The sequence below is a fragment of the Gymnoscopelus braueri genome (genome assembly GCF_963280865.1).
Source record: "Gymnoscopelus braueri genome assembly, chromosome: 14".
Lineage (NCBI taxonomy): Eukaryota > Metazoa > Chordata > Actinopteri > Myctophiformes > Myctophidae > Gymnoscopelus > Gymnoscopelus braueri.
The window spans coordinates 52,405,600-52,477,688 of NC_137619.1; the positions used below are offsets into that span (position 1 = coordinate 52,405,600).

Sequence of the window (72,089 nt, forward strand, 5' to 3'; positions counted from 1 at the left end):
TACTCACATTTCTTACTTAAGTAAAAGTATCAATACTGCAATGTAGAAATACTTTTCATAGAATAAGTCAAAAAGTATTGGTATCAAAATGTACCTATTCATTAAGTATTCATTATGCAGAATGTTTCACAAGTTCAAAATGTACAAAAATATTTCTACAAGCTCACAATGCGTGACACATTTGTGAGCTTGTAGATCTGCTATTTTCAAATGGCCGAAATATATAGGGCTGAAGTGGTATAAAGTTTTGTAATAATAATACAAATCTACAAAGTAACTAGTAACTATTGTTTTCAAATAATTGTAGTGGAGTAAAAGTACAATATTTGACTCTGAGATGTAGCGGAGAAGAAGCAAAAAGTACCAAGAAATTGAAATACTCCAGTAAAGTAAAAAATACCACCAAATTATACTTAAGGACTGTACTTGAGTAAATGTACTTAGTTGCTTTACACCACAGCAGCTGAAACCTCAGTTTGTTTGTTTTTTCATTTTACTCTCTGTTAATAAAGTTCAAAAGAAAAAAAAGAAAACTCATATCTAAGACCCGCCCTCTTTTGGGACCACAGAGAGCTCTCATTGGTGGAACCGCATGGTTACGTAATGGAGGGGCGGTGTCTGTACAGACCCGGTAGAGCAGTTGCGCTGCTGCGGAAAAATAGCAGATGTAAAAGCTCACAACGCGTCGCTCAGTGACGCGTTGCGAGCTTGTATATCTGCTATTTGTTTCGCAACCGACCAAGCACAGGTCAAAACACCCTTATCACACATTTAGAGCAACAGTAACGTGTTTTAAAGTAACGGATTGATCGATTATCTGGATGCATCTGGAATCTATTCAGTAGTGAGTTATTCTCTTATTGATTATTTGTCACATGTGTCATATAGGAGCTTGAATAGAATATTGATAAGAAATAGTTTCCAATATGTTATGATTTCGCACCTTTCAGCAGTAAGATACTGACATAAGATCAGCAGTTTACATAGCCCTGAAACTAGCCATGGTTCACATGACGCTTGTATACAAGCGTCATGTGAACCATGGCCCTGAAACATGACTGTCATACCATGACAGTCATGGAACCACTTGTTCCTGGTTTGAGAATGTTTTACATTTACAACCGCTACATCTACATAAACGTTCACATTTTAAATATTCAGTGCTGACCTTAAAGGCACGGATGTATCAAGTTAAAACGTACAGGGTCTAAGTATCCGTATCTTCCGCATTGTTCAATTAAAAGCATTTGAATCTGATCGGTGGCCATTTTCTTCGAATTGTCTCCATATGCTTTCAACTACTCGCCCCTATTGGTTGGGAGGTGTATTGCACTCTGATACATTATAAACAAAATAAAACAAAATTGAAAATGGCCGCCGATCGGATTAAAATGCTTTTTATTGAACAATAAGGAAAATACGGGTACTTAGACCCGGGAGTTTTAACTTGTTACATCAGTGTCTTTGAGGTCAGCACTTTAGATTTGAAATCTGAACGTTTTTGTAGATGTATAGGCTACTGGTTGTAAATGGAGAACATTCAAAAACCAGGAACAAGTGGTTCCATGACGCTTGTGACAGACGAGCGTCATGTGAACCAAGGCTACAGTTTATATTGACATTCTATGAATATAGTGACTATTATTTCATATATTTACATGTCTGTTGTTGACTTGTTTAGATTTCTCGTTTGTGTGTTCTGTTCAGTGGTGGAAAGTAACTGTAAGTAAATTTACTCATATTGTAACTGGAGTATTTCCAAATTTCTATTCTTTTATTTCTACTCCACTACATCTCAGAGTCAAATATTGTACTTTTTTACTCCACTACAACTATTAGAAAACTTCAGTTACTAGTTACTTTGTAGATTTTGATTATTATTACAAAACATACCATTTCAGCCCTATATAAACTTTGGATATTAAAAAAATTGCAGATCTACAAGCTCACAATGAGTGCATCCCGATGCATTGTGAGCTTGTAGATCTGCTACTTCCAAAATATTTCATACATTTGAAAACATGTGAAATGGGACATTCTTCTGCATAATGAGTACTTTCTACTTTTGGTACTTTAAGTATATTTTGATATTGATACTTTTGTACTTTTACTCAAGTACATTTTGAATTCTACACATTTACTTGGTAACAGAGTATTTCTACATTGCAGTGTTGATACCTTTACTCAAGTAAAACATTTGAGTACTTTTTCCACCACTGGTTCTGTTATACAATTTACAATGTAGACATTTATCAGACACGCTTATCCAGAGTGACAATAAACAAGGAAAACACATACTACAGAGAGACGGTGTAGTGTCTCAGTAAACTATAGGATCATAGAATACAGAGAGACGGTGTAGTGTCTCAGTAAACTATAGGATCATAGAATACAGAGAGACAGTGTAGTGTCTCAGTAAACTATAGGATCATAGAATACAGAGAGACGGTGTAGTGTCTCAGTAAAGTATAGGATCATAGAATACAGAGAGACGGTGTAGTGTCTCAGTAAACTATAGGATCATAGAATACAGAGAGACAGTGTAGTGTCTCAGTAAAGTATAGGATCATAGAATACAGAGAGACGGTGTAGTGTCTCAGTAAAGTATAGGATCATAGAATACAGAGAGACGGTGTAGTGTCTCAGTAAACTATAGGATCATAGAATACAGAGAGACAGTGTAGTGTCTCAGTAAACTATAGGATCATAGAATACAGAGAGACAGTGCAGTGTCTCAGTAAACTATAGGATCATAGAATACAGAGAGACAGTGCAGTGTCTCAGTAAACTATAGGATCATAGAATACAGAGAGACGGTGTAGTGTCTCAGTAAACTATAGGATCATAGAATACAGAGAGACGGTGTAGTGTCTCAGTAAACTATAGGATCATAGAATACAGAGAGACGGTGTAGTGTCTCAGTAAAGTATAGGATCATAGAATACAGAGAGACGGTGTAGTGTCTCAGTAAAGTATAGGATCATAGAATACAGAGAGACAGTGTAGTGTCTCAGTAAACTATAGGATCATAGAATACAGAGAGACAGTGCAGTGTCTCAGTAAACTATAGGATCATAGAATACAGAGAGACAGTGTAGTGTCTCAGTAAACTATAGGATCATAGAATACAGAGAGACAGTGCAGTGTCTCAGTAAACTATAGGATCATAGAATACAGAGAGACAGTGTAGTGTCTCAGTAAACTATAGGATCATAGAATACAGAGAGACAGTGTAGTGTCTCAGTAAACTATAGGATCATAGAATACAGAGAGACAGTGCAGTGTCTCAGTAAACTATAGGATCATAGAATACAGAGAGACAGTGTAGTGTCTCAGTAAACTATAGGATCATAGAATACAGAGAGACAGTGCAGTGTCTCAGTAAACTATAGGATCATAGAATACAGAGAGACAGTGTACTGTCTCAGTAAACTATAGGATCATAGAATACAGAGAGACAGTGTAGTGTCTCAGTAAACTATAGGATCATAGAATACAGAGAGACAGTGTAGTGTCTCAGTAAACTATAGGATCATAGAATACAGAGAGACAGTGTAGTGTCTCAGTAAACTATAGGATCATAGAATACAGAGAGACAGTGCAGTGTCTCAGTAAACTATAGGATCATAGAATACAGAGAGACAGTGTAGTGTCTCAGTAAACTATAGGATCATAGAATACAGAGAGACAGTGTAGTGTCTCAGTAAACTATAGGATCACAGGTAAACCAAGAACCTACCATCAGTCTAAACAATATATTATCAAAATAATAACCTGTAAGCTACATTGAAACTACAGGATACTGGGTAAACAATTAACTTAGCATCTGTGTAATTAACATTGTGGTTTAAATTAAGACCGGGAATGCAGCTGTGTCATTTTTAGATTTCTTTGGCTATTCAAAAATAGCAGATCTACAAGCTCATAGCGGGGCACAGAGTGCCGTGCTATGAGCTTGTAGATCTGCTATTTTTGACAAATCGTGAAATTTTGTGCAAATCTTTGAATAAATATATATATTTTAAAGCGAACAAATCTTTGCTTCTGGGGGGGGGGGTCCCTGGAACAACATATTTTGAGATGGGGGAATACAAATCATCCTTGACATGAGAAAGTTTGAGAACCATTGATTATAGCAACATAATTTGTTTTCAAAAGGATAGGATTAGGATTTAGAAGACATTTTGTAGAATCCCCAGAAGCAAAGATTTGGGTAAAAAAAAAGCTTGTAGCGCGGCACTCGGTGCCACGCTATGAGCTTGTAGATCTGCTATTCTTTTAATAGCCAAAGTATAAAATAATGTTTAAAGTGGTTAAAATCTAAAATGACAGTATGCTTTCCCGGTCTGGGTTAAAGGACAATGGATCAGAATCTATCAAATAAATCTATGACAGTATTGATTTCATTACATTACATTACAGTCATTTAGCAGACCCTTTTATCCAAAGCGACTTACAATAAGTGCATTCAACAACATATAGGTAGGGAACGAAACTACTAATCACCAGAAAGAAGTCTTAAGTGCATTCTCTTCTAAAACAAGCAACTAAGAGTATACCTAGCGCTAAGGTAAAAGTGCAATATATCAGCTACCTACTTTCTTAAACATTATTGATCCCAGGCTACTTCATAGGGCAGCTTGCAGTTATGATCTGATATGAAATGATCAGAGGTGGAAAAAGCACAAAATATTTTTCATAAAAGTATCAATTCTGCAATTAAATATAGAAATACAAGTAAAGTAAAGTTACAAGTAAAAGTCCGGAATTCAAAATGTACTTGAGTAAAAGTAAAAAAGTATTGGCATCAAAATGTACTTAAAGTACCAAAAGTAAAAGTACTAATATGTTTGAAAATGGCAGATCTTCAAGCTTACAACGCGTCGCAATATAAAATGGGGCAAGTCTTGTAACAGAGTACTTCTACATTGAAGTATTGATACTTTTACTTAAATAAAACATTTGAGTACTTTTTCCACCACTGGTGAGCATATATAAGTAACTCCCTTTTGTTGTTGTTGTTGGAGCAGGCATCTCTGGGACAGAGCTGTGTGAGGGAGACAGAGACAACAGAGAGACAGACAGGGATGGGTGCTCAGCAGGGCTCCGCGGCGGACAGGGGGACGGAGGGGGTCCATGTGGTGGTGGTGGGCGGGGGCTTTGGAGGAATCGCCGCCGCCCAGCAGCTCAAATCCCGCCGGGTCCCGTTCACCCTCGTGGACCAGCGGGACGCCTTCCACCACAACGTGGCGGCGCTGCGCGCCTCCGTACAGCCCGGTGCGTATTATACCGCCAACACACTGATGTGCAAATATTATGCTTTTACTCCACTACAATTATTTGAAAACTTTAGTTACTATACTTTTTAGATTTAGATTATTATTAGAAAAACATACATTACCCACTTCAGCCCTATATACATTTCAGCCATTTGAAAATACCAGATCTACAAGCTCACAAAGTGTCGCGAGTGTGAGCTTGTAGATCTGCTATAGGTCAGGTGTGAGACAGGTCAGGTGTGAGACAGGTCAAGTATATGCTCAATGAAACCATGTCCACATCTATCTATATATCTTTGATGATTTGTTTATTTTATCCACACCTTTTGGTATCAGTTGGTTGCTATATCAGCAGGGCGTACGATTCATGTTCTCCACACAGATAAAACAATACATTGATTGATTGATTGACATTTTCATTAGGCAAAAGAATGTAAAACAACACAGTTACATTTATAATGCTTTTGTCTAAAAGGTCACAGATAAAACAATACATCACCCGACAAATAGACACCGAAACGCACACACTGTTGAACACTGGGTGGCTTTCCCCTTTTGCACACCAATAGACCCCTTAACAGACGACGTCACACTGATAAAAACCAGCATGCGCTCGCAGGCCAGCACCAGATGAAACCCATTCTGTCAGGTCTTACTTAATCTCTCAAGAACAGATTCTGCTCTGCGTTGGAATCTGTCCTGAAGGTTTGTCATAACATGTACGCACTGGGCTACAAGTGGGCGTGCCTTCAGATCAGGAAGCAGGCCGCGCTTTACCCAATCAAATGTAGTGGGCGGGATTCACACGTCCGTCGATCTTTCCCCCTCGTGAGGGAGACAGAGACAACAGAGAGACAGACAGGGATGGGTGCTCAGCAGGGCTCCGCGGCGGACAGGGGGACGGAGGGGGTCCATCTGGTGGTGGTGGGCGGGGGCTTTGGAGGAATCGCCGCCGCCCAGCAGCTCAAATCCCGCCGGGTCCCGTTCACCCTCGTGGACCAGCGGGACGCCTTCCACCACAACCTGGCGGCTCTGCGCGCCTCCGTACAGCCCGGTGCGTATTATACCGCTAACACACTGATGTGTGTCCATTTTGATCCCTTACTACTAGATTGTAGGATATATGTCCTTCTTTAGTGCACATGTAATCCATCAAGACCGGGAACGCATATGTCGTTTTAAAGCTTGTAGATCTGCATTTTTTTTTAATCGTGAACATTTTTGCAAATCTTTGAATATATATATATTTTTAAACCGAACATTTGTAACTCAAATCTTTGCTTCTGGAGGTCCCAGGAACACAATATTTTACAATTGTTCGCTTCGAAAAATATATATATTCAAAGATTTGCACACATCTTTTTTTCAAAAAAATTGCAGATCTACAAGCTCGTAGGGCGGCAGTCAGTGCCGCACTATGAGCTTGAGTATCTGACATTTTTGAATAGGCAAATAAATCTCAAATTGCAGAGATGCGTTCCCGGATTGAATGGGCTAAATATATTTTTGGGTAAGATTAAGAGTTAAATATCTCTATTGTGATAGTAATCATAACTATAGAGTGTTTGTTCAGTAACAGTGTTAAATAGCTCTATATTGTGATAGTAATCATAACTATAGAGTGTTTGTTCAGTAACAGTGTTAAATAGCTCTATAGTGTGATAGTAATCATTGCTATAGAGTGTTTGTTCAGTAACAGTGTTAAATAGCTCTATAGTAATCATAACTATAGAGTGTTTGTTCAGTAACAGTGTTAAATATCTCTATATTGTGATAGTAATCATTGCTATAGAGTGTTTGTTCAGTAACAGTGTTAAATATCTCTATAGTAATCATAACTATAGAGTGTTTGTTCAGTAACAGTGTTAAATATCTCTATATTGTGATAGTAATCATTGCTATAGAGTGTTTGTTCAGTAACAGTGTTAAATAGCTCTATAGTAATCATAACTATAGAGTGTTTGTTCAGTAACAGTGTTAAATAGCTCTATAGTGTGATAGTAATCATTGCTATAGAGTGTTTGTTCAGTAACAGTGTTAAATAGCTCTATAGTAATCATAACTATAGAGTTTTTGTTCAGTAACAGTGTTAGATAGCTCTATATGATAGTAATCATAACTATAGTGTTTGTTCAGTAACAGTGTTAAATAGCTCTATAGTAATCATAACTATAGAGTGTTTGTTCAGTAACAGTGTTAAATAGCTCTATATTGTGATAGTAATCATAACTAGACACGTCGCAATTCAGGGCAATTGCAGAGTGTGGTTGCGCCGACGCGGGTCGCTGCCGCCGGGACTCGAGGAATACGCTGGGAAGAATACCGTCGGAGGCTGCGCCAATTACATTGTCACATAACTCCTGAGATCACTTGCGTTTCATTTTGAGAGGATTGATCCCCCCAACATAAGGTTTTTGCATCAAACGTTACATTTTCAGCATTTGTGGCGCCCCCTATGGATCAAAGTGGAAATGCTTTTGGGGATGTGTTGAGTAAACCACCCTTGACATGTGATTCAAATTTGGGATTGACTGGACGTTTCGATCGTGATTTGTGGCCTTTTTTGTAAAACGGGCCCCTTCCGCTAACTTTGGAAGCCATTTACGGACGAACGGTATGGACTATCAAAAATCTGTTTCGGTCCAGATTCTCGCATGGGTCCAGAGATCATGGTGTACCTATTTTTGTGAAATTTGGAGAAAATATGTGGGAGGAGGAGCTAAAAGTGTGTTTTGAAGAAAATTCACAAGAATGGTGTGATTATTTTTACTTGAATTTGAGTTTTTTCACTTTTCCATTAAAGTGGATGGGGACATTTAATGCACTAATAAATCAATATCAATAAAACTATGCAACCAATCTCTTAGCAAAATAGCGCACACGATTCCCGGTGAAGCCGGTCATTTTGACATATGGCACTAAATTGGTAAAAATAAACTGTGGGAGGAGATGCGGTTCAAAGTATTGTTTATCTAGAGAAGAAGAATAAAGTGTGAAGATTACTATAGTCTGGTTGCCCTGTTAGGGCAACCACACTAACTATAGAGTGTTTGTTCAGTAACAGTGTTAAATAGCTCTATATTGTGATAGTAATCATAACTATAGAGTGTTTGTTCAGTAACAGTGTTAAATAGCTCTATATTGTGAGTCATTGCTATAGAGTGTTTGTTCAGTGTCTCTCCAGCTCTTTAATGAACAGAAAATACATTGTCAAGTCAGGATACCAATTTCATCTAATCAGGAGGGAGAGCTCATACAGAATACAGCATAAACAACTAGGGAAACAAAAAAACTAGCAGACACAATATTGTTTGGAACATTTGAAGGTGATAAATGGGTTCTCTGGTAATGGTATGATTTCAAATCTCAGTGTTAATTTAAAGGGATAGTTCACCTTCAAAATGACTTTTTTTTCTCTATCGATTACGGTAGTCACCCCATGGAGACTTAAATTCATGGATATTTTCTAGTTTTTGTCTCATTCCTAAGCCAATAATTTGATGACCGGCAGCGGTTCCGGTAGGAGATACAAAGAGTCTCTCCTTTGTGTCTCCTACCGGAACCGCTGCCGACCGGTCTGCTGGTCATCGAATCATTGGCTTAGGAATGCAAAAAAAAAAAAAACTCTACAAGCCTCGTAATGACCTCTAACCTTTTAAAAGCAGTAGCTGCTACTGTTCGCCTTTGGATTGTATATGTTTGTCATGTTCTCATGGTGTCACGAGTTCACTGTCATCGTTGTAAAAATAACCATCGTAGTCCAACCTGTGACACATGCTTCCTCTCCACACACACACACACACACACACACACAGGGTTCGCCCAGAAGACCTTCATTCCGTACGCAGAGACGTTCGGGGACAGTTTCGTTCAGGGCAGAGTGGAGCGAGTGGACACCGAGAGACAGACCGTTGTACTGGGAGGAGGACAGGTAAAAACGGGGGACCAAGAAGATGGTCACACACATGATGTTTACAGCAGTGGTACTCAAAGTGGGGTCTGGGCACCCCCAGAGGCCCTGAAGAGGGTTCCAGGGGGTCCCCAGCTACAGTTAGGAACCAAATGGACCCTTACCGGGTCTGTAACTCTGAGAGTATACAAATATAACCAAAAGGACCCTTACCGGTTCCATGTGTACACTCTAAGAGTAAAATTTAGCACTGAGGATGGTACAGAGTAGATTGGGGTCTCAGAAATGAGAATGGTACCAAATGGGGGTCCGTTGCCTAATTTACAATTGCAAGGTAAACACATACATACATCACATCGTCACCTTGCTAAACTAATGGCTAAAGTTTTTTTTTGAGGAAAATGATATTTTTGCCTAAGTCAGCTCCTCATGACTGTAGCGACCTCTGGTAAAATCTCCTAATTGAAAAGGATCATGCTGTTCCCTCTCCTTTTAGTAAAATGGCCTATCTCCCTAGTGTGACTTAAGCCAAAATAGGCCAAAATTGCCAAAAAAATGTCTAAATAAGTAAATTATTTGGCCTAAATCAGATTTAATCCTATTTAAATCTCTTATGTTACATAACTGACAGACAGTGACCGTATTGTAATAGTCATAATTTGTTATAAACGTTGTGGGTGAAATGATTAAGAAATATCATATAGTTTTGTTTTGGATCAGTTTTTATTTTTTTCTTAAAAACTTTAAAAAAAAAATGACTTAGGCCATTAGTTTAGCATGGTGCAGAGAGACAGTGTAGTGCCTCAGTGAACTATAGGATCACAGGTAAACCATGAACCCATAGCATCAGTCTAAACAGTTTAACCCTTTAAGACCTGGAACTGTGTCATTTTTTTATTTGAGCTAAAAAGCATTATTTTATACTTTGGCTATTCAAAAATAGCAGATATACAAGCTATGAGCTATGAGCTTGTATATCTGCTATTTTTTTTAAATCGTGAAAATGTGTGTAAATCTTTGAATATATATATTTTTAAAGCGAACATTTTTAACTCAAATCTTTGCTTCTGGGGGTCCCTGGAACATAATATTTTGATGGGGGTCCGCGGCCAAATACATGTAATTTTGGGGGTCCTTGACATAAAAAAGTTTGAGCACCACTGATAAAGAAACATACGTTTTTCAGAAAACTGTTGAGATTTAGGAGACATGTAGAATCGGCTTCAGGTCTCAATGGGTTAATATCGAAACATTATAATCTGTACATTGAAGGCAGTATATCTGTCTAAATAACATCAGTGCTACGGGCTAAGGTGGAGTCTGAAGAGGTGAGTCTTCAGATTATGGCGGAAACTTGGGAGTGATGCATATCAAACTGGGTGGGGTCACTGAAATGAAAAAGGTTGGAGAACTACTTACAGTAAAGTGGAACAGATGCAACCTCTTCTCTCTGAAAGAGGAACGGACCACAGACAGTGATGTGTACATCATTTCCCTCATGATGACATGGAAACAGTACAAATCAGAGTTTCCTCTGGAGCTGTGAGGTAATTCTAGTTTTCATTCTACAAAAAACTAAAACAGCATAGACTGAAATCTCACTGAGGGATACGATTTGATTAATAAAGGTTTCATGTACAGTATCTATGTATAAAATACTGAGTTCAAAGCATTACAACCAAATATCATATGAATTCAGTGGTGTAAAGTAACTAAGTACATTTACTCAAGTACTGTACTTAAGTACAATTTGTAGGTACTTTTACTTTACTAAAGTATTTCACATTTTCAATGCGTTTACTTCTACTCCAATACATCTCAGGGGCAAATATTATGCTTTTACTCCACTACAATTATTTGAAAACTTTAGTTACTATACTTTGTAGATTTTGATTATTATTAGAGAAAACATACATTACCCACTTCAGCCCTATATACATGTACATTTCAGCCATTTGAAAATACCAGATCTACAAGCTCACAATGTGTCGTGAGTGTGAGCTTGTAGATCTGCTATAGGTCAGGTGTGAGACAGGTCAGGTGTGAGACAGGTCAAGTATATGCTCAATGAAACCATGTCCACATCTATCTATATATCTTTGGTGATTTGTTTATTTTATCTACACCTTTTGGTATCAGTTGGTTGCTATATCAGCAGGGCGTATGATTGATTGATTCAGGTCTTACTAGGACGCGCCTCACTAGCCAACACACAAGAGGAGGTTGAATGAACTGACAGGACCCAGGACCACACTTTGAGTCCCACTGGTGTAGCAGAGTGTTACCAGTGAGCCAACATGCACAATATCAGCACCCTGACCAGGCCCGGCGCCATGGGGGGGCCTGAGGGGGCATTGCCCCCTCAGTTTCAAATTGTGCCCCCTCAGTTTGGAAAAAAAAAATGAAAATTATTTTTTTTATAATTTTTTTGATAAAAAATCGGTAAAATCAGGCAGAAATAAGAATGAAATAACATAAGCCTAACCTAACCCTAACCCTAACCCTAAACCCGAAATAAAGTAACAAAAAACGGCCAAAAACGGCCACAATCCGCGCAATTAACCGCAAAATGTTGCGCGCGCGCTTTGGTGTGCCCCCCCACAATTTTCAACTGCTCCCTCAGTCATTTCATCCTGGCGCCTGGCCTGACCCTGACTCTGTTTGACCAGAATGGAACAGAGCCTTCATTAGTATCATTGGTAACACCTGTGATGGAAGTATGGAAGCGGCCCAATTTTCTTTCCACTATGGCTTGCAGTGCATAGAGCCTTTAGGGCATAGCAGTGGCAGCCATTTTCTGGTTCCACTTCAAAATACTCAATGCATTTTTCCCATTGACATTTCCAAAAATATTTATATCAATTCATTTAAGCCTAGAATCAAGCCATCCAGGGTCCTGGTGAATCATGACCATAAAACGTTTGATTCTGTGAAAACTTTTTTGAAAACGGCAAAACAAAGGGTATTTATTAAATATAGTATATCATATAATTAAATATAAAATAAAAAGAAATCACAGAAAAAAAAATGTTTGACCCTGGATGGCTTGATTCTAGGCTTAAATGAATTGATATAAATATTTCTGGAAATGTAAATGGGAAAAATGCATTGAGTATTTTGAAGTGGAACCAGAAAATGGCCGCCACTGCTATGCCCTAGCCTATTGGCCAGGTGTGCGCCCTCGTGGTCAATAACAGAATCACATGCAAACACACAGAAGTAACACAATAAACAGAAATCATATTTTTGGCTCCAACATAATTGTAATGGAAAAATCTCTCTGGGAGAGTCAGTTTAAAGCAACATATATAGTATATGGACCATTCTACCGAATTGGTTGAAATTGCAGTCCCACAATGAAAAAACTATTTTAAAAAACAATTAAGTAGTCAGACCTTACATGTGTACTAATATCATCTTATGATCTATTTAATCACAATACATTAATTGAGATAGAACAAAATGTAATATATAAAAATATATACTTTATATGTTACTTCATATTGGGAGGTGGCTGTCCCAACCCCTAACTCCTAAATTTCAATTAATGAAAAAAATATCTAAATGATTTTTGTCAATTTATTACATTTTGTTTTTAAATACATCCTTTATATTTATCTTAAAGGGAAGTTGAAATATTAAGATAGATTTTGTGGATTTTCTTTAAATTAAAAAACATTATATAAAAAAAGCTGTCCCATGTTTTCACGTCACTACCGAATCACAATGAGTTTTAGTCCATAGGTGGAGCCTGGTTTTAGCCACACTCCCACACTTTTCACCAAGACATGACATAGACTTCCTTTTCATCATGGCCACCTGGTGAGTAGCTAGTTTACTTCAGTCAGAAGTAAATGTCTTCCAAAGTCTGAAAATCTGTGTGTATCTTTAAGGATTGTCACTACCGAACACATAATTTCTGCAATTATAAACTCCTTTTGGGTTTTACTTCAAATGTGATGTTTTTTATCCATGTACAACTGCTCAAAGCTGTGTTTGAGTTAAGCTAAAAACTAGCTAAAATTGTCACTACCAAAACAGTCACTACCGAAACCTTATGCTCAAGTTTCGGTAGTGACATCATTGTTTCGGTAGTGACAAAATTGGATGTTCATGCTTTTGAGACATTTTTAAAGTACGTTTTTCAAACATGTACATAATTGTAACATGTACATTCTATTTCATGTGGCAGGGAGAGATAAAACACCTAAATGCCAAAACAAAATGTAAAAAGTGGGGCAGAGGGAGACAGGCAAAGGAGATGGAGAAGTTTTGTTGGGCTTCCACACGACCTAGCAACGAAGGTGATCAGACAGTAGTTATTAACTTGAAGAGCTTGAGCAAAGTTGCAGAAGACCTACGCTGTGACACACAGGCTAACGTCTCATGTATAGGAAGTCACTCCAACACACCACAAGTGCATCAGGGACTGGAGTCACATGGTGATACCTGTGGCTCATGAAGACAGAGGACTATGAAAAAGGAATGCATGAGCATTCGATCCTCTCTACTATGAGAAGTATAGGATAATTCCTTTTTAACAGGACGTTCATGAAAGTCCTTGCGGGCTTGTTTCCAATGAGGGCCTGTGAGCAATTAGGGGTTAAGAGTCTTGCTCAGGGACAAATTTCATTTCATCGACACATATGCTGGCGTGGCCTGGAATCGTACCTGGGGCAACCAGGGCCTCTGGCTCCCTAGGCGGGCTCACTAACCACTCAGCTATGGCCGCCCCTATGAGGTGGGATTTGAACCGGCGACCCTGTGGTTTCAAGGCAGATGATTAAGCCATTGGACCAACAGACCTGAACTAGACCTGAAGTAGAGGAGATCAGTGTCACAAAAGCTGTGATACAGAGATGTGGGCTAGAAGTGTTGTCTGTGTACACCACATGTGTGTGTCTGTGTACACGACATACGGTACACTCACAATGTCTTATCGCCTTCCATGAAACATGACCATCCTGCCATTTGTGTTCAACTTCAACCAATGATTTAGTTCCTGAAGGACAACAATCCAAACACCCAAAAACTTCTTCATCAGTGATCGTTCAATATCAAGGAAAGAACCTTCCAGATGGGATTCACTGCTGTAAATTGGAGTTAGGTACCTGGAAGCTGGTCACAGAAAAGGGCCTGCTTATGGAGTTGGAGCCACCATGAAGCTAACTGCAGAATCACAAGTAGCTAGGGGTACGAGTCCGACAAGCCCACAGCTAAAGCCCTTTATAACACACTCCTACCTCTTAAAGTCAAGCTCATCTACGTGGAACAGATATGCAGAATAAGCGCAATCCTTCCAAAAGAGCTGCCCACTAACAAAGGTACACTGAGCATTCATCAACTTATTTGTACTATCCACAATCCATCCACGTTTCTTTTACAGCTGCGAATGGAGGACAATGTATGGTACTGTGCACCATGGACACGGTCATCATCTTAATCCATCCACCTGAGAAAGTCACTCAGAGGCATGTCCAAAGAAGCCCAGCAGTGTCTAAAGCATTGTTCGAAAAGCCAAATCTGTGAAAATATTGATGCATGCTCAAGTGACTTGTAAATGATTTAGTCAAATGTTTCAGTTACAAAATACTTAATTTCAATATTAATTGCAAATATTGTTTGTCCTTCCAAATAAATGTATATGGAAGATGAGACCTATTGTTATTGCTTCAATAATGAATTACTATATTTTATTGATCATTTTTCATTATATTTCTAACATAAAGCAAACATATTCACTCATAACATTGTTATGAGTGAACAGTTATTCACTCATAACATTGTTATGAGTGAATATTTAGCTAAAAGAGTTAAGTGACTATGGCACCGCCTTGTAAACAAAATACTATGGTCACTACCGTAACAATACAGTCACTACCGAAACACCAGTTATGTTGTCAAAGATAGTGAGTTATCAACCAATATTTTATGATAATGATTGGTTAGGTGTATGTGTTATGTCAACAATGAATGTTTAGCAAAAAGAGTTAAGTGACTATGGCACAGCCTTGTAAACAAAATACTATGGTCACTACCGTAACAATACAGTCACTATCGAAATAGTGCAGTCACAACCGAAACACCAGTTATTTTGTCAAAAATCAAAGATAGTGAGTTATCAATCAATATTTTATGATAGTGATTGGTTAGGTGTATGTGTAATTTCAACTATCATTAATTCTGAAATCAATATAATCAATTTGATACATTTTACAAAGAAATATAGCATTTAATTTTGATAAATCTTAAGAATTCAATATAAAAAATCTGTTAAAATATTCATTTTAATGTATTTAATTGTAGAAACCACCTACATTAATTTTTAGAAATAGTCTGTACAGGGTAGGATGAAAAAATAAATTAATACATTCATATAAGTATATTTATTCTAAGGTAATTCTACATGTTTCGGTAGTGACACATTTTGGGAGAGGAAAGATATTCCAAAAGATTATGAAAATACAATATGATATGTATATGACTGTACTTTTACTAAATATGTATCCCTTAGATCTGGTGCAATGTGAATATGGTCAAAGTTTTTCCAAAATAGAATTAAAATTTCACACAATTTCCAACTCTGAATTTGGCTCATATATAGTGTTCCATTTCCAATTTGGTCTGCTCATTTCGTTGTGTCATCACTTCCAAATTCACTTGTTTAATCTGTATCCTGACTGAGTTCTCTATCCTGATTGGATAAAATTGGTATCCCGACCTGAAAATGAATTCTCTGTTTAATAAAGAGCTGAGAGACATGGAGACTCCTGTTACTGAACAAACACTCTATAGCAATGAGTACTAGCATATAGAGCTATTTAACACTTATTTTAACCAAAGAAAATCACTTACCCTACCTTTAATGGGAAACATTGTTTTCTCACTTAACAGTAAACAAACCAACATACAGTATAAGTGTATACAGATTATCTGCATTTATAAAGTTACATTTTAAGGACTTTTAACACCTCTGAAAATGAAAATTTCATTGTGTCAAAAGTATTCAACAAACTATACTATAAGAAATTGTCAAACATTGACCAAATTGTCAAATATTATCCCCAGCTAAATTAGTTAACATAGCGAATCATTTTAACTACTTAGCTTTGGCTATTAAAAAATATCTACAAGCTCATAGCGCGGCACCGAGTGCCACGCTATGAGCTTGTAGATCTGCTATTTTTGAAAAATCTTGAAAATGTGTGCATATCTTTGAATATATGTATTTTTTAAAGCGATTTTTTTTTACTCAAATCTTTGCTTTCGGGGGTCCCTGGCACAAAACATTTTCAGATGGGGGTCCGCGGCCAAATGTATATCAATGTAGGGGTCCTTGGCATGAAAAAGGTTGAAAACCACTGGCCTAGCGCATACTTCCTTTCCCCCCTCCTTCTGTGTTTGGGGTCGGTGACGCCACAGGGCTCCTCCATCGTTTCAAGAGTTATGTGTCCCATGCACAGTATACACTTTTTATTGTGGTTCAGAGATTATAGCATTTACCTGTCTCTGTCAGGAGAGGGAGACAACACACATACAGTGGTGGGAAAGTACTCAATTTTTAAAAGTAAAAGTATCAATACTGCAATGTAGAAGCACTCTGTTACAAGTAAAAGTCCGGTATAAATCAAAATTGACTTGAGTAAAAATACAAAAGTATTGGCAACAAAATATACTTAAAGTACCAAAATAGCAGATCTACAAGCTCACAACGCGTCGCGATAAGTTTAAATAGGGCTGAAGTGGTTACAGTATGTTTTGTAATAATAAAATCCACAAAGTAACTAAGTAATTGTAGTCGAGTAAAAGTGCAATATTTGCCTTTGAGATGTAGTGGAGTAGAAGTAAAAATATATACATTTTTTAATACTCCTAGTAAAGTAAAAGTACCGTAAAACTGTACTTAAGTGCAGTATACTTAGTTACTTTCCACCACATAAAACTTAGCCTATGGATTGCATTGAATGCTGTGTTATATGTTGTTTTGTGTGTTTTTTTTTCCACCAGGAGATCCAGTTCTCCCATCTGGTCCTGTGTACTGGGACTGACGGGCCGTTCCCTGGGAAATACAACACTCTGGCCTCCTACCAGACCGCCATCCACAAGTACCAGGAGTTTGTCAAGGAGGTGCGGACCAGCGTTGCCAGATTTTGGGAAAGAAATAAGCAACCAGGTCTAGGGAAAACAACCCCAAAATAATCTAAAAGAAAACTATTATAGGCCGCATGAGCACTTTAAACCTGTATACTGTGCATCGGCTATTTGATGGCTGCCGTTCGTGTTAGCTGCCGTTCGTGTTTTGTCGGCTGCATTCAGGCTGCACTCGGTGCCATTCGGGCTCACTCGAACTCACCACCTGATTGGCCAACTGTCGCTGTCAATCACAGAACGATGTGCGACGACGCTGATAGGCTCGTCCATTTGGTGTACACAGCCAATATTGCAGAATGGGCGATCAGGCCAGACTCACTCCTGAAATCAAATGGAAATGAGATTTCCGGAGGGAGGGTTTACCAGGCTAGGGGTTAGGCACAAAAGCCTAATATTAATGTGGGGGTCCATGGCATGAAAGTATGAGAACCTGATTTAAACAATAATAAAAAAAAGTTGGAAGCAAGCCCAAATAAGCAACTACACGTTAGAAACAAGCCCAAATAAGCAACTACACTTTAGAAACAAGCCCAAAAAGCAACTACACTTTAGAAACAAGCCCAAATAAGCAACTACACTTTTGAAACAAGCCCAAATAAGCAACTACACTTTAGAAAGAAGCCCAAATAAGCAACTACACTTTAGAAATAAGCCCAAATAAGCACACTTTAGAAACAAGCCCACATAAGCAACTACACTTTAGAAACAAGCCCAAAAAAGCACACTTTAGAAACAAGCCCACATAAGCAACTATACTTTAGAAAGAAGCCCAAATAAGCAACTACACTTTAGAAACAAGCCCACATAAGCACACTTTAGAAACAAGCCCAAATAAGCAACTACACTTTAGAAACAAGCCCAAATAAGCAACTACACTTTAGAAACAAGCCCAATTAAGCAACTACACGTTAGAAACAAGCCCAAATAAGCAACTACACTTTAGAAACAAGCCCAAATAAGCAACTACACTTTAGAAACAAGCCCAAATAAGCAACTACACGTTAGAAACAAGCCCAAATAAGCAACTACACTTTAGAAAGAAGCCCAAATAAGCAACTACACTTTAGAAACAAGCCCAAATAAGCAACTACACTTTAGAAACAAGCCCAAATAAGCAACTACACTTTAGAAACAAGCCCAAATAAGCAACTACACTTTCGAAACAAGCCCAAATAAGCAACTACACTTTAGAAACAAGCCCAAATAAGCACACTTTAGAAACAAGCCCACATAAGCAACTACACTTTCGAAACAAGCCCAAATAAGCAACTACACTTTAGAAACAAGCCCAAATAAGCACACTTTAGAAACAAGCCCAAATAAGCAACTACACTTTAGAAACAAGCCCCAAACTATACACAAGCCGCAAACTACCAATATTTACAAGCAACTTCACAGAAAAAGAAGCACAAACTCTCTTATTTATAAATATAAGCAGACATGGCAACACTGGTATGGATGCTAACAGAATAGTGTTGTGTTGTGAATGTGATTAGTCGTGTTGCGTTGTGTTCTGCTGTCGTGTGGTGTTGTGATGTGTCATGTTGTGTTGTCATGTGTCATGTTGTGTTGTGATGTTGTGTTGTCATGTGTCATGTTGTGTTGTGATGTGTTGTGTTGTGTTGTCATGTTGTGTTGTGTTGTGATGTGTTGTGTTGTCATGTGTCATGTTGTGTTGTCATGTGTTGTGATGTGTCATGTTGTGTTGTGATGTGTTGTGACGTGTCATGTTGTGTTGTATCGGTCCAGATCCAGGCAGCAGACACAGTGTTGGTGGTGGGAGGAGGGTCGACCGGTGTGGAGATGGCTGCTGAGATCAAGACAGAATACCCACACAAGAAGGTGAGACCAGAACAGAACAGGGAAAGAAAGAAGGAATCAACACGGTATCTACATAATTACACATAGCATATCCATCCAAACATTATGTTCATGAGGTTTAGAGATAAGGCGTGTGAGCATAGCAGCTGGTATATACTGTGATATAGATATTAGTGCAAGAAGAGTATCAGTGTGTTTTGTCAAGTTCAACCACATAGTCCACAAAAGGTCACTTTTGTGGACTGTGTATAATCCACCAAAGGCCACTGACCAACCAGGTGGTCTGGCCCTTGTTACTACGGAATATGTGAGATATACTGTACCAGTGCAGTATCAGTACACAGTGGTTCTGGCCCAGTTTAACCCATTAAGACCGGGAACGCATCTGTGTCATTTTAAGATTTCTATGGCTATTCAAAAAATAGCAGATCTACAAGCTCACAGCACGGCCGCACTGTGAGCTTGTAGATCTTCTTTTTTTTTTTTTTACTTGAAAATGTGTGCAAATCTTTGAATACCTTTTTAACTCAAATCTTTGCTTCTGGGGGGTCCCTGGAACAAAATATGTTCAGATGGGGGTCCGCGGCCAAATACATATCATTTTGGGAGGTCCTTGATATGAAAAGGTCCTATACCTCACAAAAACATGCTGTAATCCTGGTCTCAATACTAAAATAAAAAAATTAAGTAACCTTTGAAAAAATATATACAGTATATTGAAAGATTTTCACGATTTTTCCAAAATAGCAGATCTACAAGCTCATAGCGCGGCACTCGGTGCCGCGCTATGAGCTTGTAGATCTGCTATTTTGGAAAAGCCAAAGACATCTAAAATGACAGAGATGCGTTCCCGATTAAATGAATGTAAGTGATATATACCACTGCAGTACAGTACAGTGTGTGTGTGTCTGTGCTGTCAGGTGGTTCTGATCCATTCCCGTGTGGGACTGGCCGACCCGGGGCTGCTGCCCAGCGTCAGACGACAAGCCAAAGACGTTCTGCAGGAGAAAGGAGTAGAACTCATTCTGGGTAAATAAATACAATAACATGCGTAGCTGAACAGAACAGGGGTCTGCAACCTTTTTGACATGAAGTGCCATGTTTGTGTTCTCTTGATCGTCAGTGTGGCAAATCAACATTAAAGGGATATTTCACCCCAAAAAATGGGTAATTTTATCATCTACTCAGGCTTGTGTGAGCCCCCCAGACAGTTTTTAAGTTGCTTGATTCAGTATTTAGATATTTGATATTCACGCCCCCCTCCTATGCAAAACCCATTGTAACTTCAAACTCCATTTTTAACATGTTAGATTCGTCAAAAACACCCGTCCTTGGTTCTGGTGACTCATCCTGCCCTCCTAATACGTGAGGGGGCCGTGTTTTTTCAATTACTTTTTTCATTTATTTAATTTGATGTTTTTATAGTTTTTTCTTAATTCTTTTTATAAATGAAAAAGTAATTGAAAAAACATGGTCTCCTCACGTATTAGAAGGACAATATGAGTCACCAGAACCAAGGACGGGTGTTTCTGATGAATCTAACATGAAAATGTTAGTTTGAAGTTACAATGGGTTTGTATAGGAAGGGGGCGTGTCTGATAAAATGAATATCAAATATCTAAATACTGAATCAAGCAACTTAAAAACTGTCTGGGAACCTTCTTCACATTATTATTTATTACATGTTTTATATTTATACCACTTAAATATACTACTTTGCTTAGTTTGACCTGGGTTAGTAATGTTATTGTCTCGTGTCAGGTCAGAAGGTGTCTAACCTGGATGACCTGGAGCTAAACGTGACCCGGAAGGACACGGTGGTGACCACCGACACGGGGTCAAAGTTGACGGTTGACCTGGTGATCTGCTGCACGGGTCAGAGGATCAACTCGTCAGCCTACGCCTCCAGCCTGCGTAAGAAACACTCACACTATATATATATATATATGTCACAGGTAAATTGGCATTCCAGGTAAATTGGAAGTGGAGCGCTTGTTTTTAGGCGCGGGGCTGCGAGGCGGCAACAACAAGGAAATAGCAACCAGGGAAAGCAAGCACCGGCCCAGTGGCGCACTTCGATAATCATTGGACTCCCCATCCATTACCACTGGGAGTCTGGGTTTGACTCCCGCTTGGGATATTACTTTTTCAAACAACCGCGGACTACTTTGTTTCGGCGATAAAGTATAGTTTTGGACCATGACGGAGGCGCGGCGACTCAGCAGACCTTGAGGCCGAGGAGGCGCGCCCGAGCGCCTCCAGGCGCGAGTGCCCGCGACGACCGGCCGATGGTCTGCTAGTCGACTAAAGCGCCGTCCGAGTTATGTACCGATAGGCACAGAATCGTAAATGATGTTGTGGGGACTGCGTTTGCCCCAACTGCCACTCAGTGCACTAACACAGCCCGCCAGCACCGCCCCCTCGCTCCCTTGTGCGTCAACTGCATGGAATAAGGCTGTTCGCGGGTGTGTGTGTGTGTGTGTGTGTGTGTGTGTGTGTGTGTGTGTGTGTGTGTGTGTGTGTGTGTGTGTGTGTGTGTGTGTGTGTGTGTGTGTGTGTGTGTGTGTGTGTGTGTGTGTGTGTGTGTGTGTACGTGTGTACGTGTGTGTACGTGCGTGTGCGTATGCGTGCTCGTTTGTGTGCAATGGTGCGTGTGTGTGTGTGGGGCTCATGTCTGGCTTGCATTGCCCTCTAGCGTTGATTCTACAGAATTGCCTGGCGGCGAAAACAAGCGCACCTTTTCCAATTTACCTGGAATGCCAATTTACCTGTAACATATATACTACCTGTCGGTCAGAAAACAGCTAACTCCAAAATATAAATTTTTCAGGAAATGACAAAAACAAAACAAAGGGGAGTATACATTATACATTGTCAGATACTTGAATGTGTCCTTCTATTACCATCACTTTATCCAAATACAGCTCAAGATCATTGATGTGTGGAGATTTGTTTTTGTCTGACTTTGTCATTCTAATCAATGATGGACAAAACAACCAACTCCAAAAGTTGGAGTTAGGTGGTTTGAACGAGGATCCAATGGAGTTAGGAGGTTTAGTCAGAAGCGCTTTTTAAAATACTTTTCATTGGTTTAATATTTGTAAAACCCACACTCAGACATAAAGGGTGTTCAATAGCACTGATTTATAAAAGAAAAAGGTTGAAAAATGGAGATGGTTTCTGCCCGACAGCGACAAGACTCAAGACAAGTCATATTTCCAGTGGTGGAAGACGTGCTCAGATATTTTACTTAAAGGGCAAGACCACTTTGGTAGAGGTTTGGGTTGTGTAGTTACCTCGCCATGATGTAACTCCAAAGGTGGGCAAGAAATCAAAAATAATTGCTGCATTGATTAGAAATTGATAATTCAAAATATGCTCCCCATTGACTTACATTGTACCGTAAAACGGCTCTAAAAGTCGCTCTTTTAGCATGTAAACGAATGTAAACAAAGTCGATTCAGACAATATAGAACATCACCAAACCCAGTACTGTTTTTTTTTTTTTAATAAAAAAGTTACTTTTATAGATTTCGCTATTTTTATTGGAAAGAAAACCTGGACTGGATAAGCGGATCCGGATCCGGATCTTCAAATAGTAAAATCATCAGGAAGTTAACATTTGTATTTAAAAAATAAACAGTACTGGGTTTGGTGATGTTCTATATAATCTGAATTAGCTTAGTTTGTGTTCGTTTATGGGCTAAAAGAGTGACTTTGAGAGCTGTTTCAGTGTACAATGTAAGTCAATGGGGAGCATATTTTTAATTATCAATTTCTAATTAATGGAGCAATTCTTTTTCATTTCTTGTCCACCTTTGGAGTTACATCATGGCAAGGTAACTACACAAACCAAACCTCTACCAAAGTGGTCTTGCCCTTTAAGTAAAAGTAGCGATACCACAATATAAAAATACTCTGTTACAAGTAAAAGGCCTGTGTTCAAAATGTTAAAAAGTACAAAAGTATTGGCATCAAAATATACTTAAAGTACCAAAAGTAAAAGTACAAACATGTTTGAAAATAGCAGATCTACAAGCTCACAACGTGTCACGATGCGACACATTGTGAGCTTGTAGATCTGCTATTTTCAAATAGCCTAGGTATAAAATAGGGCTAAAGTGCTTAATGTATGTTTTATAATAGCATAATTTATATCGGAAAAGTAACTACACGTAGTAACTAAAGTTTTCAAATAATTGTAGTGGAGTAAAAGTAAAATATTTGCCTTTGAGATGTAGTGGAAGTAAAAGTATTGAAAATTGGAAATACTCAAATAAAGTAAAAGTACCTCAAAATTGTACTTAAAGGGGAAATCCACCCATTTTCAATATTTAACTATGTCATTAATATAGCATAAAGGAGTTGTGTGGAAATAAGAAAAAATTAAAAAAAAAATTAACATTGCAAAAAAATGTAACATTGCAAAAAAATTAACATTGCAAATTACACTGTGATGACTCATCATGGTGTAATTTGCAATGTTAATTTTTTTGCAATGTTACATTTTTTTGCAATGTTAAATTTTTTTTTAATTTTTTCTTATTTCCACACAACTCCTTTATGCTATATTAATGACATAGTTAAATATTGAAAATGGGTGGATTTCCCCTTTAAGTACAGTACTTGAGTAAATGTTACTTTACACCACTGAACAAGTCATATTTCTTAGGCTAAAACAAAGAAAACACAAATACGATGAAGTGTTTCTAAAAGGTGGTTGTTTTGACGGTGTTGTTGTTGTTGCAGCGCCCGCCTGCCTGGCCGAGGGTGGAGCGGTGAAGGTGAACGAGCACCTCCAGGTGGAGGGCTTCGCCAACGTGTACGCTGTGGGCGACTGCGCCCACCTCGACGAGCCCAAGATGGCGTACCACGCCGGGCTGCACGCCGCCGTGGCCGTCGCCAACATCGCCAACAGTCTGGCTGGCAAAGCCCTGACGTCATACCGTACAGGTATATACTTTGTAAGATCATACATGGGCAACTGGCGGCCCGGGGGCCACATGCGGCCTCCACCTTCACTTAATGCGGCCCGCAGGTTAATATCGGAATACTGATATATTATTGATTTCAGCTGTTACGATTCCAAACATGCAAACATGACCCGCTTTAATGACTTCAATTCAATTCAATTCAATTTTTATTAAAGTGTCAAATCACAACAAGTTGTCTCAAGACACTTTACATGTAGAGAAGAGACCCGACATCCCACCCTGAGCAAGCAATTTTGCGGCAGTGGCAACGAAAAACTCCCTCTTAACTGGAAGAAACGTCAGGCAGACCCTAGGCTCTAGGGTGGCGGCCTTCTGCCTCGACCGTGTCGGGGGAAAGAAGAGAGAGAGAGGGAGAGACAGACAGACAGAGGAGAGACAGAAAGAGATACAGTGCAAGTAGTAACAATAACAATAGTAGCAAATATAATAGTGTAAGATAGTATATGATAATATAATATAATATAGTACAGCAATAGTGTGTATGCAGTATATAATGGTATAATATAAGAATGTTAAGATAATATACAGTATAGTATAGTGTAGTAGAAATCCACGGTCGTGCTCCATGGAGAGCACGACTTCAGTCTGTATTAGTAGCTTAATGACTAGTATTACATTTCTTTTGTCTTTTTTATATCCAATGTATTTGTATTGAAGTTCATAACATTTACATAAGTATAACTAAATGCATTTGAAATTAAATAGCAAAAAGAAAAATAGCACAAAGAAATCTGGATTCCAATAAAATAAATAGCAAAAATAGCAGATCTACAAGCTCAAAACGCATCGCACTGCGACGCATTTTGAGCTTGTAGATGGGCTGTTTTTGCTGCATTTGTGTGACATAGAATGGCGAAAAAGTTACTATTCGGAGAGACAGTATATGCAATACGGCCCTCTGGAGTGAGTGTGGAAATATAGTGGCCCTCTCCATCATCAAAGTTGCCCACCCCTGCTGTAGACCCAGGCAGTGCTTCTCAAACCTTTTCATGCCAGGGACCCCCAAATTGGAATATGTTTGGCCGTGGACCCCCATTCTGAAAACGTGTTGTGCCAGGGACCCCCAGAAGCAAAGATTTGTGTTCAAATGTTATGTTAAAAAATATATATATTTATATATATAATTTTTCACTAATGTTCAAGATTAAAACAAAATAGTAGATCTACAAGCTCATAGCGCGGCACAAAGTGAGTTTGTATATCTGCTATTTTTTAATGGCCAAAGTATAAAAGGTTAAAGTAGTTCAAATGATTGTGATGCTGTATTGACACATTTTGCTGGGGACCCATTGGAACCTACCCAAGGACCCCTGGGGGTCCACGGACCCCACTTTGAGAACCAATGCCCTCTAGGGGGTCCTCTCCTCAAGGTTACAACAGGGGGGGGCCGCCAAATCTTTGTGATTTAACCACTTGAGCCCTTTTCTGAGGGGAACATTAGCTGAAAATCTACAAGCTCACGAGATCGGCTATTTTCGGCAAAGAAGGTTTGGTGTAGGGGGGAAAAAGAGCATTTTTTTTTAACTATTGAGGGTTTAAGTAGTTAACTGTCTGAAAACACACATTAACATGAATCCCAACACAACGCTACACAAGTCTATGAATCTATCTATGAAATCTATGAAAAAGTTACACAATGTAACACAATGTTATACAATATGTAGTGTGGGAGGGGGGGTCCCTGCTTCATCACTCTCTCAGCTAAGGGGTCCATGGCCTTGTAAAAACGTTGAAGGCCCCTGCTGTAGACTGTTCCGAGACCAGTATCGGAAAAGCTGCCGATTCTGCCTAAAATGCTGGTGTCTGTATCGGCGGGCATGCCAGTCTATGCCGATCTGATGCCATGTCATTTATCACATGATGAGATTTCATTTACTGTAATATTATTTGAATTGATGTTGCACTACGGTTTTACATTCTTACTGTACAATTTACAGTATTATTTTACTAACTTGGAGCTGCACTTTAACTATTATACAATTATTCCTAGATCAGTGGTTCTCAAGCTTTTTTTATTTCAAGGACCCCCATAACTCTGTGAGTGTACAAAATGGAACCAAATGGAACCGTAAGGGTCCATTTGGTTCCATTTGTACACTCTCAGAGTTACAGACTTGTAAGGGTCCATTTGAAACCCCCTCAAAGAACCCTGAGGGTCCCCGGACCCCACTTTGAGAACCCAAAACGGTATAATTGTGGCCTTCATTATAATTTTTGATAAACACAAATTCAATCATACATTACATACAGTATTGCATACATTGTAGTGGTTCTCAAAGTGAGGTCCATGGACCCTCTGGGTTACTGATGGACTAGCCTCGATCTCCAGGCTTTTATTTTTTAGTTTTGCTAAAAAAAATAAAAGCCTGGACCAGCGAGTCGGTGTTCCGGGCATAGGAAGTGTTTAATTTCCCCAACCAACCAGAGTGCAGTGGGCGTCGCTCCAAATGTTGTGTTGTGACGGGGCGGGGGGCTGACGGACAGATCGGTGAACCAATGGGATCACACTAGTGATGAGCGGGCCGACCCGTAACCCGCCGGTCAACCCGCGGCGCGGTGGGTGGTCGAGTCAGGATTTCAGAGGCAATTATGCGGGCTGCGGGTGAGCGGGTCAGCCGCTCTCACACGCAAAAAAAATAAATAATCACATGCTCTTGTTTTGTCTTTATTCCTAATAAGAATAAGAATAATAACAATAAAACAGTTTGTATACACTTGGGGTGTAATACTTGAAGATTATTTTCCTTCATGATTTCACAGAATTATAGGTACGACCCGCGGGGCGGGTTGAGCCATAGATTTATATATGGGTTCGCGGGGCGGGTAGAGGTGGGTTGGGTTCCGTGGCGGGGCGGGTCATGAAAAAACCCGACCCGCACATCACTAGATCACACGCATTCTCTCTCTGGAGATGTTAAATCAGCCTACTGATGGACCCTTACAGGTCTGTAACTATGAGAGTGTACAAATGGAACCAAATGGACCCTTACAGGTCTGTAACTATGAGAGTGTACACATGGAACATTCCATTTGTACATTATCAGAGTTATGGTAATCTCTCAAGAACAGCTTCTGCACTGCGTTGGAATCTGTTGGGGAGGTTCGTCATAACGAGTGCGCATTCAGATCAGGAAGTAGGCCGCGCTTTACCCAATCACATGTAGTGGGCGGGATTCACATGTCCGTCGATCTTTCCCCCTCGAAACAAACCGAAACTAATTTAACAATAGCGTCCGCGGAGCAGACAAAACCACGGAAATATATTCACATTTTAACTTACTCTTTCATCATAGAAACAAGTGGGCTTATAACCAAAACGATCCATGTTCTCTGGGAGAAGTGGTGTTAGTGTTCCGTGTAGAAATATTGTTAGTGGGAATGAAAACATAGTCGCACCAACCGGAAGTGATGCGCTGAAGGCGCATCACAAACACCGGTTTCCTTGTGCTCTGGTGTTACGTTTTCGTCCGCCCAGAGCCAACAGACATAGAACAAACAGCAGAGGGCGCTGTTTTTCATTTTCAGTTGGCGATGGGTTCCCAGATTGGAGTTATGGTGGTCCTTGAAATATATATATTTTTTAAACAAATGTAAGAAGTCCACATACCCTTCACACACCTACCTCAATAACAATGAAACGCATACCACACACACTGGCATGTGACACTTTACATGTCAAGGGGCCACAGAAAGTGTCACGTCTTTTTTATTTGGATATCACGTCCTCACATAGACTGTATAAAAAGAATGGACAGTGTCACGCCATTGGTTTCTACAGACCGTAAATGAAGCCGATTGTTCAGGAATGTGCAATCCGCCATCTTTAATATATACCAAAGTCAAAGGGCACGTCGGAAATCAAACGCTATTGCTTGAGACCAGACATGTGACCAAATTGGGGGCGGGTCAACCAGACATGTGACCAGGGAACCGGAAAACAATCCCCAAAGGTTGTGTAGCTTGTCAATCAAGAGCGGGGGCGGGGAATGAATGCTATTGGTTGTATAGGTTGTCAATCAAATCATCCCGCCCCTACTTTATCGTCAATTTTAAAATAAAGGGGACCATAATTTAGCAAAAAGCATATCATGATGATTGAAAGGAGACTTTAAACTAGCGACTGGAAGCATATAGTATTTATGACATAAATATTATTTAAGGTACGAATTTTTATTAAAGTTCGTCAAAAATAGCCTGGTAAACCCCCTCCCTCCGGAAATCTCATTTGCATTTGATTTCAGGGAGGTCTGGGATTGCGCAGGGAGTAGAGATGGCCGAACACTGCGTGTCCGAACCAATCAGCGGCTGCTAGGGGCGGGATCATCCAATCACCTGCCTAGTAGCTTGAAAAAAAGAAAAACTGTCTGTCATCGATTCTGCGACCGGAGTCTCAGATGGGAAGTAGGCTGTGAAACAAATGTGTGTCGCAAGCTTCTTCCATTTGACGGTGTCAGGTTACGTCAAAAACCCATCCGCTTGCAATGAGAGAATATTCTTTCTGACACCTGCAGGGGTAAAACAGCACCATACAGGCCATTCATATGAACTGTCTCTCTTCCGTATCGGCTTCAATGTAAATGTGTCAGGCTGGCCCCTTGCGTCCACAGAGCTACACATGCACTGAGCGACATGCCTCTGCTCAGTGGTTGTGTCTCCGAGACCCTCTGCTTAGGAAAGGACATTTCCCCCAAAAGTTGAACCATTTTCTGCCTGAGTTTTCCAAGAGTTCACCATATATTATTTATTAATTCAGATGGGGGGGGTCTGCGAAGAAATACAATAATTTGACATGCATATGTTTGAGGACTGTTTAAACAATAATAAAATCAAAAAAGTAACTACACTTTAAAAGCCCAAAAAGCAACACGCAACAACCAATATTTACAAGCAACTTTACAGGAAAAACAAGCCTTAAGTCGATTATAATAATCGGACATGGCAACCCACAGATCAGCTGCGCACACTACAGCGTTTTCTATCACTGGTGTGTCACCGTCTAAAGGCAAAATAAAATGTGAGAACGCAACGGCACTTTGACGTTTTGACTAGAGACCGTTGTCATCTAAACGTAGCCTAAAAGTCAATAATTTGATGACTGGCAGCGGTTCCGGTAGGAGACACGAAGAGTCCCCCATCTGAAAATGTTTTGTGCCAGGGACCCCTAGAAGTGTTAAAAGAAATTCAAAATGATAAAATCTGCTATTTTTCAAAAATAGCAGATGTACACGTGCGGCAGGAAATGAGCTTGTATATCTGCTATTTTTGAGAACCACTGTTCTAGACTCTAGACCACTGTTCTAAATCCTAAGAGTTCTCTGAAAAACGTATGTTGCTATTATATAGCTAAAATCTAAAATGACACAGATGCTTTCCCGGTTTTAATGGGTTACTGCATACCTACATACTGCAGTCCACATGGACATGACAGGAGGTACATAATGCCCGGTAGATGTTCATGTGAGGCATTGTCTGTCATACTAGTCCCTAGAAGTGATGTAAGGGGTGACAGTGTGTGTGTGTGTGTGTGTGTGCGTGCGTGCGTGCGTGTGCGTGCGTGCGTGTGCGTTCTCACATGTTGCACAGTTGCGACAGACAAAGAATCCAGTCATAAGGCTCCCTGCCATAACCCCTGTAGACATAAACTGGTTGGATCGAGGTGTGTGTCCCCTCCACAAGCACTAGAAAATAGTCAACATTCCGCACAATGCATCCGCACAAACCAAAAACTCTCAACGTTCACACGTACATGACATTCTTGAAGGTTTCTATAGCTCTACAATGGAAAAACACATTTTACACATATGTTACATACATATACATATATGATAGACACACACGCACACACATGCCGTGCAGTGTGCACATATACACATATGGATAGTATTTAACGCGTCCGCACGTACCAGAAACTCTCCACGTTCACATGAGTTTAACCACTTTATCCATTTACACGTTGGCTATTCAAAAAATAGCAGATCTACAAGCTCACAGCGTGTAACTTCGTGCAGCGCTGCAAGCTTGTACGTCTGCTATTTTTGAGAAAATCCTTGGAAGATTTTGAATAATTGTGACTTTTTTTCTTTTTTTTACATAAATATTCTCCTTCTGGGGGTCCCTAGCACAAAACCTTTTCAGATGGGGGGTCCGTGGCCAAATATATATATACGTATCCAGTGGTGTAAAGTAACTAAGTACATGTACTCAAGTACTGTACTTAAGTATAATTTTGAGGTATTTGTACTTTACTTGAGTATCTCCAATTTCCAATACTTTTACTTCTACTCCACTACTATCTCAGAGGCAAATATTGTACCTTTACTCCACTATTATTTGAAAACTTTAGTTACTAGTTACCTTGTAGATTTGGATTATTATTACAAAACAACATACATTACTCAAAATAGCCGATCTACAAGCTCACAACGCGTTGCATCACGACGCATTGTGAGCTTGTCGATCTGCTATTTTCAAACGATTTTTATACATTTAAAAACTTGAAACGTGAAACTTCTGCATAATGAGTACTTTTACTTTTGGTACTTTAAGGACATTTTGATGCCAATACTTTTACGAGTCCTTTCTGAATTCCGGACTTTTACTTGTAACAGAGTATTTCTACATTGCACTATTGACACTTTTACTTAAGTAAAAACATTTTTAAAACTTTTTCCACTACAACTGTGTATATCAGTTTGGGGGTCTCCTTGACATGGAACGGTCTGTGTGTCATCCTATCAGGTAACGTGACCATGCTGTTGGCCATGGGACATGACGACGGGGTAGGGCAGTACGCCGGCTTCAGGCTGCCCCGCTGTGTGGTCACTCTGGGGAAGAGCAAAGACCTGCTGCTGTGGAAGAGCTGGAGGGACATGGGACAGAAGTCACCCTGAATCAACCTGCAGGCCACCCAACCAGGACACCCTGAATGTGTAGACAGGGTTCATTTGCTTTACCCATGGCATCCTATAGTTTCAATGTATAGATTATAATTGTTTGTATATTATGTTGCTTAGCCCATTAAAGTCGTGAAAATGTGTGCAAATCTTTGAATATATATATATATTATTATATATTATAAATACACTTTTCTGGGGGTCCCTGGAACAATCTTTTTTTCTCCTAAGTTTGAGAACCACTTATATATATATAGCAACGTGCATTTTTTTTTTTTAACTGTTAGCATTTAGAAGACATTTGTAGAATCACCCTGAAGCAACGATTTGAGTTAAAAATGTTCCCTTAAAAAATATATATATATATTCAAAGATTTGCACAAATGTTCACGATTAAAAAAAAATAGCAGATCTACATAGGTGCCGCGCTATGAGCTTGTACATCTGCTATTTTTGAATAGCCAAATAAATCAAAAAATGACACAGACACGTTCCCGGCCTTAATGGATTAAAGGGACAGTTCACCCTTAATTATTAGGTTAGGAATGCGACAAAAACAAACAAAATCTAGTCTCCATGGGGTGACTAATCAATAGAAAACAAGTCATTTTTGGGGTGAACTATCCCTTTAAAACTGATGCTAGGTTCTTGGTTTACCTGTGATCCTATAGTTTACTGAGGCACTACACTGTCTCTCTGCATTCTATGTATGCGTTTACCTTGTTTTCTGTAAGTCGCTCTGGATAAAGAGCATCTGCTAAATGCCTAAATTGTAAATTGAGTGAACCCAGCTCTCTCTAGCCAGATCCAATTCTCACATTTCTGCCTCCAATGCTGTGTTACGATGAAATTGGTGACCTGCTGAAATACGTGACCATCTTGTGGACTTAACAAAAAAAGAATCAATGCTACCCATGGGTCACGGACATATCTTTTGGGGATATCTTAGATTGCGTCATTCAGTGTTCCAAAAATAAACAAATCAGCCCTGTGATTCTGTCTGAGGTATGCGACTCGTTTATGATATAGTTACATTTGATAATGTCTGGGGGGAAAAATCGTAAATCTTTGGATACATTTGTAGGCTACATTTTCACCGTCAGTTGATGCTTCACGAGACGCTTCTGAGATTTCCCTGTGGGATTTCCAACTGAACTGTGACCCAGGGGGATAGCGGCCTCTAGTGGCGGCAGTGATGTCACACTTCTGTGCTCTGGCAGTGGTTCTCAACCCCCACATGATTTTAGTAAAACATTACTTCATCAAAAGTAATCAACAAACTAAAAACTGGTCAAACATTGGCCAAATAGTAAATAGCAGATGTACATACATACTGTAGCTTGTAGATCTGCTATTTTTAACAGAGTCAAACTAAATGTACGCTAATGCCTCAATTCCTATACAATTCCAAGTGCTTGTCAGGGTGTCAGTCCCCAGTTCAAATATGATTATTTTGGGGGGTCGCGTCCTGAAAAGGTTGAGAACCACTGCTCTGTGGGTCTTGCTGTAATGACCTTGAGCAAGGCACTATCTTCTGTTCCTACCTCTGTCTAGAAGGATCTGTGGTAGTTTATCAGACAGTTTCTAGCAGTGTTGACCTAATATGGGAAAAACCCATTAGGTACAACACTCAACTTTTACATTGGTTTCATCAAAGTGCCTTATATTGGGCGGCTGTGGCTCAGGAGGTAGAGCAGGTCGTCCATTGATCCGTGGGTCGGCGGTTCGAATCCCAACTCCTCCTGTCCACATGTCGAAGTGTCCTTGGGCAAGACACTGAACCCTACATTGCCTCCAATGATTCGGTCGGCACTAGCTTGCCACCATTGGTGTGTGAATGTGGGAAAAGTGGGGACGCTGGCGTTGACTGTTTCCCCCCCCCCCTGTATGAATGAATGAACCATTGTAAAGCGCTTTGAGTAAGTTTGAGTACTTAGAAAAGCGCCATATAAATGCAATTCATTATTATTATTATTATATTTGAATGATGTTTTGTTATTATTTTTTGCTAGTAATGCTACAAACAGCTTACCATATTATTTTGTAATGATAAACTGATGTGTAAAAGATGACTTCACCATTTTTTTTTACCCGTCTTCATATAATTGGTCCTCACTAATAGTAGTCCATGAGCCAGAGCCCCAAAATTGAGCAATGATTATCGGAAGAGTGGGCAAAACCAAACCTATATTAAATTGTTCATAGGGTCAATACGAGTAAATAAATATATGATAACCTTTCCACAGGAGCAGCTTTTTCATAGTTATCACACATTTTGTTATTTTCCCCATACGTACATGACAGGTGAAAAAAATGACAATTTAAAAAAGGGTTATCATAATGAAACTTCCTGAGTTGATACTTGCATGAAGACAATGATTTATCGTATTACAAGTTTTCTGAAATTGTATATTTAAATATGCGAATTAGGCATTTAGTCCATGAGCCAGAGCCCCAAAATTGAGCCAGATATTGAATATTCCCTCGTTAAAAACCTTTGACTCCAACATCTTAACAAAATGAAATAAGAATGTTCACTCTGGCTTTGTCCAATGTTCCAATGTTGATTCTGGCAAGTTATACAAATTCGGGCATATTTTCGTAATGCCTAATTTGCATATTTAAATATACAATTTCAGAAAACTTGTAATACGATAAATCATTGTCTTCATGTAAGTAATCAACTCAGGAAATTTAATTATGATAACTCTTTTTTAAATGTAATTTTTTCACCTGTCATGTACGTATGGGGAAAATAACAAAATGTGTGATAACCATGACAAAGCTGCTCCTGTGGAGAGGTTATCATATATTTATTTACTCGTATTGACCCTATGAACAATTTAATATAGGTATGGTTTTGCCCACTCTTTCGATAATGAAATCTTGTCTGGCTCATGGACTATAGTACCATTTCTACCCGTCTATGTGTAAGAGGAGGGTGTGGACAGTTCAGAAGACCTCCTACCAGTGACATCATCGATGGGGAAAGGTTAGGCTATATTCATAATGGAAGCCAGTGCTCTCGCGTTGATACAAGTCAAAATAAAAACATTTAAATATTGTTGGGTTTCTGAACTGTCCACAGCCCTCTGAGACACAGGCAGAGTAAAAAAAAAAACATTTTTTCATGAGCATTAGTGAGGACCAATATGAATAGGTTGAAAATGGGCAAAGTCATCCTCTAAGATTAGAGAACAAGGTTTTGGACAATTTCTTTTTAAATAAATAGTTCAAGCAAAAATCATTTTAAAAAGATACAACTTTAATATACAATATTTTACACATTAAAAAAAAACATTTCATACAGTTTGTTTGTGTTGTCATTCATAACAATTAAGTTACACTCAAGCACATTGTCCAGAAGGCCACTGCAGTTTTCAGGGCCTCATGCCTCATCTGCAGTGTGTGTGTGTGTGTGTGAGAGAGAAATCAAGCAGTCTTCATTATCTTGCCATTTTAAGCTTTGTTTTGGCACATCGTAATAAATCACAGCCTTTACTATACAATTTGTTTTTCCTTCAACAAAATTCAGACAAGTATGATTTCACAGATCAATGCTTTTCATTGTGGCTCGCCAGGAACCCTGGAGTTTGAAGCACTGCTTTAGAAGCGGAACACGATAAACATTCTAACCGTCAAACAACATGTCTGATGATCAAATTCACAGCAGCACCATAACAGAGGAAGCCATTTTTACTGACAAACGTCCCATGTCGACATCAAGGAAGGAAAGCGTTTACATTCAGGTCATTTGTCGACATACAGTAAATGAGATTACGTAAAAAAAACACAAGACTTCAAACACCTGCTTTATAAAGATTAAAAACGACGTCCTTTATAATGAGGTAGAGAAAGGGACAAATGGAATATTGTCAGATACTAAAGCAAGGACTTAAAATAGGCTGTTAAGTTAGCAGCCAACAGGAGAGGGCGCCAGATCCTCAAGACTCCAGTGTAACACTGGACAGTGGAACACTAAAGCCACATAAAAGAGTTATTGCACTAAAGCCACATAAAAGAGTTATTACAAATCAATAAATATATATTTTTTAAACTCAAAATGTAAAAATGAGAAACTAAATAATGGTATCCCCTCCACACAGTGTAGTGTTAAGAGGGGGAGCATTTTGACTTTTCCGGCTACTGTCCCAGTTGCCATCATGCCATCACATAATTAACAAAAATAAATATTATTGCAGACAATACTGCAAGCTGCTTACATGAGCCGTGTTAACAGACCACCACAGTGACTTAATAATACAGATCTTATTCTTCTCACAGATGTATAAAGATTCTTCTATTCTTCTCTATAAACTGGAAGTACCAGTTCCACACACCCTTATAAAAAGGCAGAGAGGCTTGGTCAGACAGAAACCAGCGGTTGTGTGTCACTAAAAACCTCACTGCAGAACAACGTCAACTATTCAGGTTTGAGCAACAGGCAGAGCAATAAGCTACTGTATTTAATCATGTACGGGGGGGTGGGGGGGGGGGGTAGCGGCTTCACACAGCTGCCAAACAGTGAACTGGTAAAGCCGGTTGGCGAGGTGAGGTTGGCCTCACGTTACGTCTGCCTGTCGGAATGTTGTCCTTAAGTTTGTTGTTGAGTTGGAGAGCGAGAGTGAGAGTGAGTGTCATCTCCATGGAATGTTTCAGCAATTCCACGAAGATGACATTTATAGTCCCTGTCGGGCACAAAACTGCGCAAATTGCCGTTCTACCGGCTATTTGACAAAATTGGAAAGTGGTTAAGTCTGTCTATGGGTTTTACGGAATCTTATAAAGAGTGTGTCACAGAGGACTGAAGAATGAGATGATGCAACGTCTGACACAGTGGTCAAATGACGAGTTGAGAAGGAAAACGGTGACAAGTTAAACCTCAAGCCATTGTGTACAAGTGATAACTTCTAACGTAGAAAATGTGATTAAGTGTCGCTAGACGGACAAAAAATTAATGATAAATAAATTGTTCCGGGGCCTCTGTGTTCATGATAACTCTGGTTTTAGCTGGTAGCACCACACACATACATAAGATACTGGGGAGACACAAAGTCATGGTCTTTGTGGAACCCCATAAGTAAGTGTGGCACGTGTTCTCTGAAAACCTTTTTAAAAGAATTGTAGCGTTAAAAAAACAAAAACAAGGTCCGCTCAGTTTCCTGGTGGACACAGTCTTAAGAGATGAGGGTTTGGCGAGCTTGTATGTCTGCTAATCGTTCATCATACGACAACGAGGCACGAACCCCCCCGGGCGTTACTCCGTCTTGACGGCCTTGCGTTCGCCCCCGCCCCCAACGTCCTTGCGTTTGGGGGCCTTGACGATGTAGGCGTTGTAGAAGAAGCGCGCGAACAGCAGCAGGTAGCTGAGGTACATGAGCGTGGCCCACACGATGTTGTCCGGGTACGAGTGGCAGTCGCCGTGGCGCATCCAGCGCCAGACCAGCGCCGCCACCGTCAGGCCCATGGCCATCTGGGCGATCTGCGAGGCCGTGATGAGGGCGGCGAGCGGGCGCGGCACGCGGTAGCCGGCGGCGCGCACGGCGTAGTAGCTGTACATGAGCGCGTGGACGCAGTAGTTCATGGTCATGAACCAGCCGCCGCCGGCCACCTGGTCCTTGTAGGAGTACCAGGAGTAGCAGAGGACCGTGACGTGGTGGTACCAGTGCAGGAAGATCAGGGGCTGCTTGCGGAGCACGATGAACGCTGTGTCACCTGTGGGGGGGGGGGGGGGGAGGAGAGAGGACCGTTAGGATGAGGTCGCAATCGTATAAAATAGTAGTGGTGGGAAAAGTACCCAAATGTTTTTGCTTGAGTAAAAGTATCAATGCTGCGATGTAGAAGTACTCGTTGCAGGTAAAAGTCCGGAATTCAAAATTGTTCAGAGGCAAATATTGTACTTTTACTCCACTACAATTATTTGAACACTTTAGTTACTAGTTACTTTGTAGATTTTGATTATTACTACAAAACATATACATTAACACTTCAGCCCTATATACATTTCGGCCATTTGAAAATAGCCGAGCTACAAGCTCACAATGCAACAATGTGAGCTTGTAGATTGTTATTTTCAAAATATTTTTACACATTTTGTACATTTGAAAACTTGGGAAATTCTGCATAATGAGTACTTTCTACTTTTGGTACTTTAAGTACATTTTGAAACCAACACTTTTGTACTTTTACTCAAGTTAATTTCAAATTGCAGACATTTACTTGGAACAGAGTATTTCTACATTGCAGTATTGATACTTTTACTTAAGCAAAAAAAATGTAGTACTTTTTCCAACGGACAGCGACGATATGTGATGTACGTGGTCAACCAGGACATGTTGACCCAAAGCACCAGATAAAGCACACAGTGGTCTCTGAACTATCGACTCACCCAGCTCAGGAGCTTTGCTCAGGACGAAGGCGTAGGCCCAGAACTTGCTGACCGGTCCGCTGTAGAAGCTCTGGTTGCAGATGGACGCCCGGAACCCGCTGGTGGTCAACATGTGGGACATGTAGCGGCCGGTCCGCACCGCCCCGACGATACTGGAAAACACACAACGACACATTCACAGTTAACTTTGCTGTCACATATAACTAGTGGTGGAAAAAAGTACTTTTTACTTAAGTAAAAGTATCAATACTGCAATGTTGAGGTACTCTGTTACAAGTAAAAGTCTGGAATTCAAAATTTACTGGAGTAAAAGTACAAAAGTATTGGTATCAAAATATACTAAAGTATAGGTTTGAAAATAGCAGATCTACAAGCTCACAACGCGTCACAATGCGACGTAGATCCGCTATTTTCAAATAGCCTCGGTATAAAAATAGGGCTGAAGTGGTTAATGTATATTTTATAATGTAATCATTTATATCTGCAAAGTAACCAAAGTTTTCAAATAATTGTAGTGGAGTAAAAGTACAACATTTGCCTCTGAGATATAGTGGAGTAGAAGTAAAAGTATAGACAATTGGAAATACTCCAGTAAAGTAAAAGTACCTCAGAATTGTACTCGAGTACAGTACTTGAGTAAATGTACTTACTTTACACCACTGTTTAGTGGTGAAACAATGTAGGGTGTGACTGCTCTGTGTGTTAGTTTGTGTAACACTGTGAAACTCAAGGTTGTGTTATTACTACATGCCTGCAATAACAACTGTATCAACATGAGAATGAAGTCTAGATCAGTGGTTCTCAACCAGACGGTCCGGGGACCACCAGTGGGTCCCCAGAAAATGTGTATATATATATATATATATATATACACACATACATACACACACACACACACACATTTTTAAAGCCAACATTTTTAACTCAAATCTTCCCTGGCACAAAACATTTTCAGATGGGGGTCCGCAGCCACTACAAATGTCTTCTAAATCCTAAATTTTTTTGAAAAACATAGGTTTCTATATCAGTGGTTCTCAAGGACCCCCAAAATTATATGTATTTGGCCGCGGACCCCCATCTCAACAGTGTTTTGTTCGAGGGACCCCCAAAAGCAAAGATTTGAGTTAAAATGTTTGCTTTAAAAAATATATACGTATATATATATATATATATATATATATATATATATATATATATATATATATATATTCAAAGATTTGACACATTTTCACGATTCTTTTTTCAAAATATAGCAGATCTAAAAGCTCATAGCGCGGCATTATGAGCTGCCTTGTACATCATCTATTTTTGAATAGTTCACTAACCAGAACCCAGTGGTTATTCATCGAACCATAGCAGATGTGCACGTTTTGTTTACTAGGTGGTTTAAGAGGAAATCAAAGAGCTTGTATAGGAAGCGTTCAGACGGTGTTGTCAGAGGACAGAGCTCACGCTTCAGAGCCTTGGCCACGTTGTTTCATGATAATAAGAGTATTGTTCCCAGGAGATGGGTGACATGTAAGGAGACACTGCCTCAACAAATATGTTGAGCGCAGACATTAATAACTTAAAGCTAGTGTCTTCCGTTTTTGTGGGGGAACGCTTTCGCTGAAAATGGGGGAACGCTTTCGCTGAAAATAGCAGATCGACAAGCTCACAACACGACACGCAGGGCGACACGTTGTGAGCTTGTCGATCTGCTATTTTCAGCGAAAGCTATGCTGCGACAGCAACATAGAATCGTTTTTTTAATGTTTACCCCCTTTTTCTCCCCAAATAATTGTGGTTAAACTAGTTTATACAATTTGTTTACAGAAGTCCCCAAGGGGGCTGGGAGGCCATTTTTGTCCACCAATGTGTACAAGCAAACATTACAACAATGCACACACACACACACACACACACACGCTCGTTCTATAAAGCACATAATCATATCCATAGTGTGAGATTAGTCATGTGTAGTGGAATAAACAAAAACAATTTACTAAGTGCTTCGAAATATGATTCAATTGTGTGTGTGTGTGTCACACACACACACACACACACACACACACACACACATTAAGCCTAATCCATGGCTAGAACCATATGAATTGATGTAGGCAGGAATAGCTGCTCAATCCAGCCTGTCTATAATCCAACCACTAAACAGGATGCATGTCATCTGACTACAACTATTTCATATTATGACTTCTCCCCCTCAGTGCAGTATCTACTAATGCAGGGGTCTTCAATGCGTTTCTAAGGACCCCCTAGCTGAGAGCAAGATGAAGCAGGGACCCCCCACAACATATTGTGTTTTGCTAGTCATAGATGGCTTCGTAGACTTATTTGACAGCACTGAATGACATGAATAATGTCTTACTATGGATGTGATTATGTACAAAACATGTGTGCATCGATCTAATGTTTTGCTTGTACAAATATTACATGACAAGACGGAGTGCCGACATAATGACGGCGAGCGTTCGTTTCATCTCCATGGCAACCTAACAATACACGCACTGGCAGTCTGGCACAGCTGATAGGTAGGTTTAAAAAGAGAAAAACACACCAAAACAGGGTTCTTTTTTTAAATATCTTAAAAGTGTGTTTGAATTTTTTTTAACACAAAACTTCTATTGTGGCGGTCCCTGGCACAAAACATTTTCAGATGGGGGGGTCCGCGGCCAAATATATACCATTTTGGGGGTCCTTGGCACGACAAAAGTTTGAGAACTACTGGTTTAGAAGGCATTTTGATTTTGTCGGCCTCAGGTCTTAATGTTAAAAAAATATATCTTATTTTCTATCAATTACACACCCCATGAAGCCTTGAATTCATGGATATTGTTTTGTTTTTGTCGCATTCCTAAGCCAATAATTTGATGACCGGGTGTATTTCCGGTAGGAGACTCAAAGAGACTCCTTAGAGTCTCCTACCGGATACATTAGTATCTTTCTGCCGTCAATCAAATTATTGGCTTAGGAATGCGACAAAAACAAAACAATATCCATGAATTCAAGGCTTCGTGGGGTGTGTAATTGATAGAAAATAAGATTTATTTTTAACATTAAGACCCGAGGCCGATAGTACAAAATCAAAATGCCTAAAAACTAAAAACATCTCCATGAATTCAAAGCTTCATGGGGTGTGTAAGTGTAATTAATAGAAAATAAGTAATTTTTTGGGTGAACTATCCCTTTAAAAAAAAAAAGGTATAAAGACTCACCTGAAGATGGCGAGACTGAGAGACCAGAGGATGAGGGGGGTCCGCAGGTTTAATTTGGGCCTCTCTCTCATGAAGTGTCGTCCTCCGAACACCAGCATCACATACAGCCCACAGAACACAAACGAAACACTCCTGGAAACAAACAAAAAAAACAAAAAAAACTTTATGAATACCGGCAGCAGCACAATACAACACAGCCCACAGAACTAGGTTGTAGTTACTCCACTACAATCATTTGAAAACTTTAGTTACTAGTTACTTTGCAGATATAAATTTGTTATAAAACATACATTAACCACTTTAGCCCTATTTTATACCTTGGCTATTTGAAAATAGCGCGTTGTGAGCTTGTAGATCTGCTATTTTCAAACATTTTTGTACTTTTACTTTTGGTACTTTAAGTACATTTTGATACCAATACATTTGTACTTTTACTCAAGTAAATTTAGAATTCTGGACTTTTACTTGTAACAGAGTACTTTTACATTGCAGTATTGATACTTTTACAACACAGTTGTGGAGAACCGGTATCGGTACATCTCTACTTTAAGTAAAGGCCCATGTCCTCCACATAGACAGCAGGTTAAGTATAGCAGCACCTTCACAGTATTTACTGAGCCTAAAATAAATGCTATAGATTAAAACAGGATGAGCTCATTCTTTCCATTGACTCACCACTGACTTGCATTCTATTAGGTAGAAGACCTACAGTACAGAAAACCACCACTAGGAGGGGTCTAGTGAGACTCATAAAGGAGTCCTATGGCACAGTGGTTCTCAAACTGGGGTCCAGCAAACGTTGTTAATGTAGCATCACAATCGGTTTAACCACTTTAATCCCTATATACATTGGCTATTTGAAAATAGATCTACAAGCACACAACACAAGGTGTGATATGTTGATCTGCCATTTTCTAGAAATCTTCAATGTTTACTTAATACACTAATTTGGGGGTTCTTGACAATGAAAATGTTTAACTTTGGGAACCACTGACTGATGTAGTGACAGTATCATGTTAAGACCTGGAAATTGAATATTTGGAATATTTTTGAAACATTCTTCTAACAACACAAATCTGGCATGGCCGGGGCTCCCTGGCACTAAACGTTTTAATTTGGGGGTCTTTGCCATGAAAATATTTGAGAACCAGCTGGTTAAAATGAGAATGAAAACAATTTGGAAGCAAGACCAAATAAGCAACTACACTTTAGAGAAAAACAAGCCCAACGTCGCTTGTAATAAGCGGACATGGCAACACTGTCTGTCCCGTTTGCTTTTATCAAATAACAGCTTTTATGACAAATAAGTGACACTGTTAAGTGCTGGGATGCCACGTGTGAGGGAGAAAAATAACCCACACAAAACAATAAAGCTTGACTATTCAAACATAGCAGATATACAAGCTCATAGCGCAGCACCGAGTGCAGCGCAATGAGCTTGTAGATCTGATCGATGGCCATTTTCTCACAGAGTTATAACGCATCACGCGTGCAGTACGCCTCCCAACCGATAGGGTCGAGTAGAAAGCATAATGGAGAAAATACGGAGAAAATGGCCACCGATCGGATTAAAATGCTTGTTATTGAACGATACGGATTTATACAGGTACTTATGAGGGTCCATACATAATTGTAACATCCGTGGCCATGAAGTAAGCACTTTATATTTGATATGTGAACGTTTTATGTATATGTACGGGCCAAAAAGAGAAAGTGCAAACACTATTTTGAAGATCATCCATGACTGTCATATAATGACAAGTCATGTAGCTTGCATCCATTCCAGAGCAAAAAAAAGGACCATTTAACTCTGAGAGTGTAACAAATGGACCATTTGTTACACTCTCAGAGTGAAATAAATAAGATATAATTGACTCACCAGTTGGCTTGCATCCATTCCAAGGCTCCTCTCTCATCGAAGCGCCGCTCGAAGCTGAACGAAGACAGACCTATCTCTGATGACTCATTCATGCTTTAAAAATATATAAATACTCTTTAGAATAAAAACATTAAAAACCACACACACACTGCAGCGGCTCTGGAAAGCTCTTCACAAAACACACACACGCAGGCACTATAGTGGACAGAAGGTTAATGAAAGTGTGTGTTGTTCCTCCTTGACTGTCCTGTCTCTCTCTCTCTCTGTGTGTATGAGTCTGACGCACCTGTTATCTCACAGACATTAAATCCCATTAGCCAGGGGGGCGTGACCAAGCCATCCTCCACGCTGATTGGAGGAGGAGTTCACCTGTAAACCCCCCACCCCCAGCAGAGAGTACTGACTGAGATGATGATGATGATGATGATGGGGGGGGGAAGTATATGATGATTATTATTATTATTATTATTATTATTATTATTATTACTATTATTATTATTATTATTATTATTATTACGTCCTACATAACTTATTATTATGTCAACAAGTTGTCACATTCTATTCTATCTATTCTATTATTTTTAATAACAAATAATAATAAATGTAATACTACTGGATGAGATAACGTTAACAAACACGTAGAAGGTCAGTTTGATAAACCTCTTAAGACAGGTCAAATATATTTTATATGTGCAACAGCAGAGCGGCATTACAGTTTTATTTCATATCTTTAGCAGCAGTGTCAGAAAGGCACACACACATATTGTATAAGCCAGTATATAGTTCTGAACTATTTTCATGTCAAGGATCCCCAAAATAACTTGTATTGGCCACCATCTTAAATTATTTTCTGCCAGGGAAAATAAGAGAAAATGACCCCCTCAAGGACCCCTGGGGGTCCCTGGAACATGGGAACCGCTGGTATAAGCTATACTGACATGCAGTGGTGTAAAGTAACTGAGTACATTTACTCAAGTACTGTACTTAAGTACAATTTTGAGGTACTTTGAGGTACTCAGAGGCAAATATTGTACTTTTACACCATTACTATTATTTGACCACTTTAGTTACTGGTTACTTTGTAGATTTAGCTTACAAAACATACACACAACTTCAGCCCACACAACTTTGGCTGTTTGAAAATAGCCGATCTACAAGCTCACAATGTGTTGTGATGTGACGCGTTGTGAGCTTGCAGATCTGCTATTTTCAAAGGATTTTTTTATACACTTGAAAACTTGTGAAATGGGACATTCTGCATAATGAGTACTTTCTACTTTTGGTACTTTAAGTACATTTTGATACCAATACTTTTGTACTTTCACTCAAGTAAATGTTGAGCATTTTACTTGTAACAGAGTATTTCTACATTGCAGAATTGATACTTTTACTTGAGTAGACAAATTGAATACTTTTTCCACCACTGCTGACATGTACATCAAAAGTCTTTTCCACTGATACATGTGTGAGTAACATTTTGTTTTATTGTAACTTATTTTGTATCTCATTTAAGGGCTGTGACGGCCACAGGGTGTGTGGTGAAAGTGTGGTGAAATCTTCTTGTCTGGGGGGTCCCTGGCACAAAACTCTCTCTCTCTCTCTCTCTCTCTCTCTCTCTCTCTCTCTCTCTCTCTCTCTCTCTCTCTCTCTCTCTCTCTCTCTCTCTCTCTCTCTCTCTCTGTCTGTCTGTCTGTCTGTCACATACACACACGCACACGCACACACACACACACACACACACACACACACACACACACACACACACACACACACACACACACACACACACACACACACACTTGAACCATTTATTTTCTGTACGGTTGTTCTTATAATAAACCAATAAAACCAGTCAAGCTGTTTAGTTCTGGTTGGTATTTGGTGGCCTTGGGTCATGAAGATCACCTCTAGGCCGTCTTCACAACCTTCACATTCCCAAGAGGCCGCTCTGAGTCACTTTTACTTTACTGGAGTATTTCCAATTGTCTATACTTTTACTTCTGCTCCACTACATCTCAGAGGCAAATATTGTACTTTTACTCCACTACAATTGTTTGAAAACTTTAGTTACTAGTTACTTTGCAGAAATAAATGATTACATTATAAAATATATACATTAACCACTTCAGCCATGTTTTATACATAGGCTATTTGAAAATAGCCGATCTACAAGCTCACAACGCGTCGCATCGCGACGCGTTGTGAGCTTGTAGATCTGCTATTTTCAAACATTTTATACTTTTACTTGTGGCACTTTAAGTACATTTTGATGCCAAAACTTTTCGTACTTTTACTCAAGTAAATGTTGAATTCCGGACTTTTACTTGCAACAGAGTACTTCTACATCGCAGTATTGACACTTGACCCCCCCCCACCCCAGAGAGACTCCAGTGGACACACACACAATGATCATCATTCCCATCCAGCCAGTCCGACCGCTCCCAAAAACCGGCAGAGTGGGTGTGGAGGAAACTATAACCACACCCACAAAACACCCGCCAAATCTCCTGGAGGTCCCCCAAGGCCAAGTTAAGTGCCATCCGTACCTAGGGGCGATACTAGGGCCTTTGAATGCACTCCCCAATACCAATACCGTCAGAGGAGCCCCATCCCCCCCCCCCCCCCACCCTCCAATCCTCAAAAACCTGTGGTGGAAGAAGTAGGCTACTCAGATATTTTACTTAAGTAAAAGTAGCAATGCCACAATTTAAGAATACTCTGTTACAAGTGAAAGGCCTGTGTTCAAAATGTTACTTGAGTAAAAGCAGGAAAGCATCAAAATGTACTTAAAGTACCAAAAGTAAAAGTACTAAAATGTTTTTAAAATAGCAGATCTACAAGCTCACAACGCGTCGCATTGTGAGCTTGTAGATCTGCTATTTTCAAATAGCCTATGTATAAAAATAGGGCTAAAGTGGTTAATGTATGTTTTATAATGTAATAATTTATATCTACAAAGTAACTAGTAACTAAAGTTTTCAAATAAATGTAGTGGAGTAAAAGTACAATATTTGGATCCGAGATGTAGTGGAGTAGAAGTAAAAGTATAGACAATTGGAAATACTCCAGTAAAGTAAAAGTACCACAAAATTGTACTTAAGTACAGTGCTTGAGTAATGTACTTAGTTACTTTACACCACTGACAGCTGTCATCAATTTGTCACTGTCCTGTCATTATGCAACTCTATGCAACTGTGTGTCACTTTGCTTCTTAATCACTCACGCACTTGTCATACTGCATTGCATCAGTGGTGGAAAAAGTACTCACATCTTTTACTTACGTAAATGTATCAATACTCCAGTGTAGTTACAAGTGAAAGTCTGGTAATAAAAATGTACTTGAGTAAAAGTACAAAAGTATTGGCATCAAAATATACTTAAAGTACCAAAAGTAAAAGTACTCATTGTGCAGAATGTCCCATTTCACAAGTTAAAAATGTATACAAATCTCTTGAAAATAGCAGACCTACAAGCTGACAATTGTGAGCTTGTAGATCTGCAAGCATAATTAAAAACCTAGAAGAGCATCAATGTGCAAACAAACAGGCAATACAAATCATGGACCAGAAACCAGTGACATGGCACCATTGTGGCATTTTTAAGAAAACTACTAATATTTTTGAATATTTTCTGTTTTGTTGTTTGTTTGTTTTTTCAATATCAGACTGTTTTTAAGTTTTGTATAATCATGTTTCACCTCTGTTTTCTGGACTGAAAAGCAGAAAGATTTGGACAAATTGTGAAAACCTTTGCAAAAAACGGTGTGAAACGAAACATTCTGCATAATGAATTACTTAACATTTTTGCACTTTCAGTGTATCTTTGATGCCAATACTTTTGTACTTTCACTCCAGTGACATTTTTATACAGGTTTTCAACCCTTTTCATATCAAGGACCATTATTTATTCAGCATTTGAGCCACGGAACCACCGTTTGATGAGATTTTAGCCTCTCAGACCCAGAACCCAGAAGAATATTTTGTTGTCGTTTGAAGAGATTTTGTCACACAATTCCATGCTGTATTGACGTTGGTGCCAATAGGAGAGATAACAGGCAAACATTGATCAAAATAACAATTCTTTAATTAATTAATGCAGATGTTTAACAATAATTTAACTCTTGAGAGCGTAAAATGGAACCAAATGGACCCTCACGGCGTGAGGGTCCATTTGGTTCCATTTTACGCCCTCAAGAGTTAAAGATCTATACGGGTCCATTTGGTTACCAACTCTCCATCATTTAGCACGGGACCACCTGGAACCCCTTCAACGACCACTGGTGGTCCCCGGACCACTGGTTGAGAGCCACTGTTATACAGGACTCTTATTAACAGAGCATTTCTACATTGTGGTATTACTTTAGCCACTTAAGTCGTTTTTCCATCGTTGATGCCGACCCGCCCAGGGAGGCATTCAGGCCTTGCATGGGTTTCGTCTACGGGCTCATTTCACTGACAAAAAGCTAGAAACTGATACATCGAGCAGCTGAAACTGATGATGAAACCGAGAGGCAGTCAGTGTGTCTCCTGTCTTCAGTGGTGTAAAGTAACTAAGTACATTTACTCAAGCGCTTAAGTACAATTTTGAGTTTTTTTTTCATTTTTTCATTTTTTATTTTCTATACTTTTACTTCTACTCCACTACATCTCAGAGGCAAATATTATACTTTTACTCCACTACAACTATTTGACAGATTTAGTTACTAGTTACTTTGTAGATTTGGATTATTATTACAAAACGCAAAAACAAGACGCATTGTGAGCTTGTAGATCTGCTATTTTCAAAATATTTTCATACATTTTGAAAACTTGTGAAATGGGACATTCTGCATAATGAGTACTTTCCACTTGTAAGTACATTTTGATACCAATACTTTTGTACTTTTACCCAAGTACATTTTGAATTCCGGACTTTTACTTGTAACAGAGTATTTCTATATTGCAGTATTGATACTTTCACTTAAATAAAACATGTGAGTACTTTTTCCACCACTGCTCCTGTCTTCAGTGGTGGACAAAGTATAGACCTATAGGGGTCTTCAACAGGGGGTCCGGGACCCTAGGGGGTCCTCAGAGTTACAGGGGGGGGGAGTCCAAATCTTTTTTCTGTCTTTTTTTACATTAACCACTTGAACCCTAGAATCCCTATTCTGAGGGGAACATTAGCCCAAAATAGCAGAAGTTTGGTGGTTAAATGTCTGTGATTAACATGAATCCAACATAGGCCTGTTATTATAGAAAAGAGAAGTCAATAAACCAAAAAACATGAATTTACACAACATGTATGATAGTGCTGTCAAACAACAAGTCTATGATAATTGTATGAAATATGTAGTGGGGGTCCCTGCTTCATCCCTCTCTCTCTCAGCTAAGGGGTCCTTGGCCTGAAAAACGTTAAAGACCCCTGGTATAGCCTCAAGTATTCAAAAATACTGTACATTTTATTTTTAATATCAATGCATTGCCGTTTATAAAACACATTTCTAAAATAGTGAAAATAACCATATAAAAAAGTATTTGTATTTGGTTAAAGGCACTCTAATAACACACAGCAGCAGAGGGAAACAGGAAACAGCCTTAGAACTTCCTCAGTGATTCTGATATAAGGATGTTAATTCCTTGCAATAAACAGAACACTATTCATAATAGATGGGAAAACTCCTCTACACATCATCATTTACATTTTACATTTATCAGACGCTCTTTATCCAGAGTGACTAACAGTAAACAAGGTAAACACATACATAGAATGCAGAGAGACAGTAGTGTCTCAGTAAACTGGATCACAGGTAAACCAAGAACCTAGCATCAGTCTAAACTAATGGTTCTCAACCTTTCCAGGCTGTGAACCCCCAAGATAATAATATTTGAACTGGGGACCCCCCCCCCCCCCCCCCAGCATGTGGGGACTCCCCTGGGGGTCCCGACCCACAGGTTGAGAACCACTGGTCTAAACAATATAATATCAAACATATTTGAGGATAAACAAATGAACCAAAGCAACTTAACATGCTGTCTAGATCACGATTTAACCTTTGCAGAAGTCTGTGTGGTCGTCAAGGCTAGGTCAAGTGCTACGGGCTAAGGTGTAGTCTGAAGACATCTCTGCCTTTGTTAACAATGTTTAGCTTCTTTTAGTTTGTAATGCCCTTATTTCACTCCTGGTTTCAGTTAGTTAGTCATTTAAAACACGTAAAGGTCCGTAGACTGTTTGCCTGTAAACCATAATGCTGCTGCTGCTGCCTGATGCTGCTACTTATCAGATACACTATAGTACAGGGGTCTTCAACTTTTTATGATAGTGCTGTCAAACAAGTCTATGATAATTGTATGCAATATGTAGTGGGGGTCCCTGCTGCCTGATGCTGCTACTTATCAGATACACTATAGTACAGGGGTCTTCAACGTTAGCTGAGAGAGAGATGAAGCAGGGACCCCCACACTACATATTGGATTCATGTTAAATGTGTGTTTTCGACTTAAAGGGCAAGACCACTTTGGTAGAGGTTTGGTTTGTGTAGTTACCTTGCCATGATGTAACTCCAAAGGTGGACAAGAAATGAAAAATAATTGCTCCATTAATTAGAAATTGATAATTAAAAATATGCTCCCCATTGACTTACATTGTACACTGAAACAGCTCTCAAAGTCACTCTTTTAGCCCATAAACGAACACAAACTAAGCTGATTCAGACAATATAGAACATCACCAAACCCAGTACTGTTTATTTTTTTAATAAAAATGTCAACTTCCTGTTGATTTTACTATTTGAAGATCCGGATCCGGATCCGCCGATCCAGTCAAGGTTTTCTTTCTAATAAAAATAGCTAAATCAACAGTAAGTTAACATTTTTATTTTAAAAAAAAAACAGTACTGGGTTTGGTGATGTTCTATATTGTCTGAAACCGACTTTGTTTACATTCGTTTACATGCTAAACGAGTGACTTTGAGAGCTGTTTTACTGTACAATGTAAGTCAATGGGGAGCATATTTCTAATCTATGCAGCAATTATTTTTCATTTCTTGACCACCTTTGGAGTTACATCATGGCGAGGTAACTACACAACCCAAACCTCTACCAAAGTGGTCTTGCCCTTTAAACCCTCATCATCATCATCATAACCTTCAACTTGAAGTATACAGTTGAGGGGCAGGCCCTCATTTTCAATGTAGCCGAGACACAGAACATAATAATCAACAGGAATATACATTTATATACATCGATATTAAATGCATGAATTAGAGGACAGAGAAAACTCAAACATATTCAAAGAACTAAGACAGATAGGCCGGAAATTAATTAAAACAGTTACAGTCTGGAACAAAAGTGTTGGAAACCATTTCCCCTAAATCGACCCAAGGAAGGCATGTGATCTGATTTTTAGGGACTTCTGGAGCTCATTCCAAGCAGATGGAGCACTAACAGAGAACGCTGCCTTGCCTAGCTCTGTATGAGTAAATGGCACCTTGAGCGTCAGGAAGTCACTCGAGCGGATCTGGACTGATAGGGACTAGACTCAATACTTTGTAAACTTGACCTTTGGCTCGGTACTTGGTCTGCTCTTTTTTTCCCTGTACACCAAACCTCTTTGCTCTACTTTTAGCTAATGTTCCCCCCAGCAATAGGGATGCTGGGGTTTAAGTGGTTAATGTAAGAATAAAATAATAAAGTTATCACACAAAGATTTGGCGGCCCCCTCCCCTGCGGTATATCTGAGGACCCCCTTGCCGCAGAGTTTTGCACCATCTGGAGACGGGATATGGCTTTATTTTTATTAATACCCGAGGAGAGGGAGTTACAGTAGTCCAAGTGGGATGAAATGAAGGCATGTATGACATGTTTCCAGGTCTGCAGTGGATATAAATGATTTTATTTTGCCAATGTTCCTAATCTGGTAGTAGCAGGACTGGACTACTCTTGACTGGGCAAAACATATAACAATTCGATAAAAGGGTTTACCAAACTTTTCTCAGTTGATTCTTCTGTGTTTTTTCCCCGTAGAATCCATTTCTGCCGTGTACATTTTTGTATTGTGCATAATTAATTAGATACGTATATGCTAATTATCTAATTAATTATGCACAATACAAAAATGTACACGGCAGAAATGGATTCTACAGGAAAAAAACAGATAAGAATCAATTGAGAAAAGTTTGGTAAAACCTTTTATCAAATTGTTATAGGGTTTTCCCTGTTATTTCCGCCCATGTGTCAAATATGCTAATTATCTAATCAATTATGCACAATACAAAAATGTACACGGCAGAAATGGATTCTACGGGATAAAACACATAAGACTCAACTGAGAAAAGTTTGGTACCCCCTTTTATTGAATTGTTATACTGTAGGTTTTGCCCAGTCTACTCTTGTGACTTGGGTGTTGAATGAGATGTCTGGGTCAAAAATGACGCCCAGGTTGCGGCCAGTGTGGCTGATATTTTGTAGCTATAAGGTAAGCTGGATCCCCCACTGGGGCTGTTTGGAGCGGTCTGGCGGTCTGGCCGCTTTTCGACCACCAGCCACAGCCCAGCGTTTTGTGTCGGGGAGAGGAGCTGGGTCTATGTCCCAGATCCAAGGGCTGACCCGAATTAAAGGGCTGTGTGACGACCGCACCCTTACTGGAGTAGAAAGGGCTCTGAAGCAGTGGTTTTCAACCTTTTTCGTGTCAAGGACCCCCAAATTGACACATATTAGCCCAGGGACCCCCGTTTGAAAAGATATGCCAGGGACTCAACCATTTAGATTTATTGGGGGTCCCAATCTACACTGTAGTATCATCATCATCAGTATTCATTTAACTCTGAGAGTGTACAAATGGAACCAAATGGACCCGTAAGGGTCCATTTGGTTCCATTTGTACACTCTCAGAGTTACAGACAGTTACAGGTCAATTTGGTTCCATTTGTACACTCTCAGAGTTACAGGTCAATTACAGGTCAATTTGGTTCCTAACTATTAATTTGTCTGGGGACCCCCTGGAACCCCCTCAAGGACCACTGGTGGTCCCCGGACCACTGGTTGAGAACCACTGCTCTAAAGGCCCTGACCAAAATAAATCAAGGAATTCCTTGCTAGGAAAGCATGCTTTCCTGGAGGAATCAACACTTTACACTTACATTCTTGGCTGGGGAGTTGGTTCATAGTCACTTTGACTACGTTGCCACCTCATGGTACACTGGCCTCTCACAGCTGCTGAAAGACAAACTGCAGACTACTCAAAACAAATTAATTTGGGTCCTTAAATTACCTGCCAAACACGAGTATAACCCTTGTTGAAAAATACACCCGTTTACTGCCAACAACGAGTATAACCGTTGTTTTTTTTTTTCAATTTATCCACAGAGAACCAGAGATATCACGATCCAAAGATTTCTAGCTCCATTCACTCCTTGGTTAACTTATTACTTTAAAATCCTGTATCTCGGCTCCAGTGTAATTTTTTTTTTACCAGTGGGGGAAGTAAAAAAAAAAAAAACCCTCTGGCAGGGAATGTGTTAAAGGAGTAGTTCACCCCAAAAAATTACGAGGCTTTATGGGGTGTGTAATCGATAGAAAACTAGAAAAAGTGCTCCTCGGAGCACAGGTCTCCGCCAGGTCAGGTAGGTTATTGTGGGGCAGCAATGTTCCGAATTCGCCAATCAAGATGGAATATGAAAAATCGGATGGAACCATCTTGATCACTTGACAGACTATAGAGACAATGGGTACCGATTTGCATGATGTTTGAATTTGTAGTAATATGAAAAAGAATAGTGTTGCAAAATCGGCCTCCCGGTGGAGCTATAATAGGGCAATGTTAAAAGGGTCGCATTTGTTCTTCAACGTAGTGCGAATGTGCGTGCAAAGTGTCAACGCAATCGGACGCTGCATTCATGATTTGTGGCATTTTGTTCAAAACGGGCCACTCCTGCAAACGTTAGATGTCAATGTTAGCCAATCAGGATGGAATATGAAAAATTAAACAGATCCATCTTGATCACATGACTATAAAGATCATGTGTACCGATTTGTGTGAAATTTGGATACATTCTGAAGGCTTATCAAAAAATTTGTTTTACATAAGCCTCCTGGTGGCGCTATGAAAGGCAAATGTGAAAAATGCAGGGCAGTTGTTTTTCCTTGGCCTCTGGGGAGTGTGCGTGCAAAGTTGCACGCAGATCGGTGCAGTTATAGTTAAAAACACAAATCGGCCTTTTATAGCGCCACCATGAGGCTGATTTGAAAATGTTCAAGTGGCATTTCTTCCTCGGCCTAGTGGGAATGTACGTGTGAAATCTCACGGAAATCGCAAGCTGCGTTCATGATTTGAGGCCTTTTGTTGAAAACGGAGCAATCCTGCAAACTTTGGAAGCCAACCTTAGCCAATCAGGATGGAATATGGGAAATTGGACAGATCTGCGTTGATCACATGATGACTATAGAGATACTGTGTACTGACTTGCGTGATGTTTGGATCAAATCTGTAGGAGTACTGTCAAAAAATGTGTTTTGCAAAAAGCGGCCTCCTGGTGGCGCTATAAAAGGCCTATTTGAAAAATGTGGGGCAGAGGTTCTGCTCTGGCATCCAGGGAGTGTGTGTGCACAGTTTCGCTGCGATCAAGCCAGCGGTGCCAGAGATTAGCTGTACACAAAATTACAGAACTAGAAAAAGTGCTCCTCGGAGCACAGGTCTCCGCCAGGTCAGGTAGGTTATTGTGGGGCAGCAATGTTCGGAATTAGCCAATCAGGATGGAATATGAAAAATTGGACGGAACCATCTTGATCACTTGACTATATGTGTACCGATTTGCATGATGTTTGAATTTGTAGGAGTAATATAAAAAAGAAAAGTGTTGCAAAATTGGCCTCCTGGTGGCGCTATAATAGGGCAATGTTAAAAGGGTGGCATTTGTTCTTCAATGTAGTGCGAATGTGCGTGAAAAGTGTCACCACAATCGGACGCTGCATTCATGATTTGTGGCATTTTGTTCAAAACGGGCCACTCCTGCAAACTTTAGATGTCAATGTTAGCCAATCAGGATGGAATATGAAAATTTTAAAAGATCCATCGTGATCACATGACTATAGAGATCAAGTGTACCGATGTGCGTGAAATTTGGATACATTCTGAAGGCTTAATATCAAAAAATGTGTTTTACATAAGTCGGCCTCCTGGTGGCGCTATGAAAGGCAAATGTGAAAAATCAGGTCAGTTGTTTTTCCTTGGCCTCTAGGGAGTGTGCGTGCAAAGTTTCATGCAGATCGGTGCAGTTATAGTTAAAAACACAAATCGTCCATTTATAGCGCCACCATGAGGCTGATTTGAACATTTTCAAGTAGCATTTCTTCCTTGGCCTAGTGGGAATGTGCGTGTGAAATCTCACGGAAATCGCAAGCTGCGTTCATGATTTGAGGCATTTTGTTGAAAACGGAGCAATCCTTCAAACTTTGGAAGCCAACCTTAGCCAATCAAGATGAAATATGGAAAATTGGACAGATCCGTGTTGATCACATGACTATAGAGATACTGTGTACTGATTTGCGTGATGTTTGGATAAAATCTGTAGGAGTACTGTCAAGAAATGTGTTTTGCAAAAAGCGGCCTCCTGGTGGCGCTATAAAAGGCTAATTTGAAAAATTTGGGGCAGAGGTTCTGCTCTGGCATCCAGGGAGTGTGTGTGCACAGTTTGACTGCGATCAAGCCAACGGTGCCGGAGATTAGCTGTACACAAAATGACAGAATGACGGACACACACACGGACACACGGACGGACACACACACACACACACACACACGGACGGACGGACAGGGGGCAAAACATACTCTCTCGCCATGCCTTTCGGCCTGGCGGAGACAATGACGGACGGACGGACGGACGGACGGACGGACGGACGGACGGACGGACGGACGGACGGACGGACGGACGGACGGACAGGGGGTAAAACATGCTCTCTCGCCATGCCTTACGGCCTGGCGGAGACAATAAGTACATTTTTGGATGAACTACTCCTTTAAGATTCATCCACATACACATCTGGGATTGGAGCACTTTAAAAAACTATTTGGTTGACAGTAGAGACAGTAGCGAACAGTATATGAGAACGCTGCTCACTTTCAAAATAGTAACACAAATTGCCAATCCAAGGTATCTGTTGAACTACTTTAAACCGGTGGGTGAGACTCACAGGTACTCCACCCGAGGCAGTTCAACAGACAATTGTTCCTTTTAAAAACCTCAGAATTAGAATAGCTTCTTGTACAGCGCAGCAGGGCAATGGAATGGAACACATTTCCTAAGGAAATAAAAAACAAGTGCCTTTCTAAGCACATTTAAAACAGCTTCAAAATAACAAAATATTAGCTTTTTGGTCAAATGATATACATTCCCTTTGCCCTGCTGCTGTTTGAGACCCAAATGGTCTCAAATGGTTAGGCTCGGCCTACTATACACTTTAATAGAGTGTTTGGTACACGCACTTTATATTATATACTGTGAACTTTATTATAATATAGTGTACAGTATTAAAAATAGGTTAAATGCATTGACTGCACATTTATAGGTTAAAATATGTAAAATTGCACTGACTGCACATTATTAGAGTATAGTTGTCTCCGCCAGGCCGAAAGGCATGGCGAGAGTATGTTTTCGCCCCTGTCCGTCTGTGTGTGTGTCCGTGTGTCCGTCATTCTGTCATTTTGTGTACAGCTAATCTCCGGCACCGTTGGCTTGATCGCAGAGAAACTGTGCACACACACTCCCTGGATGCCAGAGCAGAACCTCTGCCCAAAATTTTTCACATGGGCCTGTTATAGCGCCACCAGGAGGCCGCTTTTTGCAAAACACATTTTTGGACAGTACTCCTACAGATTTTGGCCAAAAATCCCCCAAATCGGTACACAGTATCTCTATAGTCATTAAAAGAAACGGCTAATTTCAGATTTTTCATATTCCATCCTGATTGGCAAAAATTGGCTTTCAAAGTTTGCAGGAGTACTCCGTTTCGAACAAAATGCCTAAAATCATGAACACAGCATGCAATTTCCATGAAATTTTGCTCACACATTCCCATTAGGCCGAGGAAGAAATTTGAAAATGTTCAAATCAGCCTCATGGTGGCGCTGTAACAGGCCGATTCGTGTTTTTACCTATAACTGCACCGATCTGTGTAAAACTTTGTATGCACACTCTCCAGAGGCCAAGGAAAAACCTTTGCCCTGCATTTTTCACATTTGCCTTTTATAGCGCCACCAGGAGGCAGACTTATGTAAAACACATTTTTTGATATTAAGCCTTCAGATTTGATCCAAATTTCACGCAAATAGGTACACATGATCTCTATAGTAATGTGATCAAGACGGATCTGTTTGATTTTTCATATTCCATCCTGATTGGCTAACATTGACATGTAATGTTTGCAGGAGTGGCCCGTTTTGAACAAAATGCCACAAATCATGAACGCAGCGTCCGATTGTGGTGAAACTTTGAATGCACATTTGCACTACGTTGAGGAACCTTTTAACATTTGCATGTTATAGCGCCACCAGCAGGTCAAAATTAGCAAAACACATTTTTAGAACAAAATGCCTCAAATCATGCATACAGTGTCAGATTGCTGTGCACAGCCTAGGAATAAATGGCACCCTTTTCACATTGGCCTATTATAGCGCCACCAGGAGGCCATAATAACCTACCTGACCTGGCGGAGACTTGTGCTCCGAGGAGCACTTTTTCTAGTTTCTTATCAATCTGTCTGATGTAGGCTATTGTTGATGTGTTGATTTTGTTATGCTGTATAGTATTTTTTTTGTTAAAGACTGAAGACCAGAATGGAAATAAGCCCTCAGGCTTTATTGTGTTTTCATCCTTGGTGATGCAATGTTGGAAAGTGCTTTTGTGCTCTTTATTTATGTCACCAAATAAAATCAGTCAATCAATCGATCAGGTACTTATACCTATAAATGTACTTATAGGTACTTTCCACCACTGACTCCTATTTGGTGTTTAGTTCAGTGCTTCATTTTCATGTCAAGGACCCCCAAATTGATATGTATTTGGCCGCGGCGCGGACCCCCATCTGAAAATGTTTCGTGTCAGGGAATCCCAGAAGAGAAGAAGAATAAAAATCATTAAAAATGTCCCAATACTTTCAAGATGATTTTTATTTTAATGTTCAAAAATAGCATATTTTTTACAAGCTGTGAGCTTGTAGATCTGCAATAATAATAGCCAACGTATGACATAATAACTATGGTTAAAATGATGGGCTGTATTTTTTTTTTTGCTGGTTTCCACCACTGAACCTGGGCTATTTAAAAAAAACGTCAACCTATTAATATTTACAAGCAACTTAGCAGAAAACGCCTTTTAAAAAAATCGCTTATAATAAATGGACATGGCAACACTCAAAGTCACATGGTCACATTCTAGGAAGGAAATCAGTGAGTGCATTGCAGTCAGTGCTGGAGGGTTTGTTAGTTGGAGAGTGGAGACCTTCACTGTCATGCACTAGGGTTACATGGCAAAAGAAGGGAGTCCACACATGATGCAAACATTTACATTTATATTTATTTGACTGTAACTTCAGAAATAAAGCAATAAACAAAAGGAATGGAATGAGGTGTGAATAAGTCAGTAGTCAGTTATGTATGCAGTGTGTGAATGGGTGGAGTGTGCTGTGTGAGTGTTGTATAGAAAGGGCAAAACTAAACAAAAGGGCTGAGCCCACTCAGGCCAGGTGGCAATCAAGACAGGCTCTGGAGAGGATATGGAGAGGTCCAATGGTTTCAAGGAGAGGACATTATATACTCTGCCACACCCAATACCCCAGGTGTAGCAAATTGGCCTGACGGCCTGCTCCACTCTGGCAATCACCAAGGCTGCCGGCTAGCCAACAGTGAGGCAGAGGGGCAGGGCTGTCACACCCCCCTCCTTAAGAATGGGGTTCCACCACATTATCTACAAAACAAAAAGAATAATTAATAACCAATACCAACAACAAACACTTTTTCTGAAATAGCCATCATATATAACAATGCCCCTACAGCCCACAACTACAAATGTCCATAAGTAAAGCTTAGCAAAATAACAACATGTGCCCTGTATCAATACCTGCTCAATACCTATGAATACCTGTTACCTCCTCCACACCATCCTGCCCCCAGCCTCAGCAACCTTGGTACCAGGAGCGAATTAAGAGAACCAGAGACAGGACAGTTCCCCCATTTCCCCCTTTCCCAACAGTTTGACTTGAGTAACATGGCTTTGTCACCTGTCGCTTCGTTTTAACTTTTTTGTTTTGGTTTGATGAACCTTTTTTCCGAACTGACCAAGGCCATTTTCGAGTGATCATATTTGGTACCTGATCTGCCCACACTGGAACTGGAAAAACACCCATTCCCATTCCTTGAATTAAAATAGTCTCTCCCGTGTCTGTTTCAGATGAAAAAGGCAACACAGAGGCCCTCACAAATGAATCAAGTGTACCACAGTCTCGCAGTACCTTTACTAGTGCCAGTAAAGGTTGCTTCCTTTGACCGCTAAGAACCCCTCCGAGATGAATGGTAGCCCATTCATCCACGGCTGCAAGAGCGTACTCTGCTGAGGCAACGCAATAGACCATATTCACACAGCGGCCATATTGCCATTAAGTCAATGAAATGCCACCCCAGTTGCCACCCCAGTTGCCACAGCAACGCGATGTTAAATTCCAAAATGGCCGCCGTGTGAATATGGACTATTGGCCTGAGTGAATTGGCCAATGCAGCAGGTCTAATCTGTGAGGTGGAGAAATTCTCCTTAGATCTGAGAACTGGACATTCATTTTTCCAATGTCCATTACCTTTGCAGTAATGACATACACCAACTGAGTTGTCCTGCATGCTTGATGTCACTCCATGGTCAGCCTTGTGGCCATGGAACTCAGAACCACTTGTTACATGAGAAAATGTATCCCTGTAACCTTGTGCTCTGACCACTGAAGTTGCTTTTGTGAACCAACATGTACTCGTCACCCAAGACTGCTGCTTCACCTGGAGTCTTTACCTTGTTCTCAGTTATGTATGTGGCAACATTACAAGGTACAGTGTTTTTGAATTGCTCCAATACCACCAGGTTAAAGGAGAAATCCGGACATTTTAAGTGTTATCTTTGATGTGTCGTTACTCACCTACCGACGTAAAAAGTGGCATTGTTTTTTTCCAGAGATTCCCCTGTCGTCATTTTTTCAACCCCCTCCGTTGTCATAATGGGAGCGCGTGGCATAGGGAAATTCGTCTATTATAACCGATGCAAAGTTATTTTTTTCTCTACTACTACTCATTGTGGAGTCTCATGATAGTCAAACATGCAGTGAAAGTTCCTGAGAGGCTACCGCTAATGCCGAACGAGCTAACGCTAGTTGCTTGTTTCACTACCTGGCAACACCAAGTTGCCAGGTTCTGGGAGAGAAACAAGCAACTAGCGTTAGCTCGTTCGGCACGGAGGGGGTTGAAAAAATGACGACAGGGGAATCTCTGGAAAAAAACAATGCCACTTTTTACGTCGGTAGGTGAGTAACGACACATCAAAGATAACACTTAAAATGTCCGGATTTCTCCTTTAAACAGTTCTTCAAATGTATTGACCTCTGACGATGAACACCAACGAGAAAACTGTGTAGTTAAATCTCGCACAAACTCAACATGAGACTGACCATCACGTTTCCTCCAGCTACGGAACCGCTGTCTATATATGCCTCTGGCACAAGATCATATTTTTTAAGCACTGCAGATTTCACCTGCTCATAATTCCTACAATCAATAGGACTCATAGCAGCAAATGCTTCCTGTGCTTTACCGGTCAGTACACACTGTAACATTAAAGCACAATCTTCATTTGGCCAATTTCTTGCATCTGCTACCCTCTCAAATAATAAAAAGAAGGTATCCGGATCCTTCTCATTAAACTTTGGAAGTAGCTTCAGATTAGTGCCAACATCAAAAGATGAACCATGTGCACAAGCCTTAGCTGACCCTTTGTCAGTGCTCAGTGAAGCTGCTGACAATTTAACCTGTTGGATCAACTCTAATTTCTTGTACTCCAACTCTTAACCTGGTAATCTCAGTTCTTTGTTTGAGTTTTTCCAATTCCAACAAATGTTGCTGCTTCAAAACCAAAAGCTCCCTTTGTTGCTTAAAACCTAAAACAGATTCCTCCTTAGCCTCATCTTCCTCATCATCTTCCTCCTCAACTTCCACCTCAACTGGCTGAAGGATCCCCTTCGCCACTAAACCTCTCATTAGACTGTCCTTCATAGGTGCCTTGAGCTTTTCTGTCACTGGAATTTCATATTGAGCGGCTATCAACAGTAGCTGTTCCTTGGTACATATAGATCCAACAGCTCCACTGATGGAGATTTAACAAAATCTTGGACGGAATTCATGTTTGTGTGCAGATTACCAAAAGTATAGTGTTGTGGCTATGGGTACAAGGCAAGTATAGGGCAGTTTAACCAAGTGGAACAAACCCCACCCTAATCTACCTAATTTGTCCTATCTACCTACCTAGATCAATCCTACGGTTGGCCACTGAGCATGAGGATTTCTCCCCTCCAGCCACCTATTGTGACCCTCAGAATCTGCCGCTACACACCACCACACTAAGGGTATATTAAAGAAGAAAAAAAAACTGATACCCTTTCGGCACCAGTCTCTCAGGGATTTGTTCCTAAAAAAACTATCCCAACCTACCCCTGTAACACCCAAGTTCCAACACTTACCTGATAATCTGCTCTCTTGGGCCAAAATGCTGCTCCATTTCCAACTCTCAGGCAATCCAAACCAAACTCATGTGTGAAACTCCCAACAAAACAAAATCAATTTCCAAATGTAACTGAGTTTCCAAATTTAAACCAAATGAACTTTAAGACGAGCCCCCATTTTGTCATGCACTAGGGTTACATGGCAAAAGAAGGGAGTCCAACGATACAAACATTAAAATGTATTTGACTATAACTTAAGAAATAAAGCAATAAACAAAAGGAATGGAATGAGGTGTGAATAAGTCAGTAGTCAGTTATGTATGCAGTGTGTGAATGTGTGCTGTGTGAGTGTTGTATAGAAAGTGCAAAACTAAACAAAAGGGCTGAGCCCACTCAGGCCAGGTGGCACTCAAGACAGGCTCTGGAGAGGATGCGAACGGCCTTTTTGCATGTAGTTTAAGCGCAAGGGGGCGGGGGGACGGGTGGGGAGAGAGCCTGGTGACGCGAGCTATGTTAGTGCACTGACTGGCAGTTGGGGCAAACGCAGTCCCCACAACATCATTTACGATTCTGTGCCTATCGGTACATAACTCGGACGGCGCTTAGTCGACTAGCAGACCATCGGCCGGTCGTCGCGGGCACTCGCGCCTGGAGGCGCTCGGGCGTGTCTCCTCGGCCTCAAGGTCTGCTGAGTCGGCGCGCCTCCGTCATGGTCCAAAAGACAAAACTATACTTTATCGGTGAAAAAAATTGTCCGCGGTTGTTTGAAAAAGTATTGTCCTAAGCGGGAGTCGGACCCAGACTGCCAGTGGTAATGGTTTTGAAGTCTAGAGATTAACGAGGTGCGCCAAAGACGTCGCCTGATTGTTGAGGTCGGAGCGCTACAATATCAACGTTCGGCCAATCAAAGAAAAGCACACGCACCGGGAGGACGGGATCGACTCCTGCCCGAGCCAACTTTGTTCAACTGTGGCTCTGCTTGCTTGTAGCATATATACTGTACATATAACGTAACATACTCTTGTATTCATTGCATCTGTCATTCTAGACTTACAATTGATGAGATGATCAAAGCATTAATAATGACCACGAGCCACCGAGGGCACGTTGAGCCACGAGTTCAACGATGCTTGTAGGCAGCCGATAATGTAACATTAACATTAACCTGATCAAAGCAGAACGAGAGCTTTTACTGGCTGACTTAATGTTCCTGCATGGTTTCTTTCCGACATGCAGCTAAACATTGTCCAATTTTCTATTAAGTGTATAGCCTACATTATATTTTGGCTATATGTGATAAGAAGAAGAAGTGTAATAAAATTGTAGAGTGTGATTGTGAATGCTTTCCCTAACCCAAACTCTGTTAGTTATGTAACAAATAGGCAAACTCATCATTGAGAAATAAAATAATATTCATGCTTATAGCCTATACTCTGCATGTCAGGGTAATAGCAGCATGATGTGCTTATAGTAGCCAATACATTTGTATTTCTCATTCGGAAAACATTAAAATTGACGTTGAGATTAAAGCATTAATCATTCGACATTTGGCTCTGTACTTGTTTTTTTGCCCTATACACCACCAAACTTCTTAACCAAAAATAGCATATCTACAAGCTGTTGCAGCACGACACATTGTCAGCTTGTAGATCGGCTATTTTCGGTGAATGTAGGCTACCCCCCAAAATAGGGATGCTGGTATAGCGTAAAAAAAAGAAGAAAAAAAGAGAGAGAAAATGTTCTATATCTCACATAGATTTGGCGGACCCCCTGTAGTAACTACGAGGACCCCCTAGGGCCTAGGGGTCCCGGACCCCCGTTTTTACATCATATCAGACGGCAATTTATGTTGTTAACTCTGTCTTGCCTGTCTAAGTGACTCTATAGGTAGCCTACATTATATTTTGCTTAATATAATGTTGACACTATGACGAACTCTTGTTTCCCCTAACCTAACTCCTTAAACTCTTTAGTTATGTAGGTAATAAATAGCCGACCTTTTGCAATCGTGTCATTGTTATCCAAGTTATTGCTTATTGCTAGTAATCAGTGGTGGAAAAAGTACTAAACTTTCACTTACTGTAAGTAAAAGTATCAATACCGCAATACAGAAATACTCTGTTACAAGTAAATGAAGACCGTATGGCTAATTTGCATACGCTTAAAATTCACGAGGATATGCAAATGAGCCATGCAGTCTTACTCTGCATGCTAGCCATGTCTTTGCTCAGCCTGGTAAACCCCCACTCCCTCCGGAAATCTCATTTCGCAAGCTCTGTTACCGTCATGGATGAACTTCAACCAGGTGTTGAACTTTTCCCTTACTGCTCTACATAAACGTTCATATTTCCATATAAAGGGCTGGCCATGGATGTTAGAATTATGTTCGGGCCCTCAGAATTACCCGTATCTTCCGTATTGTTCAATAAAAAGCATTTTAATCCGATTGGTGGCCATTTTCTCATAGAGTTATAAGGTATCAGAGTGCAATTCACCTTCCAACCGATAAGGTCGCGATGTTGAAAGCTTATGGAGAAAAATGGCCACCAATCGGATTCAAATGCTTTTTATTGAACAATACGGAATATACGGGTACTTTTGAGGAAACGTACATAATTGCAACATCCGTGGCCTTGGGGTGAGCAGTTTATATTTGAAATCTGAACGGGTTTACTCTATCAGCAGCGTGGTTTCTCTTGGGACACGGATTGGCTGTCTGTGGATTCGGGGAGGCACTGTAGCCTACCACAAACAGCAGATCGCAGCATGACGCGTTGTCAGCTTGTAGATCGGCTATTCTCAGTGAATGTACCCCCCGGATGCTGGTTATAGTGGAAAAAAAAGAAAAGAATAATAAAAAAAGAGAGAGAAAATCTCAAATAGATTTGGCGGACCCCCTGTACTGTAGTAACTATGAGGACCCCCTTATGAAGACCCCTGCTCTAGGTTAACATATGCTATGGTTTAAAACATATGTTTTAAACCATAGCATGTTACCCTAATATAATGTTGATACCCTAACTCATAAACTCTTTTAGTTATGTAGTGATAAATAGCCTACATCATTGTGAGCTTGTAGATCTGCTATTTTCAAATAATTGTAGTGAGTACAAGTATAATATTTGCCTCTGAGATCAGATTTAATGGAGTAGAAGTAAAAGTACTGAACATTGGAAATACTTGGAAAACAAACGCCAGCCATGGATCATATGACGGTCGTCTGTTACCGTCATGGATGAACTTCAACATGGTGTTTGCACTTTCTCCCTTTTTGCTCCATACATCTATATACACGTTCAAATTTCAAAAATAAAGTGCTTAGCTCATGGCCACACATGTTACAATTATGTACGGGCCCTCAATAAGTACCCGTATTTTCCGTATTGTTCAATTGGTTTGCCCTCAGCGCTCCACTTCCGGTGGTGCGCTTATGTTTTCATTCCCACTAACAATATTTCTACACGGAACTGCGGCCTGCTTCCTGATCTGAAGGCACACCCACTTGTAGGCCAGTGCGTACACGTTATGACGAACCCCCCCGACAGATTCAAGCAGAGAGCAGAATCTGTTCTTGAGAGATTAGGGGTGCGTTACCTGTAGGTGTTTTGTCGGTCCTGTAGTTCTGTCTTTCTGTGGTCTTTCAGCAGAGGCAGGGTCTCATCACACCATCTCTTGGCTGAGAACAAGCAGGAAACCAGTGTTAAAGCCGTCGACTAAAACTATCACCAAGAATGTTTTCCGTTGACTACCGTTTTTCGCTGATTAAAAAAAAAAAAATAGATAGATAAAAACGAAGCTATGGCAAATAAGGGCAGAGACTCTTCAAAGGGATAGTTCAACCAAAAAAATACTTATTTTCAATCGATTAGTGTTCCGGTAGGAGACACAAAGGAGACTCTTTGTCTCCTACCGGAACCGCTGCCGGTCATCAAATTATTGTCTTAGGAATGAACATATCCATGAATTCAAGTCTCCGTGTGGTGACTAATCCATAGAAAAAAAAGTCATAGTGGGGGTGAACTATCCCTTTAAATAAAAAAAAGCCTTTAATAGTCTGGCTAATGCATGGCAAGAATTACAAAAATACAGCAACGCTTTGCGGCAACAATGCTTTCATCAGGGTGACTTTGTAGCTCATCATCACCTGTGCTAATTAATGACCAGATTTAACTAAATGTACTAAATGTAACCCCTCATTTCAGTTCAGGATCATATTATCCAGGGACAACATTCCAAAGATGTCACACCTACTTATGATGTGACATGACATAACTCAGTGTGTGCTGAGTACACAACCTGTAAGCACTCACAACACCCACTCACAAGACACGCACACGCACAGGCACAGGCACAGGCACACGCACGCACGCACACACACACACACACACACACACACACACACACACACACACACACACACACACACACACACACACACACACACACACACACACACACACACACACACACACACGTACATGCACACCTTTTTCTTCTGTTTGTCTGCAAGGCCCTTGCATTGTAGCCAAGGGTTCCCAAACCTTTCAGGCCGCGACCCCCAAGTTAATCATAATCAAAGTCATCACCTCACAGATAAATATTGTAAAAAATCGTACTTAATGGTCACTTTATAAATGTGCAGATACCCTGTATACACTGTATACACTGTATACACTTATACTGTATGATGGTTTGTTTACTGTTGAGAGAGAAAACTATTTTGCACATTAAGATAAAGAATAAATAAAACTAGAAAATGTGCTCCTCGGAGCACAAGTCTCCGCCAGCAGACTATAGCAATTATATTATCAAAGCAATAACTAATGAGATACAGTAGGGTAAAAGATATATCTTTTAGTTAAAGGAGGAGTTCACCCAAAAAATTACTTATTTTCTATCAATTACACACCCCATGAAGCCTTGATTTCATGGATTTATTTTTGTTTTTGTGGCATTCCTAAGACAATAATTTGATGACCGTGTGTATTTCCGGTAGGAGACACAAATAATCTACTTTGTGTCTCCTACCGGATACATTAGCCGGTAGGAGACGGGAATCAAATTATTAGCTTAGGAATGCGACAAAAACAAAAAAGAATCCATGGATTCAAGGCTTCATAGGGTGTGCAATTGATAGAAAATAAGTCATTTTTTGGGTGAACTCCTCCTTTAAATAAAAAATTCTTTCTTAAAAGGTGTATGTTAAAGAAATATTTATTCTCAAAAAAATGATTTAAAAATCATATTTTGTCTTCCAATGTTTAAAAAGATAAGATGAAAAAAAGAGATAAAAAAAAAGATTATTTATGTATTTCTTACAAAAATGTATATACTATGACGCATCTGATATATATCAATTATATTATCATAGCAATAACTAATGAGATACAGTAGGGTAAAATATATATCTTTTAGTTAAACAAAAAGTTCTAATACTTGTCTTCCAATGTTGAAAATAAAATAAGATGAAAAAAAGAGATTAAAAAAAGATTCATATATTTACGTAATATTTACGTATTCCTTAAAATAGAACAGACAATAATATTAATTGTCAGAAATGTATTACTATATTACAAAAATGTATATATACTATGACGCATCTTCTGAATGGTTTTCTGGTAATATCTTAATAACAGTCGTCTGTAATGTTGTTTCATCATTGTAATTGTTAGGTCCGACTTTATTATAAAAAATGTGTGTTGTAGACATTAAGTTCTGAAATATGTCTTTGAATGCAGACAGATCTTTGCCTCTTCTTTGTACCATAGAATCCGCATCGTAACCTAATAATATTTCAGCTGTGTCATTGAAACAGGTGACCCACTGCTTGTCTGTATAATCAGTAATTAAGACCTTCAATACAAATCGGTAAATATAGTTTTTAACCTCTTTGCATTTCTTACAATAAAAATCCTGTGTTTCAGTTATTTTTGTTTTACAATTCGGACACGATTTATAAAAACAGCCATCTGATTGAATGTCAAGAATTGTACTCACCACGCTGTAATAATTACTCCATTTTATATTCTCTTCTTGTGGAAATTTCATTTCTTTCAATGTTCGCGTTTTGACGATGCTTTAGTTAAATTCTCTATGTCCAGGACTTTACTTCTGGTGTCATACCATGTCTTCAGCAAGTATGCCTCTTTTATATTTGGGTCGACGAAAATGATAGAGTTGGACGATACAGATAAAGATATCTCGTTAAAATACGAGATAGAAGCTGACTTCACCGCTACAATGGATTCATAACTGCCAGTAAAGTTCATTGCTTGTTTACCCCATAACGTCACTGTGATCTGTTTATAACTCTGGTCCATTAGACTGATATTCCGCTTGTACGTTTTGCCTGAGATTGTAGCAATCTTTGCTGTGTCATATTGTCAGCATTCATGGCTAGTCTTCGTCTTTTGTCATTTAGCGATTCTTTGTCTCTGATTAATTTCATTCTTTCTCTATGATTCTTAGCTCTGTTTAATTGAAGCAATGCTCTGTTTACATTGAAGCAATCTATCATATGGGAGTCGTCGTAATTGACTGGTTTGTTCAAATACTTGTCTGTCTTCTTCATCTTCATTGTCTTGAACAGTTTCAGCAGTTGATTGGTGTGTTTGATCTATGTCAGTTTTCTCTAGTGCTACATAATGTATTTGATCAAGGTGGCCAATTGTTATAGTATTAAGACTTCGGCCTTGTTGTGGGATCAATTCAACTCTAGTCCTCTTCTGTGTTACTGTTGTAGATGAGTATGCTTTCTTAGCTTTGGCCTTCTGCGCCTTTGCTTGACCAATGTTACACACACACGCACGAGGGACACACACACGCACGGACGGGTGATTTGGACTGGAAGGTACTGTTCCAATCAAGACTGATTGATCCTGTCTTACCTCACTTCAAAAACGTAAACGGCTTTTTGAAGTGACACACCTATTTATAGGATTTTATTTCGTCATGCATCCCTCTAGCCAATCAAAGGCATTGGTGTAAACATATTGACACGTATTAAGACTTCGGCCTTGTTGTGGGATCAATTCAACTCTAGTCCTCTTCTGTGTTACTGTTGTAGATGAGTATGCTTTCTTAGCTTTGGCCTTCTGCGCCTTTGCTTGACCAATGTTAGGTGTTCTCAGAGGGACACACACACGTACAGACGGACGGGTGATTTGGACTGGAAGGTACTGTTCCAATCAAGACGGATTGATCCTGTCTTACCTCACTTCAAAAATGTAAACTGCTTTTTGAAGTGACACACCTATTTATAGGATTTTATTTCGTCATGCGTCCCTCTAGCCAATCAGAGACATTGATGTCAACATATTGACACGTATTAAGACTTCGGCCTTGTTGTGGGATCAATTCAACTCTAGTCCTCTTCTGTGTTACAATTGTAGATGAGTATGCTTTCTTAGCTTTGGCCTTCTGCGCCTTTGCTTGACCAATGTTAGGTGTTCTCAGACGGACACACACACGCACAGACGGGTGATTTGGACTGGAAGGTACTGTTCCAATCAAGTCTGATTGATCCTGTTTTACCTCACTTCAAAAAGTAGGTGCTTTTTGAAGTGACACACCTATTTATAGGATTTTATTTCGTCATGCGTCCCTCTAGCCAATCAGAGGCATTGGTGTCAACAAATTGACACGTGTCACGTGGAGCTTGACCAATGTTAGCTTGGCTAACAATGTTTTCTCACACACGGCGGGACGAAGCGAAAACATATTCTCCACCTACGGCGGAGACAATAATCAAATTAAATCATTTGTGGACCCCCCTCACAGTGTGGGAAGCATTGTGGACCCCCCTCACAGTGTGGGAAGCATCGTGGACCCCCCTCACAGTGTGGGAAGCATTGACATAAGACATATATGGGCAACTGGTGGCCCGGGGGCCACATCCTGTGGATTCCAATAAAAAAATAGCAAAAGTAGCCGATCTACAAGCTCAAAACTGCGACGCGTTTTGAGCTTGTAGATCTGCTATTTTTGCTACTTTTGTGTGACATACAATGGTGAAGTACGGCATTCATTTACGAAAAAAGTTAAGATACGGACACAAGAGCTGTCTGCCCGACAGTATATGTAATGTGTCCCTCTGGTGTGGACATATAGTGTCCCTCTGCATCATCAAAGTTGCATCACCCCTGACATAAGACATGAGGTGGTCCTCATGGTGGTCTCACCCGTCCCCTCTCTGATCTCCAGCTGGACGTCTCCGATCAGCCAGCGGTAGCAGGGGAAGGTGAGCACGCTGCCGCCCCCTGGAGGCTCCACGCTGACATAGCGACAGAACCAGTTGTCCTCCACCCAGTATCTCTGCTTCTCCAGCCTGACCAGGACCACCTCACCTACTGGACCCTCACTGTTCACTGTGTACTGGTCTGTCTGAGAGAGAGACATAGAGACACAGAGAGAGAGAGAGAGAGAGAGAGAGAGAGAGAGAGAGAGAGAGAGAGAGAGAGAGAGAGAGAGAGAGAGATCACCTAGTGGACCCCCACTATCAACAGCCCGACCGGCTTCCCACTCAGCGCATCACGCCCTCAGGTACTCAAGCTTGAAGTCGTCTGTCCCATACAGTATATGGGCAGGCCCATATATGGGCCTAACAGTCGGACAGGCGGTTCTGGACAACCGGATCTCCATATGTCTATATATGGGCATATCGGTTGGGTTACTGAGTTAGAAGTCAGTCACGATCATCGTTGTGTAAATACAATGTTTTTTGTTTGCTTGTTTACACTATCTTTGCTAATAATGGATTCACGTTGATGTGTGTTTTCAGTTTCTCTCTTTTTTTAGGGGGAGGGGGGGTATTTGTCAGGGACAAGAATGAAAAAGGTCAGAACAACATACCACTTAAAGTACTGAAAATTAAAACTGAGACCAACTGAAGTGTAATGAACCTTGTCTCAGGTATGAGAAATGTAAAGAGCCCGCCCACAGAATATTTCTACCGTAAGCATTAATAACGGAGGCAGAACTTCCAATGGACATAAACAGGATACTTTATTTAACTATACTAAAGCAGAAACAATAAAAGATGATAGGTAACCATAGGCAAATCTCATTACTATACATTAAATGATTCAATATAAACTAGTCCTCATTAAAACAGCTGGAGTATAAATTCATGAACACATAGACATAATCATACAATTGTACTAAACTCTAAAACTAGGCTACTACTTAACTTTCCCATGATCGGAGACCCCCAACGGGTCTGGGCTTTGGCGCTGGGTCAGCAGACTTTGATTGACAGTTTTGTATGAGTTGCGTCTGCCCGTCCAACGCCGTGAGCAGCCTCCGTTGGCTTTAGGAGACCACTCGCACAACTGGAGAGCGGGATGAAGCACTCCTATTTCGTCCCCGCTATACTAATATCTCGCCCTGCCTAGCACAGCAACCTGTCCCTAAGCCTCCTATCTATCTTCACTGCCGGCAGCCCTAACCGGCATGCGAGCAGCAGCCACCCCCCGCAGTGAGTGCAAGACAGAAGCTCAGCTGGCTTCGCCCTTAAACTTGAACAAGCTCCGCTCTCCAGACACAACCTGGCTCTTCTGAGTTCACACTTTTATAGTCACCCTCAACACAATCATGTCCAGCCGTGATTGATCAGCGTCTGTCAGTCACCATCAGGTGCGTGCCATCAGCCTGACACGCGTCATTGTCAACGTCACTCATAGTGCAGGTTCACTACAATACGTTTCATATACAACTAAACTACTAACTAGGCGTATGAATAGTTTGAGTTGGTTTTGGAAACAATTCATTTTCAGTTTTTTTTTTCAGTGAAATGTTTTATTTTTTTCACTACTTTTAGTTAACAATAACAACCTTGCTAGGAACCACTCTGTTAAAGCACACGCACACACACACACACACACACATATATGTTTTTCCCCCATTGTCTGTAACATGTTCTCTGTCATTGTCATTTGCTGTTGGTCGTCATGGCTGCCAGTTCCCACTTGGTGTTGTGAGGGAGTCCTGATTGCTCCAGATCGTACTGAATAACTGCTAGTTTACACAGCGTCTTCAGACTAGGACTCAAGTCTAAGATGAACAGGTCATCAGCTAGAGTTGGTGTGGATCCGTTGACGTCTTTGTATCCTCCAAAGATGATGATACGATCTCCCACCATGCAACAGCACAGCCTATACGCATATGTAAATGGCTGGTCTTTCCCTTTGGGCTCGACCTTCTTCCAGGAGAAGCTCTCTGAACTGAATTTCCACAGATCTTTGTGTGTAGTTTTATGATGCCCTCCACCAAATATGTACAACTCTCCATTGTAGGTAAAGGCTGAATGACCCAAGCGTGCTTCTGGAAGAGGCTGTGCAGAAGGTGTGTTCAGCCAGCAGTTGGTCTCTGTGTCAAACACTCTGATGATGTTGCTGCCGTAGGAGACTGCGCCCCCAAATACAAACATCTTTGTCCCGATGATGGTGGCAGAGTGCACTTCTGAAACAGGTGGTGGAGAGCCTCTGGTGTTAATTAAAGTCCAGACCATTGTGGTGGTGTCCAACTTGTACATGTCATTAGTGCATCCAGTCAGCTGGGTGCATCCTCCATGGACATACATCACCTTCCCCAAGACACAGGCTGAGTGGTTGTACCTTGAACTTGGAACATCCCCAGAAACCTCTGGTATGAACCATCTGTGTGTGTCAACATCAAACGCATAAAGAACATCACAGAACTCCCTTGATACGTCGTCCTGCCATGTAGTAACACCGCCCCAGATGTAGACCACATGGTCTATCAGCACAGCTGTGTGGCTGTAGCTATTGTGACGTTCTCTTCTTCTTCCGGTTGTAACCGGGGGCAACATCCTCCAGCGTAAAGACACAGTGTTGAAGACGTTCACATCGATGTGATCCATGCTGTAGCTTCTGGAATCTGTAAAGGAATAACCTGGCGTCCAACTGCAACTACAGCTTGACCAGCTCTCTCTTTTCCTCATCCTCTCTGGTCACTGTCCACTGAAGCATCTCTCTTCTTCTCTCTGACTTTCTCTCTCCTCTATCGCTTCAGTCTACAACTGTTTTCTTTCACCCTGCAGCATCTTATATAGACTAACTAGAGCGGTGGAGTGACGTCACACACACAACACAAACTGAACTGTTGAGCATAGAAACCAAGCCCCGGAACCCAGAGGTTGCATTGAAGAGCATTGGATATGCTGGCCTTTCATAGGTATTGCAGCTTAAAACGACCTGGGGCCACTGTCACGAACGATCGGAAAAGGTTTCGACCAATGGGCTTGACTCACGAGCTTGCGCACGGGGTTGCGCATGGAGGTGACGCACAACGTGTCACAGAAGCCCAACATAAGCCCCGTCTGTCACATTTCCCAACCCGGAAGAAGGGGTGATTTAGGACTATGCGCTGGGTGAGCAACTCAATACAAGTGGATGGGAGGGGATTTCCGGTGCTCTCTCTATTATTTTTAACTCTATAATATAAACATGTATTTCTAACGCCGATTTAACACTGCACACACCCAGGCACCATAACTGCATTCATAACCATAAATATTCCATTTTACAAACACATGCCTCTGACTGAGGTGAATCGTCGGATAACTTCCAGAGCGATGTTATGAACGATAGAAAAACGGACAATCAGAATCTATCAGAAGGACAACTGGGATACAACTGGTCACATTCACCCTCATAAAGTGTTATGAATGGAGATCAGGAGATTATTATGAATAGCTAAAGCTAGCTGCTAGGCTAGCTGACATTACCTCATGTAGGCTACATGCAATTATCTCGCCTTCGTATCAGTGCTCATTTTGTCGACTAAAACTATAACGAAAAATGTCCGTCAGCGTCGACTACCT

The 72,089-nt window shown here is 40.2% G+C and overlaps 2 protein-coding genes across 4 annotated transcripts; one reads left to right on the forward strand and one right to left on the reverse strand.

Annotated features, from left to right (window-relative positions):
• Positions 1–750: 750 nt before the first annotated feature.
• On the forward strand, positions 751–31,317 carry aifm2 (AIF family member 2; the record flags this gene model as incomplete). 3 transcript variants are annotated; one of them, XM_080449009.1, is made up of 9 exons in its annotated part: positions 751–844; positions 5,031–5,277; positions 9,095–9,210; positions 17,197–17,316; positions 19,090–19,182; positions 20,082–20,190; positions 20,923–21,075; positions 23,911–24,114; positions 30,894–31,317. In XM_080449009.1, the coding sequence occupies 8 exons, from the start codon at positions 5,088–5,090 to the stop codon at positions 31,043–31,045; spliced, it is 1,137 nt and encodes a 378-aa protein (XP_080305135.1). In that variant the 3' UTR covers positions 31,046–31,317. The 3 variants fall into 3 exon arrangements, with proteins under 3 accessions (XP_080305135.1, XP_080305137.1, XP_080305136.1); XM_080449011.1 differs by lacking the exon at positions 30,894–31,317 and adding an exon at positions 28,397–28,516; XM_080449010.1 differs by lacking the exons at positions 751–844; positions 5,031–5,277 and adding an exon at positions 6,144–6,333.
• Positions 31,318–34,292: 2,975 nt separating this feature from the next.
• On the reverse strand, positions 34,293–42,779 carry LOC308099780 (very long chain fatty acid elongase 6-like). Its single transcript, XM_080448568.1, has 4 exons — positions 42,528–42,779; positions 40,649–40,780; positions 37,437–37,588; positions 34,293–36,763 (listed from the first exon to the last, which is right to left on the reverse strand). The coding sequence occupies exons 1-4, from the start codon at positions 42,617–42,619 to the stop codon at positions 36,306–36,308; spliced, it is 834 nt and encodes a 277-aa protein (XP_080304694.1). The 5' UTR covers positions 42,620–42,779; the 3' UTR covers positions 34,293–36,305.
• Between the last annotated feature and the right edge of the window lie 29,310 nt (positions 42,780–72,089).

Coding starts and splice junctions, on each gene's coding strand:
- LOC308099780 (XM_080448568.1), bottom strand. CDS start 42,619: ATGAATGAGTCATCAGAGATAGGTCTGTCTTCGTTCAGCTTCGAGCGG. Junction 40,781..42,527: donor GAATGGATGCAAGCCAACTG/GTGAGTCAATTA, acceptor GTTTGTTTCCAG/GAGTGTTTCGTTTGTGTTCT. Junction 36,764..37,436: donor GAGCAAAGCTCCTGAGCTGG/GTGAGTCGATAG, acceptor CCCCCCCCACAG/GTGACACAGCGTTCATCGTG.